The 72,089-nt window shown below is 37.6% G+C and overlaps 4 protein-coding genes and 1 pseudogene across 6 annotated transcripts; all 5 read left to right on the forward strand.

The window, feature by feature from the left end:
* The first annotated feature begins 18,325 nt into the window (after window positions 1–18,325).
* LOC110779920 (potassium channel AKT1) lies at window positions 18,326–24,593 on the forward strand. Its single transcript, XM_021984365.2, has 9 exons — window positions 18,326–18,783; window positions 21,192–21,560; window positions 21,656–21,713; window positions 21,820–22,140; window positions 22,228–22,473; window positions 22,578–22,895; window positions 23,005–23,208; window positions 23,321–23,396; window positions 23,510–24,593. The coding sequence occupies exons 1-9, from the start codon at window positions 18,599–18,601 to the stop codon at window positions 24,427–24,429; spliced, it is 2,697 nt and encodes an 898-aa protein (XP_021840057.2). The 5' UTR covers window positions 18,326–18,598; the 3' UTR covers window positions 24,430–24,593.
* Window positions 24,594–35,518: 10,925 nt separating this feature from the next.
* LOC110779191 (tyrosine--tRNA ligase, chloroplastic/mitochondrial-like) lies at window positions 35,519–39,092 on the forward strand. 3 transcript variants are annotated; one of them, XM_056837083.1, is made up of 2 exons: window positions 35,519–37,176; window positions 38,288–39,092. In XM_056837083.1, the coding sequence occupies exon 1, from the start codon at window positions 35,641–35,643 to the stop codon at window positions 37,141–37,143; it is 1,503 nt and encodes a 500-aa protein (XP_056693061.1). In that variant the 5' UTR covers window positions 35,519–35,640; the 3' UTR covers window positions 37,144–37,176; window positions 38,288–39,092. The 3 variants fall into 3 exon arrangements, with proteins under 3 accessions (XP_056693061.1, XP_056693062.1, XP_021839418.1); XM_056837084.1 differs by having other exon boundaries at window positions 38,323–39,092; XM_021983726.2 differs by lacking the exon at window positions 38,288–39,092 and adding an exon at window positions 37,907–38,098 and having other exon boundaries at window positions 35,520–37,176.
* Window positions 37,947–39,092, forward strand: LOC110779192 (ethylene receptor 2-like; annotated as a pseudogene).
* Window positions 39,093–49,096: 10,004 nt separating this feature from the next.
* Window positions 49,097–51,239, forward strand: LOC130467015 (uncharacterized). Its single transcript, XM_056835524.1, has 2 exons — window positions 49,097–49,751; window positions 49,933–51,239. The coding sequence occupies exons 1-2, from the start codon at window positions 49,110–49,112 to the stop codon at window positions 50,908–50,910; spliced, it is 1,620 nt and encodes a 539-aa protein (XP_056691502.1). The 5' UTR covers window positions 49,097–49,109; the 3' UTR covers window positions 50,911–51,239.
* Window positions 51,240–66,505: 15,266 nt separating this feature from the next.
* On the forward strand, window positions 66,506–67,224 carry LOC110800984 (uncharacterized). The gene has a single exon (XM_022006293.2). It carries the CDS (start codon window positions 66,596–66,598, stop codon window positions 66,965–66,967), a length of 372 nt encoding a protein of 123 aa, XP_021861985.2. The 5' UTR covers window positions 66,506–66,595; the 3' UTR covers window positions 66,968–67,224.
* The last annotated feature ends 4,865 nt before the right edge of the window (window positions 67,225–72,089 follow it).

A 72,089-nucleotide genomic window follows, 5' to 3' on the forward strand; every position in this document is an offset into this window, starting at 1 on the left:
ACTTTCTACTTCTTCTTAGTCCCCGTGGATTGGAACATAAGTGTGAGCCACAACCTGTATCTAATACCCAAGAAGTTGAATTAGCAAGTATACAGTCTATAACGAAAATACCTGAAGATGGAACGACTGTTCCGTTCTTCTGATCTTCCTTTACCTTCAAGCAATCTCTCTTCCAATGCCCCTTCTTCTTGCAGTAGAAGCATTCGGATTCAGAAGTGGGTTGACTGACCTTCCTCTTTACAGATTTGGCGCCAGTTTGCTTAGTTGGGCTGGCCTTGTTGCCACCTTTCTTAGCATTCCTCTTCTTTCCGGATTTCTTGAACTTGCCCCCACGCACCATAAGCACATCCTGCTTATCACTTTTGAGCGTCTTTTCAGCGGTCTTCAGCATACCGTGAAGCTCAGTGAGCGTTTTGTCCAGACTATTCATACTGTAGTTCAGTTTGAACTGATCATACCCGCTATGAAGAGAATGGAGGATGGTGTCTATAGCCATTTCCTGAGAAAATTGCTGATCCAGCCGACTCATATTCTCAATGAGTCCAATCATTTTGAGAACATGTGGACTTACGGGCTCGCCTTTCTTAAGCTTGGTCTCAAGAATTTGCCTATGAGTCTCGAATCTTTCGACTCGAGCCAGATCTTGGAACATGTTCTTCAACTCACTGATGATTGTGAAAGCATCTGAGTTGATGAACGTTTTCTGCAGATCCGCACTCATGGTGGCGAGCATTAGACATTTCACATCCTTGTTGGCATCAATCCAACGATTGAGGGCTGCCTGAGTGACCCCGTCGCCTGCGGCTTCGGGCATCGCCTCATCTAGGACATACTCCTTTTCTTCCTGCATAAGAACTATTTGCAAGTTCCTTTGCCAGTCAAGGAAGTTTTTCCCGTTCAACTTCTCCTTTTCGAGAATTGATCGAATGTTGAATGAATTGTTGTTTGCCATATTAAAAACTACAATTGAAAAGAATAAACAAATAAATAACCATTCACAGTTTCTCTTAATAAACTTAAATTCTAGCATACTTGCATAATTCAATGTTTATTAAGCATTTTATTCAAGTTATGTGTTCCGGCAGGTGTGAATAAAATGATTCCAAGATCCTAAAATCATTGAAGAACTAAGCACAGTTTGTCGACTTAATCCTAAAACATCTTAGGTAAGCAAAAGCCTTTTGCTAATAGTCTAGAAACTATTCTTGGTTGATAGGTACGTCTAAGAACTTATTAGGTAAACCTATCGATTTTGCCACGACATAAAAGGACTCCTTACTTATATCGTTGAGTTTCACCAAAACTAACATGTACTCACAATTATTTGTGTACCTTGCCCCTTTAGGACCAATAAGTAACACCTCGCTGAGCGAAAACTATTACTAGATTGATGTAAAGGATATCCAAGCAAGTGTATATTTTGGCATGGCACCTTTTAACTCAATTTTTAAGTTTGGAACTTAAGGCTCTTACTATGTTGGTTAGATTTTAAGTGAACTAAAATCCTTAATCATGCAACACATTATGCATCACGTAAACATTTGCAGCAATTAATCAAGGGCACCAATAATCTACCAAATATTCAGTCCTTATTAATTCTAATCAAGTTGTTTTAACCTTAAGGATTCGTAGACCTAATCAAGAGTTTATGACTAAAAAGCGCTCCCACTTAAACCAATAAATTTATATGCTTTACTAATTTTAAACATAAAAATGTATTTCTAGTCTAACCGGAAACATACAAATTTAATTAAAATTTAAAGCTCATATGAATTTATAATTGAATCCAAAAAGTTTAATTTAATTTCAGTCGTATTTAAATTAATTCATGATTTTAATTTTAGTAAAATAATTAGAATAAATAAAATTTATTATAATTACAATATTCAAAATTAAAATCCAAGAAAATAATTTAATTTATTAATTTTAAAATTAATTAAAATTACGTAAACTGAAAAATTTCAAATTAAACATTCAAAACGATCTAATCGCAACGCAAACACCCTACGCATCGCACGCCCATGGGCCACACGCACACAGCCATCGCTGGCCATGTGCGCGCAGCCCATGCGCTCGTTGCATAGCTGCTGCATCTTCCATCGCAAGCCATCGCACAAGTGGTGCTCGCTGCGCGCGCGCCAGCGCTCGATGCACGCGAGCCATCGCTCGCTGTGCGCGATCGACGCTGGGCGCAACGCTCGTGGCACGCGAGCTTGCGCTCGCTGCGCGCGAGGCTGCACGCGCTTGCGCGAGGCAGTGCGCGTTGTGGCGCAGCTCGCTTGCTGTCCACACGCGACTGCCATGCCTTGCCTTCGCCCATGCCCATTCATCCATAGCTCGTGGCCCACGACACAAGGCAGGGCTGCTGCCTTGTACTCGTGCACCATGCCCCTGCTCGTTGCATTCGTGCCGCACGGGCGACGAGCTCCCTTGCTCGTCGTCGCATGCCCGCACTACACAACACCCCTTAAGGGTAACACGAAGCGTCCATTGCTTTGTGCGTGCAAGTTATATGAACGAATCGCATAAAAATTTAAAATTTATATTTAAAATTAATGACAAATTAATAAATAATATTAATTTCATAATTTTAGGGCGAAAAAATCGAAAATTTATTATTCAATTGATTTCCGATTATTATGGATTCAAGCCTAGGTCATAAAAAATTTAAAATTTATCATAAATTTACAATTTTTATGGTGGTTTTTAATCATAGGTTTCTAATTAAATTATAATTAATTATGAAAATCAAATTAATTCTAAATTATTCTAATTTTCAACAAATTAATCATAATTACAAATTAGATTGCATAATTAACAAGGCTAGGCATTCAAACTTGTTAAACATATACAGTAGGTCAATCAAAAATTCAAGATTTATCAACAAGAATCGCAAATATTTAATTTAACATCTTAAATTTACGAAATTTTGCATTCGAAAAACTAAAACCTTCGAAAAGTCATAGTTAGGCTTCGAATTTGAGAATTCTGGGTTCGGCAGAAAAATACTGTTTTTGTCAAACTTTTAGAATGCCTTTTACATGCGGAATTGACACAAAAATCACTCGATTTGGATGAGTAACGAAGAAACTGCCGAAAAACTGCGTACGTATAATTAAATAAACGCAATTTGCAATTAATTAACAATTACGAAAATTAATCACCCCTTTTAATTCTTGCAAATTTGTAATATTTAACCATGTTCATGCAATTTAGATTATGAAAATAATAAGGGGCTCGTGATACCACTGTTAGGTTATGATACATATGACAATTCATAAATCATGCGGAAAAACCATTTAGCCAGGAATACATATTATTTACACATAATCATATAGCATAGTTTAGATGCATACTCTTTGTTGCGTGCCTTCCCTAGCTGCGCCCGAACCGAACAAGAACAAGTCTTTAGGACTCCAAGTGTCGTCCCTCCGTAGATAGTCCACAGCACGTCCGGATCCGCCTTAAGATTGACCAACTAGAATCGCCCTTAAGGTACTAAAGATTTTCGGCACTCTTAGGTAAGAAATGTGTCTGAATTTTCTCTCAAAAACTCACTTTGAATACTTGAATAATCTATGAAAATATGTGACCCTAGGCACCTATTTATAGAGTTATGGAAAGGGTTTTGGAATCCTATTAGGATACTAATTTATTTAATTATAACCCTACTAGGACTCTAATTAAATAATCATTATCTAATAGTTTTAGGATTTAATCACACTTCGAATCCCGATTGCTTCAGGATTCCCGCACAAGCATTGCACGAGCACCGTACACCCGCGCAAGCCTTGCGGCCCACGCTAGGCGCACAGCGCTCGGCCCATTGCTGTGCTCTTGCGCGCGCGCCCAAGGCCTTGGCTGGGCCTGGCCTTGCGCTGGGCCTGGTCGAGGCTTGGCGTGCGCTGGTGTGCGTTGGCTCGCTGGGCGACGGCCTGGCTTCGTGCTGGGCCTTCGTCTAGCGGGCCTCGTCCGATGCTAATTCGTACGATACGCTTCCGATTAAATTCCCGATTCCGGAATTCATTTCCGATACGAACAATATTTAATATTTCCGATTCCGGAATCAATTTCCGTTTCGAACAAATATTTAATATTTCCGTTTCCGGAATTATTTTCCGATTCCGATAATATTTCTGATTCTGACAATATTTCCGTTTCCGGCAATATTTCCGATTCTGGCAATATTTCCATTTCCGATAATATTTTCCGATACGTACCATGTTTTCGTTTCCGGCAACATCTACGACTTGGATAATATTTATATTTCCGATACGATCTATATTTCCGTTTCCGGCAATATCATCGTTTCCGGAGTATTCATTTCTTGCCTGTGACGATCTCAGCTCCCACTGAAACCAAGATCCGTCGATTCCGAATATCCATAGATGGAGTATTTAATGCCATTAAATACTTGATCCGTTTACGTACTATTTGTGTGACCCTACGGGTTCAGTCAAGAGTAAGCTGTGGATTAATATCATTAATTCCACTTGAACTGAAGCGGCCTCTAGCTAGGCATTCAGCTCACTTGATCTCACTGAATTATTAACTTGTTAATTAATACTGAACCGCATTTATTAGACTTAACATAGAATGCATACTTGGACCAAGGGCATTATTTCCTTCACCCCGTGACACCTTTCCACTTCAACCAACCTGCTTTGATTCTATGGGCCACATCGCCATCCAATTCTCCATCCTTTTGGATAATAGATCCTAAATAACGGAACATTTCAGAGCCTTGGACAATTTTCCCATTTAAGGTAATCGCCCCTGTCTCTCTATCTTGGACTCCACTAAACTTACACTCCATATATTCCATCTTGTTTCTACTCAGCCTAAAACCCAGAGATTCCAAAGTTTGTCTCCATAACTCCAACTTACTTTCCACTCCTTTTGTTTCATCAATCAACACAATATCATATGCAAACATCATGCACCAGGGTATACCATCTTGGATTGACCTCGTCTATTCATCCATGACTATAGCGAAAAGAAACGGGCTAAGTGCGGAACCTTGATGCATTCCAATCGTAACGGGGAATTCTGTTAGGTTATGATACATATGACATTTACATAGATCATGCGGAAACAACCATTAACCCAGGAAGCATATTATCTACACATAATCATATAGCATAATTAGATGCATACTCTTTGTTGCGTGCCCTCCCTAGCTGCGCCCGAACCGAACAAGAACAAGTCTTTTAGGACTCCAAATGTCGTCCCTCCGTAGATAGTCCACAGCACGTCCGGATCCGCCTTAAGATTGACCAACTAGAATCGCCCTTAAGGTACTAGAAAATTCGGCACTTTTATGAGCAAGATGTGTTTTAATTTTCTCTCAAAAAACTCACTTTTGAATACTTTGAAACTTGTATATAAATTATGACCCCTAGGCCTTTATTTATAGAGTTATGGAAAAGGAATCGTAATCCTAGTAGGATGCGAATTAATTGGAATTAGAATCCTACATGAATTCTATTTAATTAATTTATCCAATTAGGAATAGACATTTAATCATACACTGACTCTTGCTGATTCAGGAATCACGCATGAGCACAAACTCACACACACACGGCAGCCACAAGGACTGCCCATGCGTGCGAGCTGTAGCCCACGCAGCAAGGCCCACGCATCCGTGGCCTTGGCGCGCGCTGGGCTTGTGGCGTGCGTGCTTGCTGGGCGACGGCCTGGCTTCGTGATGGGCCTTCGTCCGGCAGGCCTCGTCCGACGCTAATTCGTACGATACGCTTCCGATTAAATTTCCATTTCCGGAATCTATTTCCGATACGAACAATATTTAATATTTCCGATTCCGGAATTAATTTCCGTTTCGAACAAATATTTAATATTTCCGTTTCCGGAATTATTTTCCGATTCCGGCAATATTTCCGATTCTGACAATATTTCCGTTTCCGGCAATATTTCCGATTCTGGTAATATTTCCATTTCCAATAATATTTTCCGATACGTACCATGTTTCCGTTTCCGGCAACATCTACGACTTGGATAATATTCATATTTCCGATACGATCCATATTTCCGTTTCCGGCAATATCATCGTTTCCGGAGTATTCATTTCTTGCCTGTGACGATCTTAGCTCCCACTGAAACCAAGATCCGTCGGTTCCGAATATTCATAGATGGAGTATTTAATGCCATTAAATACTTGATCCGTTTACGTACTATTTGTGTGACCCTACGGGTTCAGTCAAGAGTAAGCTGTGGATTAATATCATTAATTCCACTTGAACTGAAGCGGCCTCTAGCTAGGCATTCAGCTCACTTGATCTCACTGAATTATTAACTTGTTAATTAATACTGAACCGCATTTATTAGACTTAACATAGAATGCATACTTGGACCAAGGGCATTATTTCCTTCAGTCTCCCACTTGTCCTTAGGGACAAGTGTGCATTTCCTAATTCCTTTGTCGCTCGATGCTTGCTCTTGAACATAAGGTAAGAGTTGTCATCCTTATTATGTCCAGAGGTGTTCCTCGGTTTCAGAGTTCAACTGATCAAATAAACAGATAATCATAGCCTATGATTCATCCGAGCACGGCCATGCATTTCACAGTTTCTAGCTCTCCGAGTGGCCTTGTACAACTTTTAAGCATCTCATCCCGATTTATGGGAGGACAATCCCAATCTTGCGATCTTGAGATTAGACTTCGTTTGATAGGTGATTACCTGAGCGTTGCCTTTATAGCCTCCTTTTACGGTGCGACGGTTGGTCAACGTCAAAGCAACCAGTTCTCAAACAAGTAATCTCAAATCACTCAGGTATTGAGGATTTAGTGTCTAATAATTTAATGAAATTTACTTATGACAGACTTTAATCTCTTACAGTAAAGTTTCATAGGTCTTGTCCGATACTAGTCTTCCCAAAGTAAGTATCTATGCAAATGATTATGACATTGCCATGTCCACATAGTTCAAGAAACAGAACTACTAGTCATCTTGCACTCTAATCGTCTAACGTTTTCTATGCGTCCAATTTTATAGAAAACTCCAATTAGGGACCATTTTCAACCTTTGACATTCAAGTTCACTTGATAGACATTTCTTAGTCACAGGACTGGTCCTGACAGTCTATCTTGAATATATCGTCAAGTTGAAGGGACTCATCATTTAATAAACCACAAATTAAATGGAAAAATGAATTTCTTTCATTTATTGTGAATGATTAACCAATAATGTTTTACAAAGATTTAAACTCTAAAACTTTAAAACATTAAACAGAGACATCAAAGCCATTCTCCAATATGCTTGATTCCCATAGCTGCAGTGTGCGAGTTGTGCTTCGCTTGCGGCAGAGGTTTAGTTAATGGATCTGATATGTTGTCATCAGTTCCAATTTTGCTTATCTCGACTTCTTTTCTTTCAACGAACTCTCGTAGAAGGTGAAATCTACGAAGTACATGCTTGACTCTCTGGTGGTGTCTAGGCTCTTTTGCCTGTGCAATAGCTCCGTTATTATCACAATACAGGGCTATTGGTCCTTTAATGGAGGGGACTACACCAAGTTCTCCTATGAACTTCTTTAGCCATATAGCTTCCTTTGCTGCTTCATGTGCAGCAATGTACTCCGCTTCAGTTGTAGAATCCGCAATGGTGCTTTGCTTAGCACTTTTCCAGCTTACTGCTCCTCCGTTGAGGCAGAAGACAAACCCAGACTGTGATCTGAAATCATCTTTGTCGGTTTGGAAACTTGCGTCCGTATAGCCTTTAACAATTAATTCATCATCTCCACCATAGACCAGGAAGTCATCTTTGTGCCTTTTCAGGTACTTCAGAATGTTCTTGGCAGCAGTCCAATGCGCCTCTCCTGGGTCTGACTGGTATCTGCTCGTAGCACTGAGTGCGTACGCAACATCCGGGCGTGTACATATCATAGCATACATTATTGAACCAATCAATGATGCATATGGAATCCCATTCATTCGTCTACGCTCATCAAGTGTTTTTGGGCACTGAGTCTTGCTTAGAGTCATTCCATGAGACATGGGTAGGTAGCCTCGCTTGGAGTCCGCCATCTTGAACCTATCAAGCACCTTATTGATATAAGTGCTTTGACTAAGTCCAATCATCCTTTTAGATCTATCTCTGTAAATCTTGATGCCCAATATGTACTGTGCTTCTCCTAGATCCTTCATCGAAAAACATTTCCCAAGCCAAATCTTGACAGAGTTCAACATAGGAATGTCATTTCCGATAAGCAATATGTCGTCGACATATAATACTAGGAAAGCAATTTTGCTCCCACTGACCTTCTTGTATACACAAGATTCGTCTGCGTTCTTGATGAAACCAAAGTCACTGACTGCTTCATCAAAACGTATATTCCAGCTCCTGGATGCCTGCTTCAATCCGTAGATTGATTTCTTTAGCTTGCATACCTTTTTAGCATTCTTTGGATCCTCAAAACCTTCAGGCTGTGTCATAAACACAGTTTCTGTTAAAACGCCGTTTAAGAAAGCAGTTTTGACATCCATCTGCCATATTTCGTAATCGTAATATGCAGCGATTGCTAACATTATTCGAATAGACTTTAGCATTGCAACTGGTGAAAAGGTTTCATCGTAATCCACACCGTGGACTTGCCTGTAACCTTTTGCAACCAATCTAGCTTTGAAAACTTCAAGTTTCCCATCCTTGTCCTTTTTCAGTTTGAAAACCCATTTGCTTCCAATGGCTTGGTAGCCATCTGGCAAATCGACCAAATCCCATACTTGGTTTTCAGACATGGAGTCTAATTCAGATTGCATGGCTTCTTGCCATTGCTTGGAGCTAGGGCTCGTCATAGCTTGCTTGTAAGTCGCAGGTTCATCACTTTCAAGTAATAGAACGTCATAGCTCTCGTTCGTCAAAATACCTAAGTACCTTTCCGGTTGAGATCTATATCTTTGCGATCTACGCGGGGTAACATTTCTAGATTGACCATGATTCTCACCAGATTCTTCTAAAGATCTCTGAGTTTCATCCTGAATGTCATCTTGAGCATTCTCTAGAGTTTGTTGTTCGACTCGAATTTCTTCGAGGTCTACTTTTCTCCCACTTGTCATTTTGGAAATGTGATCCTTCTCCAAAAAGACACCATCTCGAGCAACAAACACTTTGTTCTCAGATGTATTGTAGAAGTAATACCCCTTTGTTTCCTTTGGATAGCCCACAAGGATACATTTGTCAGATTTTGGATGAAGTTTGTCTGAAATTAATCGTTTGACGTATACTTCACATCCCCAAATCTTAAGAAAAGACACATTTGGAGGCTTTCCAAACCATAATTCGTATGGGGTCTTTTCGACAGCTTTAGACGGAGCTCTATTTATAGTGAGTGCAGCTGTATTTAGTGCATGTCCCCAAAATTCTAATGGAAGTTCGGCCTGACCCATCATTGACCTGACCATGTCTAGCAAGGTTCTGTTCCTCCGTTCTGACACACCGTTCCATTGTGGTGTTCCAGGAGGAGTCAATTCTGATAGAATTCCACATTCTTTCAGATGGTCATCAAATTCATAGCTCAGATATTCACCGCCTCTATCAGACCGCAGTGCCTTAATCTTCTTGCCTAATTGATTCTCTACTTCACTCTGAAATTCCTTGAATTTGTCAAAGGATTCAGACTTATGCTTCATTAGGTAGACATAACCATACCTACTGAAGTCATCAGTGAAAGTGATAAAGTAGCTGAAACCACCTCTAGCATTTGTACTCATTGGTCCACATACATCTGTATGGATTAAACCCAATAGTTCATTTGCTCTTTCTCCGACTTTAGAGAAAGGTTGCTTTGTCATTTTGCCAAGTAAACATGATTCGCATTTACCATAATCCTCTAAGTCAAATGGTTCTAGAATTCCTTCCCTTTGAAGTCTTTCTAAGCGTTTCAAGTTTATATGGCCTAATCGACAATGCCACAGATAGGTGAGATCTGAATCATCCTTTTTGGCCTTTTTGGTATTTATGTTATATACTTGTTTGTCGTGATCTAATAAATAAAGTCCATTGACTAATCTAGCAGATCCATAAAACATCTCTTTAAAATAAAACGAACAACTATTGTCTTTTATTATAAAGGAAAATCCCTTAGCATCTAAGCAAGAAACTGAAATGATGTTTTTAGTAAGACTTGGAACATGGAAACATTCTTCCAGTTCCAAAACTAGCCCGGAGGGCAACGACAAATAGTAAGTTCCTACGGCTAATGCAGCAATCCGTGCTCCATTTCCCACTCGTAGGTCGACTTCACCCTTGCTTAACTTTCTACTTCTTCTTAGTCCCTGTGGATTGGAACATAAGTGTGAGCCACAACCTGTATCTAATACCCAAGAAGTTGAATTAGCAAGTATACAGTCTATAACGAAAATACCTGAAGATGGAACGACTGTTCCGTTCTTCTGATCTTCCTTTAGCTTTGGACATTCTCTTTTGTAATGGCCTATTCCATCACAATAAAGACAGCTTGATGTGGACTTGTCCTGCTTTGATTTAGCATTGCCCTTGGACTTTCCACCTTTCTTGAATGGTCTCTTTCTAGCCTTGAGTAAATCTTTGGCTTCACAGTCCAGTACTATTTCAGCCTTTCTGACAAGGTGAATAAATTCTGCAACTGTTTCTTCTCTTGGTTCACTTAGGTATTGTTGCTTGAAGCGACCAAACCCACTGTGTGGTGAATTGAGCAAGACAGAGACTGCCATCCTTTCGCTTATTGGTGTTCCTAGTAGACTTAGGCGATCAAAATATGAACACATAAGATCCACATGGAACCTCAGTGGGACGCCTACCCTCTGTTTAGTGCGAAGGAGCTGAACATGTGTTTCTTGGACCTCCATCCTATAACACCTGTTGGGAGAACTAACCTTTAGCCCAGACATTGATTCAATCAACTCATGGACGTTCAGGTCCCTGTCCTCCGTACTTCCACGACAGATATCCCTCAGATTCTTGATGAGCGTAAAAGGTTCATAGGCTACAAACCTTCTAGCCCAATCATCAGGGATATTGTTCAGCATGAGACTCATAACCTTTTTGAGATCCGCATCCCAGGCGTAAAATCTCTCAGGGGTCATGTCTCTGGCATAGTAGCTTGGCATGGGATGTGATAGTACATACTCAAGTCCATTGAGTTTGACTATTTCAACTAGCTTAGCTTCCCATTCAAGAAAATTTGTCAGGTTCAGCTTGACCATAAGCTCAGAACCCATGATGATGTTTTGATTGTTGTTTGCCATATTAAAACTACAATTGAAAAGAATAAACAAATAAATAACCATTCACAGTTTCTCTTAATAAACTTAAATTCTAGCATACATGCATAATTCAATGTTTATTAAGCATTTTATTCAAGTTATGTGTTCCGGCAGGTGTGAATAAAATGATTCCAAGATCCTAAAATCATTGAAGAACTAAGCACAGTCTGTCGACTTAATCCTAGAACATCTTAGGTAAGCAAAAGCCTTTTGCTAATAGTCTAGAAACTATTCTTGGTTGATAGGTACGTCTAAGAACTTATTAGGTAAACCTATCGAATTTGCCACGACATAAAAGGACTCCTTACTTATATCGTTGAGTTTCACCAAAACTAACATGTACTCACAATTATTTGTGTACCTTGCCCCTTTAGGACCAATAAGTAACACCTCGCTGAGCGAAAACTATTACTAGATTGATGTAAAGGATATCCAAGCAAGTGTATATTTTGGCATGGCACCTTTTAACTCAATTTTTAAGTTTGGAACTTTAAGGCTCTTACTATGTTGGTTAGATTTTAAGTGAACTAAAATCCTTAATCATGCAACATAATCAAGCTTTTGATCTCATGCATTTTAAGACATATTTAAAGCAATAAATAACTTAAAACATGCATAAGATATTTGTGATCTAGTATGGCCCGACTTCATCTTGAAGCTTTGACTTCAAAGTCCGTCTTGAAAATCTCCGTGGGAGGCACCATTTTCTTCAAATAGGATAAGCTATAACTAATTACAACTATTTGATGGTTCGCAGACCATATTTGAATTGAAAAATAACTTTGGTACTTTAGACCAATTACATTCAAATTAATGGTACGCAGACCATATTTTCTATCCTATTTGGGCCATACTAGTCACTTCATAACCTGCAAAACAGTACATATACAATATATACCATTCACCCATTCATTATCATGAATGGCCCACATAGCTGGTTAGTAAAACACATTATGCATCACGTAAACATTTGCAGCAATTAATCAAGGTCACCAATAATCTACCAATTATTCAGTCCTTATTAATTCTAATCGAGTTGTTTTAACCTTAAGGATTTGTAGACCTAATCAAGAGTTTATGACTAAAAAGCGCTCCCACTCAAACCAATAAATTCATATGCTTTACTAATTTTAAACATAAAATTGTATTTCTAGTCTAACCGGAAACATACAAATTTAATTAAAATTTAAAGCTCATACAAATTTATAATTGAATCCAAAATTTAATTTAATTTCAGTCGCATTTAAATTAATTCATGATTTTAATTTTAGTAAAATAATTAGAATAAATTCCATTTATTATAATTATAATATTCAAAATTAAAATTCAAGAAATTAATTCAAATTATTAATTTTAAAATTAATTAAAATTACGTGAACTGAAATTTTCAAATTAAACATTCAAAACGATCTAATCGAAACGCAAACACCCTACGCGTTGCACGCCCATGGGCCGTACGCACACAGCCATTGCTGGCCATGTGCGCGCAGCCCATGCGCTCGTAGCATAGCTGCTGCTGTCACAACGCAAGCCTCCGCACAGCGCCCCATCGCACGCGAGCTATCGCTCGCAGTGCGCACGCGAGATCGCTCGCTGGGCGCGCTGGCTCGCTCGCTGGCGCGCGAGATCGCTCGCTGGCGCGCGAGATCGCTCGCTGCGCGCGCGCGAGCCATCGCTCGCTGGGGCGCGAGATCGCTCGCTGGCGCGCGAGATCGCTCGCTGCGCGCGCGCGAGCCATCGCTCGCTGGTGCGCGACATCGCTCGCTGGGCGGGCGACGTCGCGCGCTGTGCGCGCGAGTGATGCTGTGCGCAGCGCTCGTGGCACGCGAGCTTGCGCTCGCTGCGCGCGAGGCTGCGCGCACTTGTGCGAGGCAGCGCGCGTTGTGGCGCAGCTCGCTTGCTGCCCACACGCGACTGCCTTGGCTCGCCCCTCGCCCATGCCCATACGTTCATTGCTCGTGGCACACGACACAAGGCAGGGCTGCTGCCTTGCGCTCGTGCACTACGCCCTTGCTCATTGCATTCGTGCCGCACGGGCGACGAGCTCCCTTGCTCGTCGTCGCATGCCCGCATTATACAACACCCCTTAAGGGTAACACGAAGCGTCCATTGCTTCGTGCGTGCAAGTTATTTGAACGAATCGCATAAAAATTTAAAATTTATATTTAAAATTAATGACAAATTAATAAATATTATTAATTTCATAATTTTAGGGCGAAAAATCGAAAATTTATTATCCAATTGATTTCCGATTGATATGGATTCAAGTCTAGGTCATAAAAATTTAAAATTTATCGTAAATTTACAATTTTTATGGTGGTTTTTAATCATAGGTTTCTAATTAAATTACAATTAATTATGAAAATCAAATTAATTCTAAATTATTCTAATTTTCAACAAATTAATCATAATTACAAATTAGATTGCATAATTAACAAGACTAGGCATTCAAACTTGTTAAACATATGCAGTAGGTCAATCAAAAATTCAAGATTTATCAACAGGAATCGCAAATATTTAATTTAACATCTTAAATTTACGAAATTTTGCATCCGAAAAACTAAAACCTTCGAAAAGTCATAGTTAGGCTTCGAATTTGAGAATTCTGGGTTCGGCAGAAAAATACTATTTTTGTCAAAATTTTAGAATGCCTTTTACATGCGGAATTGACACAAAAATCACTCAATTCGGATGAGTAATGAAGAAACTGCCGAAAAACTGCGTACATATAATTAAATAAACGCAATTTGCAATTAATTAACAATTACGAAAATTAATCACCCCTTTTAATTCTTGCAAATTTGTAATATTTAACCATGTTCATGCAATTTAGATTATGAAAATAATAAGGGGCTCGTGATACCACTGTTAGGTTATGATACATATGACATTTACATAGATCATGCGGAAACAACCATTAACCCAGGAAGCATATTATCTACACATAATCATATAGCATAATTAGATGCATACTCTTTGTTGCGTGCCCTCCCTAGCTGCGCCCGAACCGAACAAGAACAAGTCTTTTAGGACTCCAAATGTCGTCCCTCCGTAGATAGTCCACAGCACGTCCGGATCCGCCTTAAGATTGACCAACTAGAATCGCCCTTAAGGTACTAGAAAATTCGGCACTTTTATGAGCAAGATGTGTTTTAATTTTCTCTCAAAAAACTCACTTTTGAATACTTTGAAACTTGTATATAAATTATGACCCCTAGGCCTTTATTTATAGAGTTATGGAAAAGGAATCGTAATCCTAGTAGGATGCGAATTAATTGGAATTAGAATCCTACATGAATTCTATTTAATTAATTTATCCAATTAGGAATAGACATTTAATCATACACTGACTCTTGCTGATTCAGGAATCACGCATGAGCACAAACTCACACACACACGGCAGCCACAAGGACTGCCCATGCGTGCGAGCTGTAGCCCACGCAGCAAGGCCCACGCATCCGTGGCCTTGGCGCGCGCTGGGCTTGTGGCGTGCGTGCTTGCTGGGCGACGGCCTGGCTTCGTGCTGGGCCTTCGTCCGGCAGGCCTCGTCCGACGCTAATTCGTACGATACGCTTCCGATTAAATTTCCATTTCCGGAATCTATTTCCGATACGAACAATATTTAATATTTCCGATTCCGGAATTAATTTCCGTTTCGAACAAATATTTAATATTTCCGTTTCCGGAATTATTTTCCGATTCCGGCAATATTTCCGATTCTGACAATATTTCCGTTTCCGGCAATATTTCCGATTCTGGTAATATTTCCATTTCCAATAATATTTTCCGATACGTACCATGTTTCCGTTTCCGGCAACATCTACGACTTGGATAATATTCATATTTCCGATACGATCCATATTTCCGTTTCCGGCAATATCATCGTTTCCGGAGTATTCATTTCTTGCCTGTGACGATCTTAGCTCCCACTGAAACCAAGATCCGTCGGTTCCGAATATTCATAGATGGAGTATTTAATGCCATTAAATACTTGATCCGTTTACGTACTATTTGTGTGACCCTACGGGTTCAGTCAAGAGTAAGCTGTGGATTAATATCATTAATTCCACTTGAACTGAAGCGGCCTCTAGCTAGGCATTCAGCTCACTTGATCTCACTGAATTATTAACTTGTTAATTAATACTGAACCGCATTTATTAGACTTAACATAGAATGCATACTTGGACCAAGGGCATTATTTCCTTCAAATTCTTCCGTCTTACCAACACTAGTTCTCACACTCGTGCTAACTCCCTCATACATGTCCTTGATGATATCAATATACTTCCTCAGAATTCCTTTCCTACTTAATGCCCACCAAAGAATTTCCCTTGGTACCTTATCATACACCTTCTCCAAATCAATGAAAACCATATGTAAATCCTTCTTCTTGTCCCGATAATTCTCCACCAGTTGCCTTATAAGATGAATGGCCTCCATAGTCGATATCTCAGGCATAAATCCAAACTGGTTCTCCGAAATTTTCACAGTTCTCCTCAATCTTTGCTCAATACTCCACTCCCAAAGTTTCAAGTATGACTCATTAGTTTGATTGCTCGATAGTTGGCACAATCCTGGACATCACCCTTATTCTTGTACAAGTGGATGATAATACTTTTCCTCCACTCAAATGTCATCCTATTACTTCCCCAAATCTTGTTGAAAAGAGTTGTTAACCATACAACCCATATCTCTCCCAAGCATCTCTAGACTTCGATAGGTATACCATCGGGCCCCACTGCCCTCTTGCGTCCCATCTTTTTTAATGTCATTTCTACTTCTCTCTTTTGAATTCTTCGCATAAAGTCTAGGTTAACCATATCCCGAGGGATATTTGTATCTCCAATATCGCGCCCTTGATCCCCGTTGTACAAGTTATCAAAGTATATATATATATATATATATATATATATATATATATATATATATATATATATATATATATATATATATATATATATATATATATATATATATATATATATATATATATATATATATATACTTTCATTGAAATTTTTATTAATAATATTTTCATTAAATTTTGAAATTATATTTTATTAAAATTCGTTATATATAAATTCATTACTTATAAAATTTATTATTTATAAAATATTGATTTTAAATTATCTATCGTTTTAACAATTAATTCAATGATTTTATATTTTGAAAGAAATTGGACTCGGAGCTCAGGAAAAACGAACCAAGGAAAAGCCTTAGCAAATTGCAGAATTGAGGTAACAGTTATTTCTAGTACCCGCAATCCCCTTTTAAATATGTTTATGAAATTATGACGTTATGATTGAATTTATGAATTACTACCTCCGTTCCTTAATGTTCTTTACGGTTACTATTTGCACGGACTCCAATGCAATATTTAACGACTTATATATCCATTTTGGTATGTGAAAAAATTATAAAAATTTGATATTTTAAAAATACACAACGAGACCAATCTAACAAGATCTTACATGATAACATTTTGATGTATATAACAGTGAGAATCCACGGTCAAAGTTTTCATACTTTGGACACATATTCCAAAGCGTAAAGAACATTAAGGAACAGAGGTAGTAGATGTTTTGACATGTTTTTATGGATTGTGGGAATAAAATGTGGTTTGATTGAATTATTTTCTTATAATATGATTTGATTGAATTATTTCTTATAAGTTGCTATGATGTTTATGAGAAACCATGAAAGAAATGATGTTTTATTTTGATCACATGATCTAAAGGAATTATGTTACTTCAACTGAAGTAAAAAGGCTAAGAAAGTAAAAGTAAACGAAACATGATAAATGAAAGTGAAAGACCTGGTCCGTTTGTCAGTATATGTTCACAAGTTACGATTCTCGGTCATGCATGTACTCATGGGGCCTCCGCCCATTGAGCCAAGGCTCTCATATTTTCGGGTCTTGTCCCTATATTTTATGGGCACCGATCCATCGTGGAAGACGTTCCACCATGTCATACTTGCCAACGGCTAGCATGTTAATAAAATGTTATGAATGAATTAAATATATGATTTTATAAAATATTTTACATTATTCTATTCTCCCTTTGTTATTAACTAAAATGAGTTGAAATGAATTTACGTTGGTAGAATAATTCGTTACTGAGTCTTCGGCTCACCATTTTTGTTTTCTGTTTTAGGTACTGCAGGGAACGATGGAAACGAGTAATGGCGAGGATTTCACTTTAATAATGTTCACCTAGTTAATGTTTTAAGTTTTTATAGTTTAATTAAAGACTTTTAGTAAGTTACGTACTTGTATTTTGGCTAATAAAAAGATTGTTATGTTAATTTGGAGATTTAATAGCTTATTTTATGATGTTGCCTTGTAATTTCCAAGAGGGAGTTACGGTCAGTAATGTTCTGACCGAATTAGGTGAATTCCGCTGCGTAATTATATGAATTAGAGGTCGGAGCGTTACAAATTCAGTTCAACTCTAAAGAACAAGACCTAAGTTAAGTTTCGATCGAGTTAAAAACCAAGGTGAAAGGATACAAGTCATACAGCTGGATCAAACTATTTCACGTAAAGTTTGGGATTCATATCGGGTGATTGAGTCGGGCAACAAATATGGATCAGTTTTACCAGGTTTAATAAGGATGACCGGAGTTTATAAGATATTAAAAATGAAATAATATCGAATTATATTCACCCTTCCTAAAAAGAAAGATATCGCAATTGAAAAAAAACGAATAAAATAATACTTCCTACGATTTTTTACTTGCAACGTTTGTCACTTTCACGCATGTCAATGCACATCTTTAATCATTAATATATTCAAGAAAAAATTAAAAAATCTTGATATGTTGAAAATATTCATTGAGATAAATCTAACATAATCACTCACGACTATATTTTATCTTACCTATAAATCACCAATAATAGTCAAAGTAGAATATATGAACAGTGTAAAAAATCTGAACGTTACAAGTATTAAAAAGCGGAGGAAATATGTTTAATAGAGTATATGATATCTTAGTAAAATAATAAAATATTCTCAAAAATCAATAAATAACAAAAATAACCTAGAAATCCTAAAGATGGTAAAACTAGATTGATTTTCTTGAAAAATAGGGGTTTAGCAATAAAAACCCAAAACCGCTTTCGAATCCCCCCTTCCTTTTTTCGAGAATCAAATCTCCGAAAATAAATCCCAAAAAAAAAACCCAGAAAGTCCAATTTCAACAATGCACTCGTATAAGTACAGACAAGAATTACCCAGAATCGTGCAAAACCCAGAAAAAAAGGGGTAATTAGGAAGAAAATTACATTACTAGAGAGAATTATACTGTAATTAGAGAGAATTATAGTGTAATTAAGTAATGATGTTGAGTGGTAAATTGTTGTTTAGGGGATTAAGTTGGGGGAAATACAAAGAAACAGAGTATGAAGGTTCAAGTCATGCTGGATTTGATCTCACGGCTGATATTTTACCGTCACTTGGTGCTAGAAGCCGCCGTAATAATCTCAGACGTTATGTTATTTCCCCGTTTGATGGCCGTTACAGGTAATTTTTTTTGTTTTTTTTAATCTTTGACACTGTCCAAATTACTTGTTTTTTTCGGTTTTGTATGAACACTATAAATTTTGGTAAGTTTTTCTCCCTTTTGAGGTTTATATTAACACCAAATTTCGTTACAGAATCAAATCCTTTTCTGGTTTCATAATTTAAATTTGCAATTAAAGTTTTCTTTTTAATATAAAATTATGAAATTTGCTCTGTTTTTCTCCATGGCACATAATGAAAGAAATTAATAGTGACCCGTAAGTTTAATGCCTATCAAGTTATGCAAATATCCATTATACAGTGTTTTAATGCCTACAAAATTACACAAATGTTCATGCATAAGAATATTCTAATGCCTAAAATGTTATACTTCGTATAAGGAATGTGTGTGTTAGATTAGGTAATTAATCACTGTTTTATTATATAAATATTCGGTTGTATATTTCTTAGGATATTTTTACTTGATAAGTAATTGTGTTCATAATCTATTATTAACCATCTGCATTCATGTAAGGATAAATTTAAATTTAAAATAATTAATTAAGCTAAAAGTGTAAAAGGAAAAACTTTTGTTTTGTCAAAAAAGGGTCTATTGGGAAGATTGCTAGACCCCACATGGAAGCTTTAAATATTTTTAAAATCCATAATAAGAGTTGATGTTATGAATCTTGTGACCCATTTTTGCATGCAATGTGTTTCATGAATTGTCGCTTTGAAAAGGTTAAAAACTTGTCCAATGTGTGTATTTGTTCCATAACTTTCAGCCAATTTCTGCCAATCTTACATGTTGTTTTGTTACTTTGTCTTCTATTTCTTCCCCTCTTAAAAGATTGTTTCATTGTTGACAATTTGAAAGTTTCAAGTGTACATAAATAATTTCATGACAACAATGAGTTTTTGAAAAGAGGAACTCAATAGTTAATATGAACGCGTTATCAAATACGGAGTAGTTTGAACAAAAATGAAAGCAACCAAAAGGGGGAATACTTTTTTTTTTTTTTTTCACTTTTCCCCCTTTGGGGACATTGAGACAGAGGATGGAGAGACCCATCTCAGAAATGTGTTACCAAACACATATTCGATGGGTAGGCGGCAATTTCATCATTATTTTGAATTTTTTTGAGTACCATACTTAAAAATGAACACAATTTTTGGAATTTTGAGTACCATTTTTGAGCTTCTGAGTACCATATTTGAACTTATGAGTACTATATTTGAACTTATGAGTACCATATTTGAAATTATTTTGGTCTGATAAAACATATATGAGATTGGAATATAGTTCCTCCATTGAGACATGCATATACATAAAACGTGACTCTAGTTAAGGGGAAGAAAGTATTTAATGTGACGCGTTATCAAATACTTTTTAGAAATTGAGGTAGTAGTTTGTACTCCCTCCGCCTCTTAATACTCGTACCGGTTTGACCAACACATAATTTTAGGCAATTTAATATATAGTTAGTGAGATATGTGTCAAATAAAGGGGTGGTGATGGGGTAGAGGTGCGTGGGGGTTGAATTTTTTAATGTTTGTTTTAGGAAGTAGGAATACATGTGGGTCATAATATTAGTAAAAGTATGTCATTTATAGAAATGTGGCGAGTATTAAGGGACGACTTTATAAAGAAAGCGGGACGAATATTAAGGGACGGAGGGATTAATTTTTTGTTGAAGACGTGTTTAAGGAATGTGGCAGTTTCCATAGGACCGTATAAGATATATCTACACAATGTGAAGCAATGAGATATGGGAGATCTTAGAATGATATGATATGGGCTAGTGAAATTTCAAGAATAAGGGTTGATAATGAAAACTGGACATCCTATTCTTTCGAGTTTTTCTCTGATTTTTTCGACTTCTTATAAGTACATTTTAATCCTCTAATCTTCTTACTTGGTTTAAACATTACTCCATAATTTAGTTACACGAATACCAGTGTTCAAATTATACCATGGAGTATTTGAATTCAATGGACCATGGATTAAAGTTTTCTGGATCCGCCACTAATAGCAAGTTGTCTTACTGATTCTAGTCACGTGGGTATATGGAAATTCTAGACTAAGATTCCATATAGAACTACTCGGTATTCCCTCCGTTTATGAATACTTGTAACATTTTGACTTTTGCAATATTCATACATTAATGATGAACATATTTTCATATTGATATATAAAAAATCAAATATTATTGTGTAATAGGTTGTTAGATTAGTCTTGATGTATATTTTTCAAATTCAAATTTTATAATTTTGCTAATATATAATTTCATATATAATTTTGCTAAACTCTTGCAAGAAAGGGGAGGAGTATACAAAAAGAATGAGAGGGAGTATGTTGTACTTGTATGTATTCTGTCAAATGGTTTCTTTTAGTCTCTTCCTTAAGTAATATTTTTGTTTGGCTGCAGGATATGGGAATATTTTCTGGTAATTTTGGTTCTGTACACTGCTTTTATCTCTCCATTCGAATTTGGTTTTCTTGATAGGCCGAGAATGCCATTCTCAATCATGGATAATATTGTGAATGTGTTCTTTGCTCTAGATATCATCCTTACTTTCTTTGTTGCATACCTCGATAAAAAAACATACGTACTTGTTGATGATCGAAAAGTTATTGCCAAGAGTTACATTTGGAGCTTGAAGTTTCCTTTGGATATCTTCTCCATTGTCCCCTCTGAAGCTGTTCAGAAGATTTTCCCTGCTAATCTACATATTTATGGTGTGTTCAATGTGTTCCGTCTTTGGCGTCTAACCAGAGTTAGTCGCCTCTTTAGCCGGTATATATACATCTCTTTTCAAGTGATGCAAGTCCATTAAGAAGAAGTATTAAAACTGATGTATACTCACATCTTATCCAATATTATATTAACAGGTTGGAGAAATGTAGGGATGTTAACTACTTCTTGGTTCGATGTATTAAGCTTGTTTTTGTAAGTACTATACTTAATCTGTTATTAATTAAAAGGTTTTTTATGGCTAATGCTTATATATACTTGATTTTAGGATTAATGTTAGTCGAATTTGTAACTTTTTCAGGTGACCCTTTTTACAGTGCATTGTGCTGGGTGTGTGTATTATCATCTTGCTGCAAATTATCGTCATAATAAGGCTACATCATTTGGTGAATATACCATGGAGGATTTCCTTAAGATGAGTAAGTGGAGTCGATATGTGATGTCGGTTTACTGGGCTATCACTACTATGACAACTGTTGGCTATGGTGATTTGCATCCTGTCAACGAACTCGAGATGCTTTTCGACATTTTCTTTATGCTATTCAACCTTGGACTCACTTCATACCTGATAGGAAACATGACCAACTTGGTTGTTCATGGAAGCAGCCGCACTAGAACATATGTAAGTCGTCCACTTTCTAAATAGTTTTACTTTTAACAGTCAATGGCGAGTTTTTTTTGGTTTCATTCAGCTGTTTTATTTTAACAGAGGGATAGTATTCAAGCAGCTTCAGGTTTTGCACAAAGGCATCAGCTTCCTCAACGTTTGCAAGAACAGATGCTTTCACATATTTGTTTGAAGTATAGAACAGATTCCGAAGGACTGCAGCAACAAGAGATTCTCGATTCCTTACCTAAAGCAATCAGATCGAGCATTTCAATTCATCTTTTCTACTCTCTTGTAGATAAGGTGTATTTGTTCCGTGGTGTGTCCAATGACCTCCTCTTTCAGCTGGTACTATCCTTACTCATTCTTGCCCCATATGTAACATACTGTCTTGTGTTCTTTTGATCATCTTCATGACAATTTCCTTTCATTTGTCTGCGTATGATCTGAAGGTGTCACAGATGAAAGCAGAGTTCTTTTCTCCAAATGAAGATGTCATTCTTCAAAATGAAGCGCCTACTGACTTCTACATAGTTGTCAATGGAAAATTGGATCTTATTCAGTCCAAAAATGGATTAGAACAGGATATTGGAGAGGCGAAAAAGGGTGATATATGTGGTGAAGTTGCTGTACTTTGTTATAGGCCTCAACTGTTTACTGTGAGAACCAGGCGACTGTGTCAGTTGTTGAGGATAAATCGTACAAATTTCTTGAACATTGTGCAGTCCAATGTAGGAGATGGGAACATAATCATGAACAATCTCTTACAGGTAATTTGCATAATAAAATTTAAGTTTTTTTTTTTATCAGATACTATTCTGCTTGATTCTTGAGAACATACTTGCAGCATCTGAATGTTATTGTATTTTCCTTGGGTAGCATCTGAAAGAGCAGGAGCACAATAATGACAACATCTCAAAGGAGAGTTTAGCGGTGATAGAGAACATGATAGGTCATGGTACGATTGATTTACCACTTAGCCTATGTTTTGCTGCTATAAGAGGGGATGGTCATTTGATGCATCGGTTGCTGAAACGAGGACTTGATCCCAATGAATCAGAGAATGGTGGAAGGACAGCTCTTGTATGTTCTTTTTTTTTCCCCCAGTTTTTCAAAACTTTACATAGGAGTGTTGGTCATTTATCTCTGGTTTCTGATTAGGTTTGCTTTACTTTTGATTGTCTTAAACTGTCAGCACATTGCAGCATCAAATGGAAGTGAAAAATGTGTGCGTCTCCTGCTAGACTATGGTGCTGATCCTGATTGCAAAGGTATATTTATCATTAGTTGAAAACTACTTGTACACCCCTGAAAAGGCTAGTTAAAGATGCAGGGGAAACATACTTTCTGACAAAGTTTTGGTTGTTTTTGTTACTGAATACAGATCAAGAAGGGAGCATACCATTATGGGATGCAATGCAGGGTGGTCATGAGGCGGTGGTGAAACATCTAAAAAACTACGGTGCTAACATTCTTGCTGGCGATGTAGGTCTGTATGCTTGTATAGCTGTTGAGAAAAACAACCTCGACCTCCTCAAAACAGTTGTTCGCGAGGGTGGTAATGTAACTGTCACAGCAGCTAGTGTTGTTTCGAAGTTCAATGGTAGCACAGCCCTGCACGTGGCGGTTAGCGAAGGAAACATCAACACCGTCGAGTATCTTCTTGATCAAGGTGCCCACATTGACTTGCCAGATATCCATGGTTGGACACCGCGAGCACTTGCTGAGCAGCAGGGTCATGAGCCTATATCTTCCCTGTTTCGAGCCAAGGCCGGGTCTAAACCTCAGACAGTACTCCAAGTCCCTGAAGAGAATAAAAAGAACGTGAGTTTCCTACTGCGACATGCTACTGCACCGACTTTCTCCAATAGTATGACACAAGAACACCTTAACTTATCCGAAGATGGATCAGGATCAGGATCAGGATCAGGGATGAGGCCGAGGAGGAAGGCTAATAATTACCGCAACTCAATCTTTGGGGTCATGTCGGCTGCTCAAAATGGACAAACTGATGATCCGTTTCCTGCAGTCATTGATCAATTAGATACCGGTAGACAGGGTGTTCATCAGCAGAAGTATGTTGCTCCTAGAGTGATCATTAGCTGGGCTCAAGGAGACCAGGTGGTGAAGAAGGTGCTTGTTGCAGTACCAAACAGCTTCGAGGAGTTACGAAATGTTGTTTCTAACAAGTTCGGATTCTCCCCCTCTCGATTCGAGTTCGATAATGGTGCTGAAGTTGATTGTATTGAGGTCATTAGAGATGGTGATCACCTTGTTCTCATCAAGGATGACACAATTTTGTAACCAATTATTATAGATTTCCATAAACTTGGGGATTTTGTTTTTTTAGGCCTTCACCCCTTTTAAATATAGTCAATTTTGATAGGAACTGAGAGTATTTCTGAGAGAAAATCGTTATTGTAAAAGTCAATTTTGATCACATGAGTTTTGTTTATATCTTTGTTCCATTTCATGGCCTATTGGTTTTGGAACCTAATATTTCTTTTTTTTTAAATATCGTAGATGCTTTTTTAATCGTAAAGCTTATTAGCTTGATTGGTAGTGCTTTGTGAAATTACATAACGGTGTAGGTTCAAATCTTATGTAGCCTATTAAGCTTGCTGAAAGTAAGTAAAATTTTGTGGAAAAAAATACATGTAGCAGGGGTTGAGCCAACCGTTGTTAGTCAAGTACGTTACTCCTCTATGATAACGCTTTTATCTACAAAGTTTTTAACCTTATTTTCACCAATTTCAAGAAAACTAAATCAAGTTATGTGTAGATAAATTAAGCTAAGTTCATGAATATAAGGTTACCAAGTACTTCGTACAATGGTAATTGATTACAAAGTAATTAGTATCCGTGCAATGCATAATTTCATTAACTATTTTTGAACGTTTAGTTTATTCAAATGCTATGTCAATATGTGTGGCAAAGGTAATATCAAAGTAGGCATTAGTTACTAATTTGATTTTGCCAACAACTAAAAGGTTGTATTTAAATGCATAATGAAACGGGATCACTTACTTCCTCCGTCCCATTTTAAGTGTCACAAATGGACTTGGTCATACTTTTAAGGACAACAAGAAAAGGAAAAAAACGCTTAATATATTTTTATTGTTGATGGGAAGTGGTTCTTAAGATATTTTTAATTTAATTAACTGGAATACATATATATGGGATCCACTTATAACATGGATATGTTGCACTAAATTAAAGACAACAATAAAAGAGAAATGTGGCACTTAGAATGGGACAGATAGAGTATAGTTTACTCCACACTGAATATTTAAAAGTCATTATTGTTTCCAAGAAAACAAATTAGTGGTTGTACTTAACATTCTAAAAACATTAAATTAAGAAAAAAAAAATACGGGAGTATGTTTTAGTAGAGTTACGGAAGCATTTAGGGTTCAAGTTTTTAGTTCTTCACCTTTTGGGGCCTGAGTTTTTTTCTTTCATCTTTTGGGATCTAATTTCAGTTTTCAAGTAATTTAACTTACCCTTAACCATACTTCAAATAAAAATTATTAAAACTATTTTAATTGCCAAAAAAAAGTCAAGTACTAATAAGTATAATATTTAGAACGGAATTTGATTCCATGTTAGATGATATTCTATTTCATAGTTCTTTAATTGATTTTTCTTTCTTTTGCTCATGTTAAAAGGGAAGGAAACATGGTTGGTTGATCATCACCTCACTAGAGTAGTGCCTTTTTGTTCTAAATAAGTTTGGGAAAACCATTGACCCCACGAGGTTGCCCCATATGTACTCATGTACAATTTGTCCAAGAATTAACTTGTGCACTAATCTTTTCCCTTAAAAAAAACTAATTTAGATTGAATACAATTTAACAGTCAATTCTCATTAAAAAAAGAAAAAAAAATATAAAAAAATTCTCGCTATAAAATAATTGTTCTTCTCTCACTCCATTGCATAATTTCTTCCACTGTCGAAAATTTAGGAGCTCACTTCATTAGAGTTTTCGCGTCGCGGATTTTTCCCCCTGAATTTCCTTGTTCGATTTAACTTCTTTTTTCCCGTGTTTTCTATAATATGGTATTCATTTACTCTTATGTTGTTATTTCTAATAACAAAAGATTTTCCAGATAATGTGTTAACATTATTCATACAAATTTACTGACGATTTTATTTAGTTTGGAGGTATAACTCATATATCAATCCAAAAAAAAAAAAAAATCAATAAGAAAAAGTGAAATAGTTTTTAATCATAATTTTAAAAGTATATTTTTGCAAATTTTTATATATTGTAGTCAAACATGTGAATGAACAAGATTAATCCACAAAAATAAAGGGACAAGAAATGACGGAGCTACTTTTTTTTAGGGGAATTGACTGGTAACTCGTGTTCTAAATATTATATTTAGTTTTTTTTCACATATTTTATAGTTTTAATTTTCTATACATTTGCTCTCGAATCGGATTCTTAAGCAAATGATGGAAATTTACTTTAAAGCGATTATTATTTTGAAACAGATTGATGATAAGGACTAGAAATCTGGAAATGGCAAAGGTTAATGGGAAACATGCAACTCGCATAGTTTTATGCATGTCTATATGACTCATGACTAGTTTTCAAAGGAGTTAAGGATTTTGATTTTTTTTGTTTTTTTTTTGTCAATTTAAATAATTTTTTTATAATTTTTTATTTAAAGTATGATTAAGGATGAGTTAAGAGTGAGCTATATTGTTTGAAAACTGAAGCTAGACTCCAAAAGGTGAAAGGAAAAAAATTAGATCCCTAAAGATGAAAAAACTAAAAACTTAGACCTCAAATGTTTCCTTAACTATGTTTTAGTATAATATTTAGATCTTACCATATTTGATATGTAACGTAGTATATAGCTTAGGAGGGAATGAGAGATGTTGTCCATCGAGAAATCCATGTAAACTCCCGCACAAGAGATTAGTCCATTCGTTAAAGGTGGTGAGAGCTCCTTGTGGTAGGAAAAAGAAAATACATCATCCGTTCCGGGAATATCGCACCATTTGTTTTTTACACTATTCACACTACGAATTTTGCCATTTTTTGTGATTCGTATGTAAGGAAATTTTAGTAATTTGGGGTCATGTTAGATTCGTATTGATATATATTTTATAAATATTAATTTTTATAATTTTTACTTGCACACAATTTGAGATATTAAGAGTTAAAGTAATGGTTAGAGGAGTAAAAGTCAACCATAGTGCGATATTTCCGAAACAGAGAAAGTATATAGATTAGGAGGATGTCAATTATTAGTAACTAGGTTAGGTCCCGTGCAATGCACGGATGAGACTAAATATATTTTTTCTGTTTTGAATAATTTATTTAAAAGAAGTTTTTAATAAAATAAAATAAAGTTTTATCAACGATTGTTGGGAAAATCAGAGAGAATTATTATTTATTTGAATTGTTAAGTGATTAGTGCGATTTTAGGAGTTTAGCGTTTCGACAAAATACTTAAGTTGGGAAAATATAAGAAAATAAACATGTCAAACAGTTATTATGTACCATTTTCTTTTGGAATTGAATAATATCCGTATCCCTAACCATACCAGGCTCGTACCCTCAATCTATCCAAATTTTTGGATATGATCGATATTGATTTGATAACCATATCAGTTACAATACTCTATTTTATAGACCGGGTTTATAACTGTCTTTCCGGTTTATAAGTAATTTTGTTGAACCCACTTTTTAACACTTGTTTTGCATAAAATAAAAATAAATAACTTTTTTTTGTTTAGATATGGTCGTATAATAACACATGCAGAGTAATTTATTTATTTATTTATTAAATATTGTATGTTAAGAGTATAATTTTTTTTTTTGAAAATTTTATATGAAAATAAAAAAAGTATTTTGCTATTTTTCTATTACGGAGTTTCTACAATAGCTTACTACGTATATTACAGAAACAATAATTAAAAGGAAAATTTGGTAATATTAATCCAACCTTTGGCCGATTTTCTTTTATTAATCCCACCTACGACATATTTTTTAATAATCCCACCTTTACTACCCGACGACTTTTATTGGGCTTAAGTGGCCGGTAATCGGTGAAAAAGTCAACGAGATGGTGATGAATTGATGATGATGACTGAATATATCGAGAGAGAGTACTGCCATGTAGAGAAATAATGCCGCTTACAACAGTTTTATGACCTGTTGGGCCCAATAAAAGTTGTTGGGTAATAAAGGTGGGATTATTAAAAAATATGTCGTAGGTGGGCTTAATAAAAGAAAATCGGTCAAAGGTTGGATTAATATTACCAAATTTTCCTAATTAAAAAATGCGATTCTATTTCCCATTCCTAACATACATATTCTTCAAATCAGTAATAATATATTATTTTTTTATCCTTGTCGTAATACATGAACTCATAATTTATTTTTCATATATATATATATATATATATATATATATATATATATATATATATATATATATATATATATATATATATATATATATATAATTCTATCATATTAAATAGAATAAAAGAATAAGAAAATAAATCAGGAAATCAGATATTTTAAAAGATTCTTCAATTAAAATATTTTTTAGAAAAAGACTAAGGACACACCAGGACGTGACACGTGTCATTCCTGATGTGTCTTTTAGTATATAGATAGATAGATAGATAGATAGATAGATAGATAGGTAGATAGATAGATAGATTCCCCAAGTAAGAGAAATTTAAGATTAGTTCTCTGTAGTAAATAGACGCAAAATATTCTTCGATATCTTTACCAAGGAAGGAAAATTGGTAGGGATTTATGTTATCCCACTTTTTGGACTAACGACATAACCGTCTTGACGTTTGATCATGTCGTGTCGACCAGGTACTATCGTGTCACAGGTTGTGTCGTGTCGGGTGAACAGGTCAGACGTAGCACCAAGCGACGAGGTATAGGCGACAAGTGACCAGCGACAAGAGACAGGCGACGAGAAGAAAATAGGTCAAACTCCAAGCCCAAGGCCCAAGATGTGAAGCGTCGTCGGATAAACAGAATAAGTCAAGAAAGTCTCCAAAGATCTCGGGAGCTGTTGGAGACGAGCAAGGAACGTGGGGATAATGGTAACCAACCGGTTCCTACTTTCCGGGGATTATCTCAACTAATCATGCCGTTGGATTCACCTATATAAGCAGGAAGCAGCGGCTCTCAAACGACAAGTTAACCTCAAGAATTCTAGCGACCTAAAAGCATTATACTCTCTAGCCATTAACAAGCAATCATTGTATTCGTTTATTTATTAGCAAAGCATTCTTATTTACTTAGTTTCCTAGGATTACTTAGTGGATTGGTAGCCTCATAGCTACCCGCGGTTTTTCTCCTTATTCTTGGGTTTTCCGCGTCAACATCTCCTTTTGTCTTATCTCATTTATCGCTTTCTGCATTTATTTACTTAGTTAGTGTCGACCCAAGCCAAGTGTCGCCCTTAGACGAAATTTGGCATAAACAGTTTGGCGCCGTCTGTGGGAACATTAGCTAAGTTTCGCACAGAAAACCCCCTCAAAAAAACACCTCTTTCTAAATGACTTCCGAAGACATGACTGTAACACCCCGACAATTCTCTCTTTTCTAAAATAACATTTTTATGTAAAACGTAGAGAATTATCAAGGCGTTATCGCCCGTGTGAAAACGTAACGGCTTTTTCAGAATTTTGCAGCGGAAAACATAATAAATAACTTTAGGTTTATAAATAATCGATTACATAGTTAATCCAAAAACCAATCAACAAAAATAAGATCAACTAACAAGTTTAAAGTCCAATTAAACAAACCCAAGTCAACTTAGCAAATCAAAACTAAATACAAGCTCTCTATTCCCGATCCCAATGATGCAACATCTTCAAACCTGCAGATGGACAATACTTATTGATCCTTAGAGACTGCTCACCAAAGTTTGGGTCATCACAGGATCAATAAGGCATAGCCATGATCAACATGCACAAGCAAAAGCACGTAATCAGCAAAGCTGAGTACTACATACTAAATAAATGATAATCCAAACATGATTCTATTAACCGAACAATCCTAACATGATACTAAATAAAACATAAGCAAGGAAAACCAAAACATACTGACTTGAAAGCTATACTTGACTGGACTAGACCTTTATAACAATAATATTATTTAATTTAAAATGGCAATGGACCGAGTTTTCTAGCTAGAAGTCTTCACTAAGGAAGACGAGGTACGGGCGCGACTCCGTAACCTCAGTGACCTGCGATATCGAGGAACGTTTGACTAAAAATAGGACGCGGTGATCAATCCGGTCCGAATGAAAGGCCATGGGCTACCACCATGAACCCCAACTCCTGTTTGTCCGTCACTTTAGACGTGCACAGTCTAAAGCTATTGCTACTCAGTTTCACTTTACATGATTTACAAATTGACACCCTGTTATGACTCAACAATCACATAAGGCATACAACTCACGTTTATTTACAATTGTTTTATCTTGGAATTAAGTAAGTGCTCACAAAGGCATCGAACAAGACTCATTCCAATTAACTCCAATCTTTCCTTTAATACTGATCAACCCCTGTATATGGGTATAAGGTTTCAACTTACTAAACAAGGTCCTCCGCCCTCATAAAGTAGTGAAAAGCTAAAAGGGAACAACAATCAACTGATATGAATTATATACTAAGTAATCTAGTGTTCCCAATCAAACATGTTTGCATCAATCATCCATACTAACATGTTATAATCCTCAAAATGCAATATAAGTTCAATATGTTCATCCAACAGTATTAAACATGCAATTTCAACCTGACTAAGTTCATAACCAACATCAACATAACCAAGTTTATCAATAATTCAACATGGTTTCAACAATTAACACACATTCCAAGCACACAGGTATGTACGTACCTTGTGTAAACAAACTAATAGGCCACTTTAACACTTTCAAAAGTCGCCTAGAGAGAATTCTCCGCCTAAAGCAACCAATAAAGATTCCCAATCAACTTCTAATAACTCACAACAATAACAAAGCATTCTAAATACATCCTAAACATATTTAGAATTTTCCCCAATATCAAAACTTAAACATTTGCTTTCCTAGCATCATAATTATTGAACTAGTGATTGAAATTCGTTGAAAACTTTTTGCAAACATCGTACTTTAAATTTTCAGCAATATAAATTCATTTAAAAGCTTCACCAAGGTCAATCTACGTTCCTAGTATCTCAAAACAACCAATTCAATAATTCATACTCAACCTATCATGATTAATACTCATAAAAGCCTTGAATTTCATACTTTAAACAATAAAAAACCAATATTTCAATGTAATTAGATAATCTGAAAATTAATAACTTTATTATAAAATTCATATAATCTTAAATTTATAATTTAAATCACAAAACCCATAACTTTAATTCAAGAAAACATAATTCAAATTAATAAATCATGATTAAGCCCTAACTTAATTTTAATTAATCAAAACTGAAAATTAATTCGTTTTTAATATCAACACCAAATCTGAAAATCATATTCAAACCATAAAGATTATAAATTTAATTCAAGATAATAAATCAAATTATTAAAACATAATTAAACATTAATTAGTTTTAAGGGTTTAGAAATAACCAAAAATGGGAGAGAGGGAGGTGTTGGCCGGCGGGCAGGGCGGCGCGGCAGCAGAGATGGGCGGCGGCACTGGTCGGAGGAGTGCGGCGGACGGTGGTGTCTGCACGGTGGTTGCCGGTGGTGCTGTGCAAGAAAGCAGAACACGGTTAAGGGGCAAAAGGGAAGGACGAAGCAAGAGGTGAGAGAATGAGAGATACCGGCAGCTGGGCAGCGGTGTTGAACGCGGTTGGTGGCACGGCTGGCGCTGCACGGAGGGCGGTGGTGGTTGCAGCTCGGTGGCGGCTGACTCACGCAACAGAACCACGAGCATTAGGGAGGCGAGAAACGAAAGGGACAACAAATCAAGAAAAGGAAAACCGAAAGGAAGAAGAGATTACCGACACGAGGACGGTGGTCGCGGCGGCGATAGGTGGTCGGCGGCTGGGCAGCAGCAAGGGAAGCAGCGTGAGGGAGAATTGAAGGAGGGGGTTCTGTTCTCTTTTTCTTTACGTGAAATTGAGGAGGGAAAGGGTTTTGGGGTTTTTGGTTTTTCACGTGAAATAGAAAGAGGATGGAGTAAAGTGTTATGGCTTTTTGTTATTTTGGGCTTCACCCAATTGGGCTAGAGTTAGGATTTAGTTTAGAACTTGAATCAACACCGCTTAGGATTGTTTTCTAAATTCAATCGAACGTGTTTTTGTAATTCTAATTCTTTTCAACGGAAAATTCTAAAATTATTTTTGATTTCATAAATCGTTGAAATATTTAAAATATATAAAAATAAATATTCGTTAATTACATATTTATTTCTAAAATTCGTAAATTCTATTTAAATATAATTAACTATATGTTAAAATACATTAATAAAATTTATAAATTTACGGGGGATTACAATGACACTCGCAGAGATAAAGGCGGCCTACGACAAGGCCCAAGCAGAGCTGGCTCGTGAGAAAGCAGAAAACGCCCACGTCCTGGCCCAGAACGAGCAGCTCGCATTCGAAAATCTGTCCTCCAAAACATCTGTTGAAAACCTCCAGAAAGAACTACGCAAAGAGCAACAAATACCAGTCGCGTTACAAACCCGGTGGAAAGCCAAAGAAGCTGACATTTGAAATGCTCGACGAGTTCGAAGATCCCTTCCGACGAACAACCCTTTGAAGAAGAAGAAGGAGCAACACCTGATCGACCCTGTGACCCGCCGCCTGAACAAGATGGAATCGCATATGAAGAAGCAATGTTCGATGATGTTGAAACTGATGATCAAGCTACCGGGAGCACCTGCACCAGTGGAAACAGAACCAACCGACGGGTACACAGCATCACCATTTTGCGAGGCGATCGCCAGAGTAACAGTCCTGCACCAGCTACGACTACCTATTTGGACCACCCTCTACGACGGAACATCCGACCCTTACAGGCACGTCAACGTCTACAAGCAGCGAATGGGGGCTATGAGTTTGAAGAGGTACGAAACATGTGGGCTATGAGTTTGAAGAGGTTCTGGTGAAACTCACTGGTTGGTTACCGAAGGTTCTGATCTAGTGATTTGCCAGTGTTGTGACTTACTTCCTCGAAATCATATCAGTGGTTACGCTTTAACTTTTGACGCTATTTATAAATTTCAATTTGACTATCATTTGTGATGTATGAGTATGAAAAAATAGAGGCGTGTGATATTTTTGTTTGTTTCGTATCGATATGTACGTATTTTTGGAATATCAATATTCAATAGTTTTTACGATTACAAAATTAGAGATATTGGCAAGCGTGAAAGGATAACCTGTATCATTAAATCGAAGCATATATTAGAAAGGGTTATGATCTCATTAGAGTCAGGTCACGCCAGGTTTTATGGATGCTTGTTTAACTAATGTCGTAAACCATAATTATTGTCTTTTTGTGTGCGAACCCGCATCAAAGACATTACGGAGTACAAATTACGAATTTGGGATTGAAATCGTACATGCAACCTATCGTACACAAATTCTCACTAATCATTGTGCGGAGAGCTAGAGGCGGAGACTAGGGGTATTCAATTTTGGACATCAGATCCGATCCGAAATTTTCGGATCGGGGAAATGTGATCCGAATCCAATCCGAAAGTTTCGGATATCCGGAGTTTTCAGATCGGATTTTTCGGATCAGATATCCGAAAATCCGAAAACTATACGAATTTTAAAAAATTAAAAAAACAATCACGTTTTAAACTACATTTTTCCGGATACCCGATCCGAAATATCCGAAACCATAAAATCGGATCAGATATCCGAAAATTTGGATCGGATTATCGGATTTTTCTATTGTGTTTTTTTAATATTGAAATATTATGGATATTTCGAATATCCGGAATTAAAAAAAAAGTTGATCCGAATCCGATCCGAAAATCCGAATTTTTTTCGGCTATCCGATCCGAAATCTTAAAATCGGACCGGGTATCAAAATCGGATCATCGGATTTAGGGATGTCAACGAGCCGAGCCGAGCCGAGTATTTGGTTGTTCGAGCTAGGCTTGATAAGAAATTTCTGAGCTCGAGTTCGAGCCGAGCTTAACCAAGCTTTCAATTTTCGTGTTGGAGCTTGGCTCATTTAAGTTTTTCGTTGTTCGAGTTTAGCTCACGATTAGCTTGTTTAAGTTCAAGCTCGAGTCGAGCCGAGCTATTAGCAGACGAGCCTTAATACACGAGCTTTTAACAAACGAGCCTTAATAAACAAACAAGATTGAATTTAAACGATCATATTAATAAGAGAAATATCATTTTCAAAATTTATAAAACATTAAAACATAAACTTAAGGGTTTTGACCTTTAAGAATATTAATACATCCTTGATTGAAGAAATAAGAATAGTAAACATATACGGTTTTGGTAGTTTCGGTAGTATACTAGTATTTTGTTAATTTCTTACCCTTAATTTTAGCATAATTATATGAATAATATCATAATATATTATTTGTTAATATTTTATTATATTTACTATAGAAACATTTTTTTAGAAATTTAATATAAACGAGCTTTTAAATGAGCTTATAAACGAACATGAACGAGCTTGGAAACGAACATGAACGAGTTGTTCGCGAGCCTAAACGAGCCGAACAATTAGGGATGGCAATATTAAATGGATATTCATTAATCCGATCCACCCGCAATTATTAAATGGATGGATAACCGAACTAAACGGATGAGATGCGGGTGACGGATCGGGTCGGATATGGATGATGATCGCTCCATCCGTTAATCATCCATCCACCCGTTTAATATATTTTTCTTCCAAAATTTTAATAAAAATGTTAAATATTTAAGAAAAAAATTTAATTTCTTGTTGTAATTTTTTTTTCCAAACCAATTGTTCTTATTTTTATAACTTTTATTATACAAAATAATTTTTATTGATAAAAATAAATATATATCGGTGTTGATTGATTTTTTTTTTAATATAAAATATTCATCCATTAGTCACCCGATCCACCCGCTTCATCCGCGGATGGTGGATGGGTGGATACGGATGACGGGTTAAGCGGGTGACGGATGGATGCGGGTGGAGCGAATTGTTAAACGGATGGATGCGGGTGAAGCTTCATCCGACCCGAATAGGTTGTTCATCCATCCCTACGAACAATAGGTTGTTCGAGCTAGTATCATTTATTAAACGAGCTTAAAATTTTGTTCAAGCTCGTTTATTTACTAACAAACGAGTTTTGACTAAGCTTGTTCACAAGTTGTTCGCGAGTGTTTTTTTTGAGAGAAGTTGTTCGCGAGTGTATCCGCTCATTGACATACCTAATCGGATTTTCGGATCGGATATTTTTGTCCACCCTCACCGGAGACGACTTGCGGCTGTTGTTTTTTCTATCACATCACCTTCCTGAATCCTGAATCCTGAATCCTGATTGATCTCTTTCTACTCTTCTCTACCAATCCATCCATGACTGCAATTGTAACAGTACCCATTGCTTCAACATCCTTACTTGCTTACCGCCGTTGTTTATCTCTCTTCTCATTGGCCCCCAGGATCCCCACCAATACCATCTCGACTAATGCCTCCAATTTCTTATTTTCTCCCCTCAAACGCCGCCCTCTTCAAACCCAAGCCTCCCTATCCCGTGAACTCACTGCCACCACCACCAAGGACCGGCAAATAACCCGAAATGTGGTCGAAATCCTTGAGCAAAGAGGCCTCATTGAATCTATAACCAGTGAAAATCTCCGCTCTGCTTGTTCCTTGAAAGATAGCCATCCGCCACTGAAGGTATACTGCGGCTTTGACCCAACGGCAGAGAGCCTCCATTTGGGGAATTTAATTGGTATAATTGTCCTCTCTTGGTTTCAGAAATGCGGCCATAAACCAGTTGCTGTACTTGGGGGCGCCACTGGCCGTGTTGGGGACCCATCAGGGAAGTCCTCAGAAAGGCCAGATTTGGATGATGTAACCCTAGAAAAAAACATCAAAGGTATTAAATCTATATTGAATAACATTTTGAGTAGATTCGGTGATGATAAATTTGTGATTTTGAATAACTATGATTGGTGGAAGGATGTTAGCTTCCTTGAATTTCTAAAAAACGTGGGGAAGTATGCTAGAGTTGGTGTGATGATGTCTAAAGAGAGTGTTAAAAAGAGGTTAGAATCAGAGCAAGGGATGAGCTTTACTGAATTTAGTTACCAGTTATTGCAGGGGTATGATTTTCTTCATCTTTACAAGAATGAGGGGATTTCTGTCCAAATTGGTGGTAGTGATCAATGGGGGAATATAACCGCAGGGACTGAGCTAATTAGGAAGATTTTGGCTGCAGAAGGAGCATATGGACTTACATTTCCTCTTCTTTTGAAGAGTGACGGGACCAAATTTGGGAAATCAGAGGAAGGGGCTATTTGGTTATCCCCTGCATTACAATCCCCTTACAAATTTTATCAATATTTCTTCACGGTTCCAGATTCTGATGTGGTGAGGTTTTTGAGGATATTGACCTTCCTTGAAATAGAGGAAATAGAAGAAATTGGGAGAGAGATGAAGAGACCTGGTTATGTGCCTAACTCAGCTCAGAGAAGGCTTGCAGAAGAACTAACAAGTTTTGTTCACGGGGAAGAAGGGTTGAAAGAGGCTATTAAGGCAACTGAGGCATTGAGGCCTGGTTTTGATACCAAATTGGACTGGAAGACAATTGAGGGGATTGCTGAAGATGTGCCCTCCTGTTCTTTAGCTTATGATGAAGTTTTAAACCTTTCCATTGTTGATATTTCAGTTCTCTCGGGTTTGCTTGAGAGTAAGTCTGCTGTTCGTCGTATGCTGAAGCAAGGGGGGCTTTATCTGAATAACAGCCGAATTGATAGTGAAAGTAAGAAAATTGAGGCTCATGATATTGTAGATGGGAAGGTTCTGCTGCTGTCTGCTGGGAAGAAAAACAAGATGGTTGTGAGGGTGTCTTGATTGCTTCAGTTTCTGGGTTTTATCTACTTACAGGTATATGATCAATTTAGTATATTATTTTTAAACAAATGGATGAAATAGGAACCAAAATCCAACAATCTCAAATTTGTAGTTGATTTGCACCCCTAAAAAGGGAATGTAATTAAACACACTAAAACAAACAAACTATATCTGGAAACTATTTGGCTTCTGTTTTGACTCAAATAATTGACCATATTTGAACCAACTTCAATCCTACAATAATACTAGTATGCGAACATCAAATTGGGAAGGAAGTAATAGTAGCGTAAAAGCAAATAACGTTGGGGGAGGGGGGGTTTGAGGATTAAGGCTAGCATATTAAGTTATTAACTGTGGAAGAAAAAAAGTTGATTACTTTGAAATGAGTGACTGAATTTGTTATTGGTGCAAATATGCTTGAGTGGTGCAATTGGTTGATCAAGCTTCAGCTACTGTTTTTACTATATGTGTTAGTTTTACTTTTCAGTACAGTGGACTGTTTGTGATATGTGATAACGACCCATTTCGATAATTCTGTGTTTCGGAGATATGATCATCTGGGTTCATTTTTAGCTCTAATTGAGTGTTTTGCATATAGCTTTGTGGAAGTAGTTGTTCGAGTGAGTGACAGTGCCAATTTGCATTTTTGCATAGTGGATGTGTACTAGTGATGTAGGTTTTTCTTGAGAGTGCTGTGATAGGTTTGTTTTGAACCTCTTTGGATGAAAGTTGATCGTTTCGATGTATTTGTGTGTTTCCACAGGCATTAGAAAGCAGCAGTTGATTCGTGTTGCTTGTTCTAGATGGAATCTTGCAATTGTATTGTGCCGTAATGGCCTCATGATGATCTGTTGATGAAGTATCAATATATATCTGATTTTTTTCACAGCCCTTGCATATTTTTCAATCCCATTGGAGTTTATTTACTTTGTTAAAAAATCAGCTGTTTTCGATATAGATGGGTGCTTGTGCAGTTTGGTACTTTTATAGTGCTTTGTGGAGCAACACATCTAATCAATTTTTGGACTTATAGAATACATACTATAGCAGTTGAAATTGTTATGACTACCACTAAGGTTTTAACCGCTGCTGTCTCGTGTGCAACTGTACTGATGCTCTTGCATATAATTCCGTATTTATTAAGTGTGAAAACAAGGGAATTGTTTTTGCATAAAAAAGGCTGCTGTCTGGACCGAGTGATGGGCCTCATCCGTACCCAAGAAGAAACGGGGAGGCATGTTAGGATGCCGACTCATGAGATGAAAAGTACGCTTGACCGGCATACAATCCTTAAAACCACTCTTGTTGAGCTTGGTAGAACTTTGGCTCTCTTTATGGATGCCAACGCGAACCGGATTGGAACTTCAATTAGTTTATACACTCCGTCAACAAAATCCTGTTGGATTTACCGTTCCCATACAGCATCCAGTAATAAATCAAGTATTTAGCTCCCATCATGCTGTTGCTAGAATCCGGCCTATTTCTACGAAGTGCATGCCTGGAGAGGTGGTTGCTGTGCGTGTGCCCCTTCTTCATCTTTCTAATTTCCAAATTAATGATTGGCCAGAGCTGTCGACAAACGTTATGTGCTGATGGTTTTGATGCTTACTTCAGACAGTGCTAGACAATGGCATGTTCATGAATTGGAGCTTGTTGAAGTTGTTGCAGATCAGGTTAGTTTGAGTTAAGCTATTATTTTCGTGTTGAATGATTGGATCCCTACATGTATTAGTTGTTAAGTTTCACTGCTTTGTGATTTTTTTCAAGCTCATAACAACCTTTTGAGAAACTGTCTCTTGTTAGTGACACTACGTTGGTACAAGCCTACTCGATATAGTCTCTGTATAAACAAGTGTCATTCATTATGACGATTTTGGTCAGTTAGTTTGAACATGGAGGGGTGTATGTATTTTCCAAAAAAAATAAATTAGAATTAGCTTTTCACAGTAGCTGGGAGTGCAGCTTTGGCATTATTATTTCACTTTTATTTGCCATTATATACAATTTATGATTGAAACCCTTCTTCACCTGACGTGATTTGTATTTCAAAAGTTATATTTTTAGATAGTTGGTTTAGTCTATCTGCTACAAGCCACTGGTATGGTAGGTTTCAGTCAAGTATTGACGTTATAATGCAGTACTTGAGCAACATCATTGTTGTGGAATTAACATCCTTGAGTTTGAGCTCAAGAAGGTTTCTTTAGCAATTATAAGTTGGCAGGTCTTTCTCTTTCCATGCCATTTCTTTTTCCAACCTATAGTTAACTAAATATTTGTTGTTGTACGGTGGATTTTTGAGCTAATATGAATATGACACCTGCGAGATATCATGACAGTTCGGAGTAGTTTTGTATAAGAATGAGAGAACTTTAAGGTTTAAATAAGAATTAGCAGTCATCATTCATGTTTGATTTGGTTTATTTTGTGTCATCAGTCATCATTTTTTTTCATGTTGGATTTGGATTTTGTATTCCCAATTTTCTTTATATTAATTAATCCAAGAATCTAGTTGCTCTCCCCTTCCTCTCTCCCTCTCCTCTTCCTAGTGCTTCACTTTTTTTTGGTCTTTTATGCCAAAAATAGTCTTATTTCTTCAGAAAATAGACTATTTTTGACCCATTTTCTTAGATCAATTCTGGTAGTCTTTCTATTTCAATAAAACTATATGGTATTGGTGTAGTATGTCTCTGTTTATTAGTTTAGTTGGTTGAATGTTCCAGAGTTATGTGAACCTTTGTTACGTGCCAGAGACATACTGCATTGCAAGATCTATCAACGATTGTAGTTTTGATGGGGGGGGGGGGGGGAGCTTTTTTTGATTCGCTTTGTTGTAAATTTGTTAGATTCAAATTTCACTTGTAGATGTCGTATTACTTTTTATCAATGGATAAATTTTAGGGATTTTTCACCCCTTAATTTCATGAAACGTTTTGTATTCACCACTTTTTGACGGATTTAATCCAATTTTCCGTCCATGTGGATTCCACTTAACCAACTTCTTTACGGTGTTGAAGGGTGGTTTTGGGGGTGTTGCTGGCGGTTTGGAAGGTGGATGATAGTGGGTGGTGGGTCGACAGTAGTAATGAGGTTCCGGGTGGGTGTTGCAACGTTGTCTTGTAGAGTTGTAGGTGGATCCACGGTGAGTGGGTTTGGGAGGTGGATGATGGTGGGATGGTGGGTCGACAGTAGTAATGTGGTTCCGGGTGGGTGGTGCAACGGTGTCTTAGGTGGATCCACGGTGGGTGGGTTGGCGGTGAGGGTCTGTAGGTGCTGGATGGTGTTTCGAGGTTGAAAGAAAGGGACTGGAAAAACCGGAGGGGGGGGTTATCAATGTAGAGGCCTTTGGGGGGAAGTGAAAAAGAAAAGTGGGTTAAGGGAATGACTAAAAACGTCTAACAAACAACAACAACAAAGGGAACTTACCCTTAGATGAATACCCCCAACCAAATGGCCCCTTAGTTAGGTATGGCCCACGTGGACGTAAATTTGCAGAATTGCAGGAGCATCAATCAGTTGTATAGTCATGCTTCTGTGAGTAGTGCTTTAGTGAGCTAAGCTGTTGACATGAATAAATTACCTTTTTTCCATAGATGTGATGATGTGTTGCTTTGCTTCAAGAGTTATTGGACTCTTGTATCAGACTTTCAGATGACCGTTTCTGGGAACTAGATTCAGTTTTCTTCTTATTTCAGATGACAGATCTCTTCCTGGTTCTTGTCACAGTACAGTTGATTGTTTATGAATTTTGATACTCCCCTTTGTTCTCCCATGAGCCAGTAAAATAATCTAGCTCTAATAAGGAGCAAGTTGCTTCATAAAAAAGAAATGAGTATCTTGCTAATCTTGTGGATGCTTTTTTTTTTTTTTTTTAACACACAACTGAGAATTATATTAGATTAAACCGCAGCAGCGGAGACGAGTTCACAAACTACAATGGCCCAAACCCAAAAACTTGCGGCCCAAAAGATACGGTTATAGCTATTGCTAAGCCTACTTACGTTCAAACCAAAAACTTCACCTAGGGTCCAAAAGACAAACAACACATAAATTACATATTCACTGATTAATCCAACTAGGTGAAGAAAGAAAGACTCCTTAATTCTATTTTTCCAGCAGAATGGCTTTCCCCATCCTTGTTCTTTCCATTAAAGTCTGATTCGTTGTGAGCACCTGAAGAAGAGCCTACTCCATCCTGCCTCACAGAGATTGGAATAGAGCCTACCAAGTAGTGATCTTCTGTGGTATCCATATCCTCCACCATGGTTGAATCGTTTACCTCCAGCACTTCTCCATCATCTTCAATAGGTGGAAAAGGATCCTCAACACCAGCACGAGGGGAGATAATGTGAAAGTCTTTCTCAAAAACGACTTTTGCAAATTCTGGGACAACAAAATGCACCTTCTTTCTCTCTAACATATTCATTCCATATGCAACAAGTTCATGTGCAACAGTGTTATTTGCTCTTGGGATGTGCATGAACTCTGCACTCTCAAATTTTGTTAACAAGCTTACAACATCATTGATGATTGGAGACAGCTCATGATGATAATTCTGATCCAAAGTATCCAGCATAACCTTCAAAGAGATAGCATCAGTTTCAACCTTTAGCTTCTTGATTCCATACTCCTCCGCCATAATTAATCCATCCTTAACAGCATCTAGTTCAGCTGCCAAGGGGGAAACAGAGAAATATTTGCAGGAGTAACCCAAAAACCAGGAACCAGAAGGTCTCCTAAAAACACCCCCACCACCTGCTTTGTTAATTGCTTTCCAGGCTCCATCTGTATTGAGCTTGATGTAGTCTTCTGGAGGTGCTTTCCAAGCCTTGCTTAGCCTATCAGCATGGCTAATTTTTGCCTTTCCTTTACCCTGCAAAATGTGATTAATGGCAGAGAAATCCACGAATATTGAGTTAAAAATGGAGAAAACTTTTTTCATCTTTTGATCAAAGACTGCCATATTCCTGGATTTCCAAAGATGCCAAAAACAAACGCAAAACAGAACTTTCCAATCCATACCTTGAGACATATTAAAACATATCCACTGACTCAAATTACTATTAAAAAACAAACTTAGATTGATATTCTTTGCAAAGCCGATTCTTTGAAAAACAAAGTTCCATATTATACTAGACTCACAGCAATCTCGAAAAAGATGCAAATGATTCTCAGCACCTAAATCACATCTAGTACAGCTTGGAACTAAGTTGGGGATGAAACGCGAGATTTTATCAGCTACTGGCAGAATTTCATGAGCTGCATTCCAAAGAAGCATTTTATATTTAAAAGGGCATTTAACTTTCCATAAAGTTTTCCAATTAAAGGAATTAGGGTTAGGGTTCCAGAGAGGCTCACAAATCGAGAAATAAGCTGACTTTATGGTGAAGTTACCACTATTAGAAAATCTCCATCGAATAAAATCCTCTTGATTATGATTAGACAAAGGAGTAGCTAGAATTAAGTTACAAATATCTTCAGAGATAAGGTGTCTAATATCCTCCAAGTACCATTTATGATCACAAATGATGTGGGCGACAAACCAATGGGCTTTGGAATCCGGGACATCCCTAGTCATAAGCTTATATAACGGTTCATTTCCAACCCAATGATGATACCAAAGAGAAGTGCTTTTCCCATTTCCTATCCCCATAATCAAACCATTTGCTAAAATCCGACGACCTTTTAAAATATCTCTCCAAATTGGTGAATTGGTAGAAGACGGTAAATAATCCATAAAATTGGCCTTTTTTTAAATATTTTTGTTTTCTACAGGCTATAAGAAACTAACATAACGGATACGTGAAATGCGTTGAGGGAGTTGGCTAAACTTATCAAGACTTCTTACAGCTCTCGTTACCCATTGTGATCTATCGGGAGGAGGTTTTCCCATACGCTACAAGCCTACAAGCGACGCAAGCCTTGTTGAGTTAAAACACTTGTTGCAATATATGACGAAAGCGTAATTTTGTGAATATTTATTACATCTATACCTAGTCTATACCTAGTATTTAAAAACCGAAACCATTAAGTCCACGTGTCACGCTCTCGTTTCCTCCCTCCATTTCTTCCTTTCTTTTCCTTTTTCAACCGAGCTTTGGGTAATGATCTAATCCCTTCGTCTTCAATCTCCCCTTCATCTTCTCCCTTAGAAATCAATTCTTTATTTAATTATTATACTATGTAGTAAGTATGTTAATCTCTTCAGTTTTTTTTAGTTTAATCCCCTCGTTAAATTGTATTCAATATTCTCTCCTACCCCCAAATACTATGAAACGGTTATAATTTATGAGTTTAATTACTCCGTACTTATTTTTCTTAATGACCCTAACTGTAAAAAAAAGTTATTGGTATTCCATATCTTTTCATCTTTTATATTTTTTATAACTTTGTTATCCTATATAAGAGCATCTCCAATGGTTGTAGCTAGGGACTTGCTTGCAATTTTTAGAAATTCCAAGCTACTAGCTTGACCATTAGAGTTGAAATAATAAATTAGCTTGACCAAGCAAATTAGCTTATTGAAAAAACTTGGCCAATGAAAAAATATTAAATTAAAATATTAATTGACAAATATGACTACATTAAATATCAAGCTAGTAGCTAACCACTAGGGTACTAACTAGCTAGAAAGGAAAATAGCTTGAAATATTATGTGGCATGACAAGCTAATTTAGAAATTAGCTTACCATTGTAGATGCTCTAAGGTGAGTATTTGTTGATTTAACAAGTGAAATACAACACTCACATTGTGGCACTGGAAATCAAGCATAGTTTTGAATTCCACTAATTGTTTTAAAAATGGGTTCGAGGCCCATGGTTGTTAAACATTGGGGTTGAACATTTATCATATATGAAATGTATTTTCGTATTCCATTTAATCTTGGTTTAGTATTAAATGATGAGTCCTTTCAATTTGACGATATATTCAAGATAGACTATCAGGACCAGTCATGTGACTAAGAAATGTCTATCAAGTGAACTTGAATGTCAAAAGTTGAAAATGGTCCCTGGTCGGAAGTTTTCTATAAAGGTGGACGCATAGAAAACGCTAGACGACTAGAATGCAAGATGACTAGTAGTTCTGTTTCTTGAACTATGTGGACATGGCAATGTCGCAATCGTTTGCATAGATACTTACTTGAGAAGATTAGTATCAGACAGACCTATGAAACTTTACTGTAAGAGATGAAAATCTGTCATAAGTAAATTTCATTACATTATTAGACACTAATCCTCAATACCTGAGTGATTTGAGATTACTTGTTTGAGAACTGGTTACTTTGACGTTGTCAAGCATCGCACCATAAAAGGAGACTATAACGGCAACGCTCAGGTAATCACCTATCAAACGAAGTCTAAACTCAAGATCACAAGATTGGGATTGTCCTCCCATAAATCGGGATGAGATGCTGAAAGTTGTACAAGGCCACTCGGAGAGCTAGAAACTGAAAAATGCATGGTCGTGTTCAGATGAATCATAGGCTATGATTATCTGTTTATTTGATCAGTTGAACTTTGAAACCGAGAAATACCTCCGGACATAATAAAGATGACTACTATTACCTTGTGTTCATGAGCAGGCATCAAGCGACAATGGAATTAGGAAATGCACACTTGTCCCTAAGGACAAGTGGGAGATTCAAGGAAATAATGCCCTTGGTCCAAGTATGCATTCAATACTAAGTCTAATAAATACGGTTCAGTATTAATTAAACAAGTTAATAAATTCAGTGAGATCAAGTGAGCTGAATGCCTAGCTAGAGGCCGCTTCAGTTCGAGTGAAATTAATAATATTAATCCACAACTTAATCTTGACTGAACCCGTAGGGTCACACAAATAGTACGTGAACAGATCAATTTTTTAAGTGAATATATTATTCATTAAGTACTCCTTTTGTGAACATTCGGAAACGGCGGATCTCGGTTCCAGTGGGAGCTGAATCGTCAAAAGGAAAAATATAGAATGCTCCGGAAATGATGATGTTGCCGGAAACGCAAATATGGATCATGACGGAAATATAAATATTATCAAAGTCGTAGATGTTTCCGGAAACGGAAACATGGTACGTATCGGAAAATATTATCGGAAAAAGAAACATTGCCGGAATCGGAAATATTGTTGGAAACGGAAATATTACCGGAATCGGAAATATTGTCGGAATCGGAAATATTAAATATTTGTTCGAATCGGAAATAAATTCTGGAATCGGGAAATATTAAATATTTGTTCGAATCGGAAATGAATTCCGGAAAAGGTATCCTTAGTCCCAACTCCCGAGGGAGCCGAGATTCGTTATGCGGTTCTGCCCGTTCACATTAATATGTTGATTTTCAGGTCGTCCCAACTAGATGGGGAAATAAACGCGGGGTAGGATCGTTTCACCCTTCGGCTATTTTGATTACCTACAAGCACGAGTATTTCCTTCACTATCCCCAGTGGAGTCGCCACTGTGAGGGGGTCGAAAAAGCACGAGTCTAATGCGTGACCTCGTCCCTCGTGGGTGTGACGATTCTTTTTATTCAATCAAGTGTAATTGGATTTCCTGTGAGTTTACACCCAATTGACTAGTAATATAGGAGTCGCCATTCAGTTTTTAACGACAATGAGAAAAACTGACAAAACCCGGTTATCGTGACATAAAGGGAGTGCAATTATGTTTGACCACGACGGCCGTAGGTTCCCTTGTGATCCCTGGTGTGGGGATCTCTCAACATACACCCGCAAGGTAGAGATTGAGGGTTCGGGGAACTGTAACTACCGAGAGGAGTACTTCGCTCGTCGATAACTCCAGAGGCAGGATATCCTTACTAGCTCAGCATAAATAATTGAAGGGACATGCGTTAACTATTAAACTAATCTGAGTTGATTTTAGCAATATGCAACATATAATACTAGATCGATCGCGATTATCTGATTTAGATTGCATTAAGGGACCTAGCATGATAATCCAATTTCCCAAAATATTATAATTGTTAGGCGTGATAGAACAATCAGATTAGGTTAGTTTAACAGTTCATAAAAAGGGCGAGGAAAGCAGTTAAATCATCGAAAAGGGACACATTACGACGCACCCTTGAGAGGTGCGTCACGGTTCTCAGAAAACTAACCACTTTGACTTTGCTATTTCTCCTTTTTATTTAACGAATCTCAATTATGGGACAGGATACGTTCTGTTCGATTTATGGATCGATTGCGACAGAACGCGTGAACAGTTTCGCAGCGTGAGGCTTAGGCTAAGGGTTGGAGTCAATACTCAGAATATAATTATGTGTTGTGTGTGTTCTCTTCACGTCGAATTTAGGGGTCTATTTATAGGGAAGAGTTCGTGGAAAGATAGAATTGCAGAGTTCTAATCCACAAAGAATTAGGAAAAAACACGTACCCAGGTATTTTCAGCGCCCAGGCCTGGGCGCCGAAGATTTCGCCGCCCAGAGCCAGGCGTTGAAAATAGGGGCTGGGCTGTTTTCTTTAGTCAGATTCGGATTCCTGAAATCCGTAGAGTTTGAGATTTAATCGAGTCTTTTAGCGCGTATCAATTTTATGACGGAATGCGTCTGGGCCCGTTACGAACTCTAGGCTCGTTAGGATTTTAATTAATACGTAACTCTTATTTCCGAATCATATTAGGAATAGGATTCTCGCAGTTTTCTATCTCTTTAGGATTTATGTTGGAATGCAACACCTAATTCTGACAGGTTTCTATCCTTTATGATTTGCCACTTTTAGAAGCTACCTTTTACGGCAGTTACTATTTTTAGCAGGTTTCCATAAATAGCAGGTTTCGGGTGAAATGAAAAGGGGAATTGAGATTCGTTTATTTTATAGGAGATGCGTTGTCAAGTAGAGATTTATGCTTTCATCATCGAACCTTTCCCTTTCGGGAATGGGGACAAAAGTAGGTGTTTACAGTTAGCCCCCACTTTGACTGAGTCTTGGAGTAAGACAATGGTCAAAGTATTAGACGGAGTGCGTCACACAAGCCATGGTATATGTGACCTGCTTTGCGAGGGTCTCACGAGCCCCCGAGTGATAACATTTGATTTAAGGGTCATCACTTGAAGTGTCGACATATCCCTCACGTGTCATTGGGATTTGTCCACTGATAGTATAGAAACTTCCTCACTTTGTCATTGGAAGGATCTAAAGGTGCGTAGAAACTCCCTCACTTTGTCATTGGGAGTAGCTACAGATGTTTTCGAAATCAAAGCTATAAAGTGAAATTGGGCCTGGCCAAGCCCAATCACGAGGTAAAAGTGTTTTTAAAGATTCTCATTTTCAGGGCTAGCTATACGAGAAAACCCCCTTGTTTTTATGGGACGTAAAACGAAGGAAAATCCAGCACATCGCTCTTTTTTTGGAAAAAACGGAAAACCAATCCTTTTAATTTTGGAAAAGGGAAAACCAGAGAAAGTTATCGCTGCAGCGACTAAGGACCTGCACAGTTAGTGATGCAGACCCCGCCGGCTAAAGATGGCGAGCCTGTCCGCTAAGGGTGGACACCCCGTCCGATAGAAGTGGACGAATCTGTTTTTGAAATTTGAAAATAAGGACCTACGCGGTTTGTGACGTAGACCCCGCCGGCTAAAGATGGCGAACCTTGTCCGCTAAGGGTGGACACCCCGTCCGATAGAAGTGGACGAATCTATTTTGAAATTTGTTTTGCTTTTTTTGAAAATAAGGACCTACGCGGTTTGTGACGTAGACCCCGCCGGCTGAAGATGGCGAGCCTGTTTTAATTTTGAAGACTTTATTTTTTCGAAAACTAAGGACCTGCGCGGCTAGTGACGCAGACCCCGCCCGCTGAGGGTGGGCGAGCCCTGTCCGCTAAGGGTGGACGTCCCTGAATTCGTTTTTTCGATTTGGGAACTCGCGCGGTTGGTGATGCGATCTTGCCGACTGAAGATGGGCAAGTTCCTATTTCTTTGGTTCTTTGTGATTTCTTTTGAGAATTTCTTTTTATTCATTCTTGCAAGAGCGAATTCTTTCGAGGGACGCTCGAATTTAGTTGTAACCTGAACGTGGGCTGACAACGTGTTTAGACAGATCTTTGTCTTGCGATCGTCTGCTTTCGTGATTTTGAGCTAGTCTTTGCGGCTCGACTTGGTCTTTGATCAGAGGACCGTGCACAAGTGTCAGTGACATCCTTTCGATGAGGTCGAACCTGTTGTTGTTCTTTTTTGAGATATCCAAACATGATATGGTGTATGGCGTAGTCCAGGAATGTGATTTTGATCGCGCGCTCCTTGTTGGAGTCTATTTTTTCGCGAGCCCCCAGGCATTGGGGCTCGTCGGTTGTTTTTCGCATCTTGTAATCATGTTTGGGGTCATGCTCGTATTTGCGAGCGACCTTTTATAGTAGTGTGCTACTTTAGCTAAGCCGTGGAGTGCGACTTTAGTTTTCAGGCGACATCCGGTTTTAGCTTGGCCCAGATTAACCCTTTGACAGACAAACATTTTTTATTTGGAAAACCAATGACTTGACGACACATATTTTTGGTGTTTCAAAGAATGACCATGATATTTAACTTGTTTTTTTTTGAAAAGTGTACATAAGCATTTTCTGAGACGAGTCTATGTTTCGACCAAGTTTTAATGTTATATTTTTTTTCTTGCTTATTTGGGAGCTAAAGGTGCTTTGGGCTTGATCCTACTTGCAATAGGGCCTCGTGTTTAGCAACACGGTCTTAAGTCCTTTCCTGTTCCTTGTTTTGTGAAATCTGGGCCTTGGGCTGCATTTTCAGCGCCCAAGGCCAGGCGTTAAACATTTCGGCGCCCAGCCGTGGGCGCTGAAAGTCCTTTCCTGGTAATATTTGACTTTCGGATTTCCTAACACGTTTCCGAATGGGATCAGGATGTCATTGGGTGCGTTCAGCTATATATAGGGGATAGATACGTCCCTATTTTCTACTACTCTCAAATTCTTTCTTTTCTTTTTGTTGTGCTTTAATTATTCATTGCTTTTGCCATGTCGATCCCTACTTTCTCACTCCAACGGACTGTTAGGCGTTGGCTACGGGCCCTTACTTCCACAGAAAAAGTTTTGTTAAAAGAATGCCACTTAGAGGCACTTTTAGGCTTACAACAAATTAATATTGATTATAACTTTCTGCATGCTGCCCTAAGCTTTTGGGACTCCGATCATCATGTTTTTGCCTTTCGGGGCAACGAAATATGTCCTTTGCCCGATGAATTTGCTGCGATCCTTGGTTATCCTACTAATGCTACTCCTGTTACCCCTGGCACTATTGAAGGGGGTAAAACAACCATAAGGGCTTTCCTAGGGCTAGATGATAACATGTTTGCTGAAATTGTTGTAGATGATAAGGTTAACTTGGCAAAACTTGTAAAACATCACTTTAGGCCTAGTAAGAATATGACCGAACATAAATTGAATATTCGAGCCCTTGTATTTTGCTTGTTGAATCATTATTTGCTATCGAATAACAATGGTGAGTTCGGTGACATAAGGTTGATCCCCTTGATTAGCCAGATGGAGAGTTGCTATTCTATCATGCCGTTGGTTGTTGCCGAGACTTTGCTGAGTGCGGATGAGTTGAAGAAGGATGCCAAATCAGAACATTTTAAGGGAAGCCCCCTATTACTGCAGGTGATCGATTTTTCCTTGCGCACGTATATGTCCCTTTTGCATATATTTTTTTTGCCTGGGGCTGAGTTTCAGCGCCCAGGGCTGGGCGCTGGAGTTTTCGGCGCCTGGTCCTGGGCGTTGAAACTGCGCCCCAGGGACCATTTTTTTCATTCTTTTGATTCGATCGTACCTGTTTTTGCAGATTTGGGTTGCGGAACGGCTTAGACTTTTGGAAGCTCCTGCCGATCCTAAACATTATCGCCCTATAGCCTTGGGTAACCGAAAATACTTGCACCAAGGCCAGGACGAGGCCGAATGGACCTCCTTTTTTACTTATGGAATTTGTTCTATTAAGTGGGTGGTACCATGCTGGGGTTTGACTACTATGACAGGGGGTTCTGATGTATCGATTTATGTTTCTTTGTTGGGGCTATCTCGTCCCATTTATATTTTCCCTTACCGAGTCATGCGTCAATATGGTTTAAGGCAGACTATCCCCTTTTCTGATACGGTACCACCTAAGGTAGCGGCCTTTTCACAAACACGGGTCTTAGCGTGGGCTAAGTATTATGATGGTCTCCCGCGTTGGGCCGTAGCTACAAATGGCTTTGTGGGTCTTTCTGAAAACTACAAGTTGTGGATGAGCTCCGATGACAAAGATGTGAGGACCGAGGCTCGTAATGGGGAGCCGGCTGAGCTTTTGATACCTCGTATTCGTGTTAAGTATGAGGGTCCTGATTCTGCCAAACCTCGTACCTATAGTGTTAAGACTGTGAAAGCTCGTCCTGATCGAAAGCGAAAGGAAGTTCCTCCCCGTTCCAGTTTCAGGCCTAAAAAGATGCCTAACATGAAGGGGCCTGCTGTTGTTAAAAGAAATGCAAGCTCTCGCGGAGATCGTCGCCGGAACAATGTATGGGTTAGGAAGGCTCAGCCGCCTGTAGAAACAGTGGCTAGTCTAGTTGATGATAATAATCCTTCTCCCACCATTGCCTGTGCCCTCGAGGCTGAGCGGGCTATAACTGAGAATGTTTCTGAAGCCTTGGCATCTTTGGAAGTTAGTGTCCAGGAGCCGGTTCTTATGGAGATTGACATTGGGGCAGCGCAGAAGACTGTGGGGGTGGATCCTGCGAATATTGCCCTCTACAAGACTTTATTTGATGATCCAGAAGAACTAGAGTAGTGTAGTTCTTGCTAGGGTGTAGGTGCCCTCCATTTATTTCAGTCGTGTTTGTTTTTATTTTTAGCACTCTGTTTTCCTTCTTATTATATTTTAATAAAGGCGTATTTTTAGTTTTCATTTTCATTTATTTTTGTTTCTCCTCTTTTTTATGTATTTTATATGTCTAACACTTTTTGCACAAAGATTTTTTTTTTTTTATTTGGACCGAATCCTTGGTAAGGATTGCCTACGTATCTTGTCAGAATCAGGTCGCGCGTAGTTCTAGCTTTTGAATTAGTTCTAGTATGCCGGATTTCGGTAGATATGCCATGAGGTGGAAACATATTACTTAGTCGGTCAAATGAGTGAAGAATTATCATTATTTTCATCTGCAATTTTTTTTTTGCCATAAGTCGTGTAAAATATGAAATTCGAAATTCGACTAATTTGTATGGCTATATTCTTGGTTGGTAAGCCTATTTGGATACGTACTGTACCCCCTAGTGTTCGTTATTTTTCCGTTGTGTGCGGATAAAATGACGAGCACTTCTGGAAAAAAAAATTTGTCAGGCAGAGAGTTTCAACGCCCAGGCTGGGGCGTCAGAAATTTCGGCGCCCAGCCCTGGGCGCTGAAAATGACTTGGGCGGTCAATTTTTGACGCTTTGCTTCACATGTTCTTGCATTTCTTTCTCTTTCTCTTTTAATTTGTGCCTTGATATTTTGCTCGTATTTAAAGGCCGATTTTGAGGCTACTTTGGAGGCTTTTTGACTGTTAGCGTGAAATGCGTTTTTGTCCGAATCAATTTTTTCTATTCGTGACTCGAAACAGTTTTGAAAATGGGGTTAGGGTGCGGAAGTTATGAAGATCTTTGTGTAGGTTTTTGAGGTGTTGTTAGTGAAGGGTATGATGGAATCTATGTTTTATGAATCTGATTTTTGGTAACATTTGTATTGTTTTGGATTTTTGATTTCCTTTGACTCTGGGTTGCATGGATTGACTCTTATGATGACACTGGTTTGGCTTTTTAGGTTTTGGGGATATGAATGGGATGGTGTGGTTTATTTTGTGGGTTTCGGGAATTGGTTCCCATGGCACTATTTCAAAACCGAGTGGGCTTTGTTTGTTGGGCCTGGAGTGGGCCGCCTCTTTATTTTTGTATTTTGCAAGTACATTTGGTGTTTATTTAGTGTTAGAATAAAAATTTTAGGAGAAATATTACGCCTTTATTGATTCGGAAAGTAAGGAAAACACACTGAAATAAAACTGACCCATATTCTAAGGGGCCTTAGGACCATCTAAAGTCTCTATTATTATTTTTTTCTATCAATCTAAAGAACTACTAGGCGTTTTTTACTAATGGTGCTCTATGTGGCTCAAGCCTGGGGTTTAGTCTCATAAAACTTCGGTCCTTCACCGGTACTCATCTTGAATTCCATTCCTTTTGCATTGACCCACTGATATGTCTTCACCCATCCGTTCTCGACCTCTTCTAGTGTTGATGCAGGAGAGATTAACCGGGTTGGATCGAAACCTTCATCTTGTAAAGCTAGGGTAGTCATCACAGTCTCGTTCTCCATAGGCCTCGATTCGTTAAACAATGTCCATAGAGCCTGGTTGTCCAATATTTCAGCTGTTTTAGTCTTGGTGAGGTGGGGTGCCTCATCCAAGGTGTGGCAGTCATGGAAAATTTCAAATCTGGGTTTTAGCAAGCCATCCTGAACGAAGGGTTCAGGAAAATCACAGCATGGGTGTTCTTCTCCTTCCCGAACGAACATCCCGTTAAGGGTCCTTTGATATGGGGGAAGGAGGGTGGTTTGTTTGGCTTTGTTAAGGCGTAACCTAGATAGGCGGTCAGCAATATCTTCCTCCGTTGGTTCATAACCTAAGCCAAAGGGAGTAGATTTGTCGGGAAAAGGATGGAATGTGTATTCCTTCTTCCTTATGCCCAATGGGGTCCCGGGAAATAACCTTGAGCTAACAGCATTCTAGGGATGACTCGGGATGCATGCGGGTCTAGGAATGCTGGGTCATAATCTTCGATGAACTGGATTGTTTCTTCTATTTGAAACCCGTAAAGGTCGTCTGCAGTTTCGGCCGTTCCAACCATAGTGCAACTGACGTCGAGAGGAGGGGCGCGGATTTCTAGTATTACCCCGTTATGGTTAAGTTTAACCATTTGGTGCAAGGTAGAAGCCACACCTCCTAAGTCATGGAGCCAAGGTCGCCCCAAGAGGAGGTTGAAAGTGGGCTTGATGTCGATTATTTGAAACTCCGTGGTGCGTGCCACAGGCCCGGTTTGTATGGTAAGGTTGATTTTTCCCAATACAGGCCTTCGGGAGTTATCATAAGCTCGTACCCCTTGCGTGGAGGTTTGGAAGTCATCGATTCCTAGCCCCAAGCAATGGACGGTTCGCAATGGGCAGACGTTAACCGCCGAACCATTATCTACGAGCGCTAGGGGGATGTTTTGTCCTTTGCATCCAACCACTAGGTAAAGGGCTTTATTGTGAGCACCCCCCTCTTTGGGTAAGTCTTTATCGGTGAAAACTATGACCTTTTCTCCGGCATCTCTCGTGACATGGCTAACCAATGAGTCAAGTGTGATATCTGTAGGTACTGAGATGAGGTCAAGTGAGCGAATAAGCTTTTCGCGATGTTCCTTTGAAGTACACATAAGATCCCAGATGGTAATCTCGGCCTTGGTTCTTTTTAGTTGTTTCAGGAGAGGATTTTCAGTGACTTCTGCGACGGTGGCGTACCGTCCATTCTCAGGAGTTTGCCTAACCGGGATGTCGTCCATAGGAGGTGGGTGAATATCCGGTTGGTATATTCTTCCGGATCGGGTGAGGTTGTCGACCTCGGGCTCCTGAGGGGTGGTGTCAATGAGAGCATACCCGGGCCAAGTTTCAGTGAAGAGGTCCTGGCCCGACACTTGAGATAGGTAAATATCTTCAGCATCATCATTCCACACACCGCACACTTCCCTCTCGATTCAATCCATAGGGACCACAGCGAGTGGTGCACCTTGAGGTGTAATATACACCGTGGGGTCGAAATTTTCTGGTTGGTCGAGAGAGATGTGACAAGAGCCGAGTGGGCTCTTGTTGTTGTTGGGTTTGCCAACGTTAGGGAGAGGTATCACTTCATCCTCTATCATGTCCTGGATCGTATGTTTTAGGTTCCAGCAGTTTTCAGTGTCATGCCCATTTCCTTGATGGAATTTGCAGTAAGTATCTTCGACCCAATATTTGCTTTTGACAGGAGGGTCACGGGTGGGGCCTATAGGTCTCAACTTTCCTTGATTGGTTAGTCTTTCAAAGGCTTGTACCAAAGTCGACCCGAGTGGGGAAAACTTTCGGTCTCGGACCCATCTTCCAGGGTTTCTTCGGGCGGGAGTCTCTTCTACAGCATGGACTTCTTGGGCTTGGGATGTGTTACCCCGATTATAGGTGTTGTTCTTATATGTGGGTTTGCTTTGTATGGTTTTGGCGAGGTCGTCCTCGATCTTTATTCCCACATCATAAACTCTTTTGAAAGTGTCAAGTCCCAGGTACCTAAGGTGTTGTCTGTAAGCCGGGTCCAGGTTGTCAATGAATTTTTGGACCAATTCTATTTCGGGAGGCCTGTTGATTAGCTGAGCCGCCTGGTCCCTCCATCTAGCAAAGTACGTCGTGAAACCCTCGTTTTTCTTTTGGAAGAGAACTTCCAGCTCGCGCATGGTGACTTGGAAATCCATGTTCGACGAGTATTGCTTGATGAAGACATTGACAAAGTCTTCCCAAGTGGGGAAGAGCTTAGGGTCCTGGTGATAGTACCATTTGAGCGGCACAGGTTCCAAGGACAAAGGAAAGGCAGGTAAGTACATGGACTTGTCCACGCCTTTCAAGTTCATGGCATTCACAAAGCTCAGTAGATGATCACGGGGGTTGTCCGTGGCCTTGAACTTTGGTAAGTCAGATGAACTGAACTTTTCTGGTAGTTTGCCAGGAAAAGGTTCAGGATCGAGGGAGAAGTATTTTCTCCCCATGGTTTGCTGTAGGACCATTTTTTCAATCCTCTTCTCGTTATCGAGGTTATTTTTGGCTTGCGCAACCGCTAAAGCTTCATTTTCCATTTTTAGTTGGCCCATGAGTCGGGTCATTTGAGCCATCTGCTCTTGCAAATCTTCGATGGACATGTTTGAAGGTGCGAATCGAGGTTGGGGAAGCGGAGATCCTTGAAATGAGGGATGACAGACGGAGCTTGGGGTCACTAAACCTGGTGTTGGCGATGTATCTTCGAGACGCACTAACCGTTGATTCCCTGATCGGCACCAAGTGGCAGGACCAGTCCTAGGCATAAGATAAGATAAAGTTTAGGTTCCCAAAGTTTCAAGCATTACTTAGTCTAGACTTCGACTCTCTAAATTAGTTTTTCACTCTTTCTTTTGTCGGTACACTTTTTGGTTTTTTTTTTATTTTTTTTTATTTTGGTCATTCTTTGGATTTTCGAAACACTTGCCCGTGTGACATTCATAGTTATTAGCACGTTCGGTTTTGGTGCCGGGTATTGTCGTCGTAGGAGGCCTAACAACGACACAAAGAGTTATTAATTTTTTACGAGTCTCTTTTGAAATGGAGTGCTTTTCTTACGCCCTCGTAGCAATTCTTTTTACGAACATTTTTTGTGCTACGTATTTTCCTTTCGCGCGGGTACCGAGGCTGCTGCGCTTGACCAGAAGGCCAAGCAGCAAATTCAACGCCCAGCGAGGGGCGTGAGAAATTCTGGCGCCCAGCCAGGGGCGTTGAAAATGCGTCACTGGCTGGTTCTCGTTTTCTGTCTTCTGTTTATGCGACTTCGATTTGCGTGCTTGCTTAATAACGTCCTTTACGCGTAACAGCGTTTGTGGGATTCGTTACAGGCCGTCCCGAGCGTCGCTTATTTTTGTGGCGATCATTCGGGCTTGCGGAACACGTGTTTCGGTATAACACTTTGGCAAATTAGTCTATGAATGTTTGGGCAATTTTTAAGGTCGTTGGTTTTCTAGGATAGTTTGTCTCACACAATCACATATTTCGCTACACATAACTACATTACAAACATGGATTTGAAAATTCAATATGCCACGTAGTTTATGATAGGCTTCTATGGGTAGTTTATTTGCGCCTCACTTGGTACCGCTTCTCTCGTAGATCCAACACATGCCCCGGTCGAGGTAGTGTCTTCAACAGACGAATTTCGCTCAAGAGGCCAACCCGCAAGTGCAAGCCAAGGGGGCATGCAGGCGAGAGGGACCTAAAGAGCGAGCGATTGGGTTCGGGATAGGTGTACTACCTGCACAAGTACCGAGTGGGCAACATGCGCGGCGTATGCACCCCCCTATTGGCGGGAAAAGGTATTCTTAGTCCCAACTCCCGAGGGAGCCGAGATTCGTTATGCGGTTCTGCCCGTTCACATTAATATGCTGATTTTCAGGTCGTCCCAACTAGATGGGGAAATAAACGCGGGGTAGGATCGTTTCACCATTCGGCTATTTTGATTACCTACAAGCACGAGTATTTCCTTCACTATCCCCAGTGGAGTCGCCACTGTGAGGGGATCGAAAAAGCACGAGGCTAATGCGTGACCTCGTCCCTCGTGGGTGTGACGATTCTTTTTATTCAATCAAGCGTAATTGGATTTCCTGTGAGTTTACACCCAATTGACTAGTAATATAGGAGTCGCCATTCAGTTTTTAACGACAATGAGAAAAACTGACAATACCCGGTTATCGTGACATAAAGGGAGTGCAATTATGTTTGACCACGACGGCCGTAGGTTCCCTTGTGATCCCTGGTGTGGGGATCTCTCAACATACACCCGCAAGGTGGAGATTGAGGGTTCGGGGAACTGTAACTACCGAGAGGAGTACTTCGCTCGTCGATAACTCCAGAGGCAGGATATCCTTACTAGCTCAGCATAAATAATTGAAGGGACATGCGTTAACTATTAAACTAATCTGAGTTGATTTTAGCAATATGCAACATATAATACTAGATCGATCGCGATTATCTGATTTAGATTGCATTAAGGGACCTAGCATGATAATCCAATTTCCCAAAATATTATATTTGTTAGGCGTGATAGAACAATCAGATTAGGTTAGTTTAACAGTTCATAAAAAGGGCGAGGAAAGCAGTTAAATCATCGAAAAGGGACACATTACGACGCACCCTTGAGAGGTGCGTCACGGTTCTCAGAAAACTAACCACTTTGACTTTGCTATTTCTCCTTTTTATTTAACGAATCTCAATTATGGGACAGGATACGTTCTGTTCGATTTATGGATCGATTGCGACAGAACGCGTGAACAGTTTCGCAGCGTGAGGCTTAGGCTAAGGGTTGGAGTCAATACTCAGAATATAATTATGTGTTGTGTGTGTTCTCTTCACGTCGAATTTAGGGGTCTATTTATAGGGAAGAGTTCGTGGAAAGATAGAATTGCAGAGTTCTAATCCACAAAGAATTAGGAAAAAACACGTACCCAGGTATTTTTCAGCGCCCAGGCCTGGGCGCCGAAGATTTCGCCGCCCAGAGCCAGGCGTTGAAAATAGGGGCTGGGCTGTTTTCTTTAGTCAGATTCGGATTCCTGAAATCCGTAGAGTTTGAGATTTAATCGAGTCTTTTAGCGCGTATCAATTTTATGACGGAATGCGTCTGGGCCCGTTACGAACTCTAGGCTCGTTAGGATTTTAATTAATACGTAACTCTTATTTCCGAATCATATTAGGAATAGGATTCTCGCAGTTTTCTATCTCTTTTAGGATTTATGTTGGAATGCAACACCTAATTCTGACAGGTTTCTATCCTTTATGATTTGCCACTTTTAGAAGCTACCTTTTACGGCAGTTACTATTTTTAGCAGGTTTCCATAAATAGCAGGTTTCGGGTGAAATGAAAAGGGGAATTGAGATTCGTTTATTTTATAGGAGATGCGTTGTCAAGTGGAGATTTATGCTTTCATCATCGGACCTTTCCCTTTCGGGAATGGGGACAAAAGTAGGTGTCTACAAATGATGGACTGTTTTTCTGATGAATTTTGTGTTTTATAAACTGGAAACGACAAAAGGATATGAAGTTTAGTTGTACTCACTAAGACCTACAATCACACAAGTTTTAAAAGATGGAAAATATACTCTCTAATCCTTCGTGTATCAATTTTCTTTCAGATGAGACGACAATTATGGCACTATTTCTCCGTTCATAAAACAAATATGAAACTGCAAAACCACATATTCAACAATAGTGAAGTCAAATTCTAGTTGAAAATTAAACTTTTTAGCTTAGTTCTAAACTACACAGAAAGAACAGGCGAAGAGAGGTACATGTTCTGCAAGCATGCGAGCCTTGTCAGCAGCACGACATTGAATTTATCACCAGCAACATCAAAACTGGCCTTCACTGCTTACAAATCTGAAGCAAACTCCTAGCTTTACAGAAATTGACAATAAAAAAAACTAGATATTAGAGAACCAAAACTTTGAGAACGAAATAACCAATTGCACGGGTCAAAGCAAATCTCATCGCAGGTAATTCGAAAATACGAAAATCAAACAAATATGAACTTTGTGAATTCCAAATAAGCAGATACAATTTGACCCAAAAATCAACAAAATCAATCAAAATAACTTCAAAAACCTAAAACATTAACCCTAAATGAGCTGAGTTAGTCGATCAATCGATAAAACCCCAAAATTGTACATCAAATAAACAAGTCAAACCAAGAACAACAAATCAACCCTAAAAATAATTAAATCAACGAAACATAATAAATAAATTAAAAATCGAAGAAAAACAAAGAGTATGGCGTCAAATCCCTACCGCAATTGGCGAAGAAATGGTAGAAAGTTGAGCATAGCAAAAGGTCGGCGTCTTTCTCTCTCTTCCGCCCTCTGTTTCTCTCTTTATGACCGGGATGGAAAGACTTGGGACAAAATCAAAGAAAGATGAATCAATTAAAGATTGGAGGAAGATATCAAGGAGAGATTCAGGGAGGGGAGGAAGAAGAATGCTAGGGTTTGAGAGAGAATTGCGACATAGACAGAGAGTTCGAGAGTTTTTTTTTCAGATCTAGAAAAGGATTGCACCGCGGCGAAGTGCGTGAGCTGCAATTAAGTGACACGGTTGCAGCGTGAAGGGACATAGTCCAAGCTGCGAATAACTTTTTAATTTTTTTCCAATTTCTCGCAACGTTCATGGCTAATAGTACGCTAATAATAACTCATTAAAGTCTGACCCGCGTTGACCAAAGATATTTTGCAACTTCTACTCATTACGTGAGCTGTAAATGATGGGTTGCAAATGAAGTTTTTTCAACTAGTGATTCAGATAAGAGAAGATAAGGGTTAACTGAGTACAATTTATAACTGAAATAAGTTTTGATAAGTTAAGTTCAGAAAAACTAAGTGAAAATGAGGTGAATAAAACGAACCCTTAAACATAACCATAATTAGTCAGTTTTCCTTTGATCTTAAATATATATTAGGAGCCCAAAAGGAGAAAAGACGGTAAAACTAGCTAGTGTGCATGTTAAACGACCTTGAATAAGAAGTCATATATTATGACAATTCTCCCTTCGTCCCAATTTAATCATCACACTTTCTACTTACTTACGTCCTAAAATTAGATGAATACAATGTACTCTTAATTTTCAAGCAATATTATGTTACACCCTCCGTTCGTAAATAGTAGTCTTGTATTTTCTAATCGGATTTTCCCTTTCTTGTTTCTATTTTTTGGCATTCAAACATTCTACACAATTTTCCACTTTTCCATAAATCATGATTTCTTTTTGCCACCCAACTATTCCCACGTCTACTTTTATTTGTACTTGATCAATACACAATGATTTACTTTATCCCCTAAAAACACTCAAAATCATGATCAAATATAATGAGACTACTATTTAGGAACATATATGAGATCAATATAGACGTTGTATATATGTACTCTTTTATGGCTTTGATTGACAAAACAAGTGGTAGCGGGGTAGCGTTTAGTTGTTGAGTAACGGGTAGTATCAATAGTAGCGGGTAACAGTTAGATGTCATAGTAGTTGGTAACTATTATGAGTTGTTTGATAAAGGTAGCAGTTGAGAATGTTAAATACAACAAATGTTATATATAACTTTATTATCAAACGTTATCCACTCCCTCAAACGCTACTGTTTTTTGACGTTTGACAAAAGCTACCAAATTGCTACCTCACCAAACACTTACAAATTTTACAAGTAGCATTTTGAATAGGTTAAAATGCTAACCGTCACCTCAAACGCTACCGCCGAACACGCCCTAAGTTTCTTCAATATAAATTAACTAGTCTTAGTTATATGAAGGCAATGCTTCCGAAGGTAAATAGAAAAAAAATTGTGATACTACATGCATCTTAGAACATTAACAATATAAGGGGAAAAATATTTCGCAAAGTTCTTCAAGAGAGAAAGTAGACATTATCTATATATCAAACGTCGAAATAGTTTAACCATGTACGTAATACCAATAAATAAAATAAAACTAAAAAATAGAGTTTCACTTGTTTTGTTATATTGCCCGCAACATGTTCGCTAACCGCATGCACTTCTGAGTAGACTCGAATTGTAACAAATAACCAACAATATAATAATGTTCTAGATAAAAAGGTACGTAACACGCACGAAAAAGCCTTGTTACAAATTGAGAATATTTTTTCCATGACCTATTTGTGTCACTTAGGCTGCAAAAATGCAAACACTTATCTTTTATTTGAAATACAATTTGAGCTAATTAAAAATAAAAGATTATTTTTAGTAAATGGTAAGCCTTTTATGCATGCTTTGATTTTTTTTATTTTATTTTAAATATTCATTGTTTCTTAATTCGGCAACTTTTGTGTAAGACCGTCTTACCGGAAAGACCACTTTAGTTGCTTAACTAATTGGTTCCATTTATTAAATAATTGGTTACATTGCTTAACTAATTGGTTCAATTTCTTAACTTATTGGTTTCATTGCTTAACTAATTATTTCAAGTGTTTAACTAATTGGTTCCATTGCTTAACTTATATGACACCAATGTGGTCTTTTGTGTAAGATCGGCTTATAGAAAAGTTTTTATTCTTAATTTTGTGTGTTTATTATATTACATAATTAGCTAATTGTTAAAGATAACGTAGTTATCCTATAGGATAGAATATCATATGAGATAGAGTTATTTTATATGATATGAGATAGAAGTCTATAAGTATTAGGAATCCTACTAGTGATTGAGATATACTACCTCCTTTTCAAAAAGATCTTTACAGTTACTATTTGCACGAACTCCAATGCTATATTTAACTACTAATATATCCAATTTCGTATGTGAAAAAATTATAAAAATACATACCGAGACCAATCTAACAAGATCTTACATGTAACATTTTGATGTATATAATAGTGAGAATTTACGGTCAAAGTTTTTATACTTTGGACACATTTTCCAAAGCGTAAAGAACTTTCAGAAACGGAGGTAGTATGTGATTAGGATATATGAACAAATTGAGGTATTATTGCGATACTTTTTACTTTTTTGTTTTCTTTTTTAATCACTTATTATTTGATTGGAATATTTGGAGTATTTTGCTACTTGTACGGAATTATAGGTGAGTTTTGTGCGTGATTAGGATAATTAATCAACATAATGTATTGTGAATATTTGATTGGAAAATGGCAATATAACATTTATAGCACGTTATGTTTTAGCATGATCGGAATAATTAATTAAATTAGTTTTATGTTTTCTATTAATTTAAATTATGATTAAAGTATTATAGAATATAGTTCCATAGGATACACTAAACTTGCAATTACTAAATTGACCTCATGAGTTGAATAAGAGATTACACATCAAACAAAACAAAACTAATTACAATTAAGAAACAAGAAAGCAATGGACAGCCTTCCAACCGATTTACTGAAAGAAATATTGATAAGATTCCCAGCAAGATCACTACTCCGATTGAAATGCGTTTGCAAATCCTTGAAAAGCATAATATCATCCTCCGAATTCATTAATCATCATCTTCACCATAGTCATCGTGTCTCTAATAATACCGGCCACCATTATCCATCGCTTACTCATCCTTAATATAGGTTATTGCCTTCAATTCCAGTGCTTGGACGAGGACGAGGACGAGGACGAGGACGAGGACGAGGACTACTCGTTGGAATCACCCGCATTCCGTCTCCCCATCCCTATATCCGGACAGGGCACGATCCGTGGGATTTGTAATGGATTGTTATGCATCCATTTGATCCATCCCCGATTCGATTCTTGGGATATTGCTCAATCCATGTACAGCTACATTCGTTGAGATCCCACGGATTCATAAATTCGCACCATATGTATACAGTATACTTTGGAGTTGAACGTAACACCCAAGTTGCCAAGTTGGGTTTGGGTATGACTGTTTAAGTGACGATTATAAACTCGTCGTATTTTTCGAAACCCAACACGGTAATGATTGCTATAGGGATATAATGATTTATAGCGTCAAGGCAACTTCATGGAGATTGGTTCAACATATAGTAGTTTCGCCTAAGGATTCATAGGGCCGGGTTTACTATATTGAAAAGTGAAGCACCCCTTATAAATAACCATTTACTACATTAATTGGATGTTTTGGTCTTTTTTAGAGAACAAGTATCGCATTGGTTGTTTCGATCTTCGAAGCCAAAAATGGGTTGAAGATCATGTACCCTTACCTGATCGAGTATATATGAAAATAGCAAAGAAACAAAAGTAGTACGTAGTACGTAGTACGTAGTAGATTTTAAGGTAATGGATGGGTGTTTGTGCCTATTGATTAAGGTTGGTAACGCTGTTGATATATGGGTGATGAAGGAGTATCTTATGAAGGAATCATGGGTGAAACTTTTGCGACTTTCCCTTGGACGTGGTTGTTATTTACCTTCCCCTCTTACTTATGATGAGACCTCGAGACGTGCTGTTCTGATCAAACGACGGGTTTCAAGAGGGGTTGCTTTTGAAAACGAGCTTGCCTGGCTCAAGACTACGGATCGACAACACGAAAGTGCCGTAACCCAGAAGTGCTACTATATGTTTTGGAACCCTTGTTAGTATTTCTGGTAGTCACCCAATTCAGAAGATACCACTAACAGAGTCATCCAATTAAGGAATTATTATTTGTTTTATTTCAATTTCTTCTTAGGCTTTTATCAAATAATAAACTTGATGTCGTTACTACTTAGTATTTCTTCATAAACATTCACTACACTGATTATCATAAAGCTTTCTCGTTAATTGCTTGTGTTTATATGGGCGTGTTCGACCGTACCAGTTAAATATATTTTTCTCAAACACTAAAAATACTACTCCCTCCGTCTCTTTTTGTTTTTTTACGTTTTCCTCTTTGGGTATTTCAAAATATTTTTTACATTTTCTTTTATATTATCACATAAATGAATTATTATTCTATCAAAATTTGTGTCCAATTATTATTTTAACCAATTAAATTTTTCATACTTTTCCATTGGGACATTAAATTTTTCTCTTTTTCCAATATCACGTAATTTATCTTATTTAAATAAAAAAATTGAGGAATCTCGATGCAAATTAATTAATCGTTAAAACGCGTGAAAAATAACAAACGTAAAAAATAAAAAGAGACGGAGGGAATAGTAGTGTTTAAAGATATGTACTTTTTTCCGCGAAGAAAGACCTTAAAGTAAAAGAAAAAAAATATATTATGGGAGACAACCATTACCCCTTTTCTAGCATTGACTTCACTTATCCGGCCTTTGACCCGCCATGTGCCCTGCACATGTTATAGTTTTTGCCTATTTACATTTCCCTCCATTTCTCCCATATAAAAGTAAAATGTTGATAACCAAAAAAATAAGAAATTCTGGAAAACTATTCAACTCCCCTGCTAGGCCATCAATGAAGCTCAGTCGTCAATGATTTGTCATCAGCAGGAAACGCACATTCATATCTCACTACCTTCATAGGAGCCATGGTTACTGCAATTTCAGCCAAAAATTCGATTCAATTCAAACATTTAGGAAAATTCCTACATTACATTTCAACAAAAGTAATTGACCGAACTTACCAAATTGTAGATGTAGAGTGTCGAGAATGATTGAATTGAGATAAAATCGACATTGGAATAGCAATTTCTGCAAATTTCTTTGAGCAGGAAAAGAGGAAGTTCGTAGCGGGGGTAGAAGACAAAGAGAGAAGGAAGTCTAGATTTTTTTTTGGGGGGGGTTATTTTTGCTCGTTTTTGCTTTTAAGGGGAAAATTTGGAGGGAAAAGAGGTGAACTTAGCAAAACCAGCAAGTCAATGGTCGGAAATGTGTAGTCAACTCCAGAAAATGAGTAATGATTGTTTCTCGCAAGTTTTTTTTAGTTAAAGGTCTTTCGCAATATTTTTTTTAAAAGGTTGTTTTTCACAAAAGTCGGATTATAAAATGTTATTTTTGGAAAATTTGTCAAATTTTATTTATGTATTGTCACACATGAGCCTACTACGAAGTGCGGAGTACTCTGTAGTGCACAGTTACATGTTTCATACGAAGTATATATGCGAGTTGAGAGAAATTTCCTGAATATATTCCAGAAAGGCGCTATATGCCTATATGGGGTGAATGCGACTGGTGACAAATTGATGTGTGTCCTCTTATAGCTATCTAGATGTCCATTAATTCGCTTCCAAATGCTTCCAAATATCATATACTGATATAACACCTATATATTTTTGCTTCTAATCATTTTCTAACCGTTGAAGTCGTGATTTGCATAAGCATATTGCTTGTTTCCTTCCATCCCTTTTCTTCGAGAGTTGGAGGAAACCAACTTAAAAGCCAAGTGTTCCATTTGATTGACCCCCATTTTGTTCTCTTTAGGAGTTTGATTATATGGGAACTTACGGCTCGATAGTCGATGATTGTTTCTAAGGATATGCTTTGTGCTTGTATACCTTTGATTAGGAATATTCATTACGTTACATTGGACGTACTAGACTTATTCAACAAATGCTTTTGGGCTTTTGTACAACTTGTTACGTGTATTAGATCCACTACTATTCAACAAAAGGTTTTTTACATAAACGTGTTCCATGCACAATGTATTATACTTGCTCTGTTCATAAATACTTGCAACATTGGTATTTTTACACTATTTATATACTCCACTTTGTCTATTGTTGATGATTTATATGTCAAATAAAGCATAGTCTTGTGGTATCTTGTTAGATTCGTCTCAATACGTATTTTCAAAATATCAATTTTTTATAATTTTTTTTCTTGAAGAGAATTTAAGATATTGGCGATATAAATTGTCAATTGGCATGCGTGAAAGTGACAAATGTTGCGAGTATTTATGAACAGAGGAAATATTACGAAACGGTACTAGAATATCCATCTAGGATAGTCGAATGGACTATGCACGGTACGAATACTCCAAACCCCGACCTCAACTCAAAACAACCACCTACACAAAAACCATCCTAAAACCAGCATATATAGTAAGCAATGACAATCAATGCACATACATTATGGAAAGATAACTAGCTTGAAATCATTTAAGTTTTTACAGATGTAAACGTTGAATGGTCTCAATTTTATATTGTTTGAACAACTAACCCATTACCATAACATTTTTAGCTGTTAAAATAAAAAAATAAAAAATAAAAAATAAAAACCATTACCATACCATATGTTCGATCTTACTCACCCGTTTTGATGTAATGGTTATATTATCTTTTTACGTTTGCCAATATAAAAGTATCTGAACATTAACATATCTAATTTTATATTTGTAAAAATTATAAAAAAATATCTATATTTTAAAAGTATATATATATCGAGACGAATCAAATAATATTTTTGAAAGACAAGAACATTTTTGCTTACATATAAATTAGAAATTATAGTAAAATCAAAATTTACAAATAGTACTATCACAAATTAAATACCTACTCCCTCCGTCCCGGAATACTTGACCTGTTTTCCTTATCTGGCCGTCCCTTAATACTTGACCTGTTTCTAAAAATGGAAATATTCTAACAATATTATATTATTTCTCACTCCACCCCTATTAACCCACCTACCCCCTACTCCATACAAAAATAATTAAAAATTCAACCCCTACTCTCCCCAACCCCACTTCTTAACCCACCTCCCACTAACTACATTAAAATAATACCCCACTATCAACTACTACCTATTAAATTAAATAAGTCAATTCAAGTTTCTTAAACTATGTGCCGGTCGAACCGGATCGAGTATTCCGGGACGGAGGGAGTATGAATTTTATCTTTTATCCCCATAAGGCCATGGTAAACTTCAAATTTGAAAATCATAAAATATCTAAAAGTAACATTTTACCCCAACGTCAATATTCCTACTTTATGCGGACATTTTTTATTTCCGTCCAAACTTGGCAAACTATCCCCTCCTTTTCCCCATACCAGAATACGGACACCTCAAGTAACCGGTCAAAAAAAGCAATACAACTAGTCATAAAGCGTGTATCAGAGAGAACCATTACCGCCACGTGGGCACGATCTTATCCTTTCCTTTTCCGCTCCCTCCTTAAATACCACCTTCTTTCTTTAACACTTTTCATCAATCTATCAAACTCATCAAAGTCATCTTCACCCCATTTTCTCTCTCCTCAAAAACTACCTCCCAAACAAATTAATTACAATGGCAACCAGTCTTCTACCTACCCACTCCTTCGCCGTCCGTGCTTCTTCCGTTTCTGACAACACCCGCCGTAAAATTTCCTCCACCACCACCGCCGCATCCGCCGGTGGAAAATGGTGGTCGCCTCTCTTCGGCTGGTCCGCCGACGCCGACTACATTGACTCTTCAGCTTCTAAGGAAGAAGCAAATCCGGTGAAATCGGAGAATATTCCGGTGAAATCAAAGTTTACTCGCGGTTGTTTTACCGAAGAGAAGGCGAAACAGTTGAGGATGATGACTAAAGATACGGCGGCGTTTCATGATGCCATGTATCACTCCGCCATTGCTTCTCGTCTCGCCTCCGATTTCTCCGACAGTAACTCATCAGAATGACCTAATTTCACTTTTCGTCCACATTTCTCTCTGCTCAAATTAGATTTTATTTTATTTTATTTATTTGGTAATGTTCCTGTTTATTTGGAGTTTGGCGGTGGATTCTGCATCATGCATGAAAACTTTGTTTTTGGTAATTTTTATGATGATGTAATATTGTAATGAATGTGGACAAAATATTAGGTGTGCCCTTAATTGATCTGTAATTATTCTAATTGGTCTTTTGTTTTGCTTAAACAATGCATATTATTCTGTTCTTTTTTTTCTTTGAAATATTTAGATTTGTTAGTACGTACTGTATTTGTTTGGTGTCTCATTCATGACTCATGAGCATAAATTGCGGCGATGATGATGTTGAAAAGAACACAAATTCTTATTTATATGGGGTGTACGATAAATATTATACACCAAAGTTAAAGTTGACGTAAAATGCTTAAAAGTTATCCTTATACATATAAAAGTTATCTACTTTTTATTAATAAAAAATTTCATTTAATAAAAAACATTTCTTCAAAATCACTAATAATGTATAAAATTAATCATTTAACACTTTAAAACGTTTATTTATTAACTTTTTTTTAATAATATAAAAGTTAGAGAAAAATGAGTAAAAGTTAAAGAAAATTAGGTAAAAGTTATATTGGTGCACAATAAATTTATTGTACACCTTGTGCATGCAAGACCTTTTGTTCAATCTTAGAACCTAAGCATTTATCATGAACACTGATCAATAAATTCAGCTATTGGGGTGTTTAGGGTGCGGTAGACCGGATTAAAAGGCGGGTTCGGGCCGGGCTGAGGGCATAAAAATCTGCCTATTATGTCGAGTTGGACCAAACTTCGGGCCAAAATTGTGTGCCCAAAACCCACTATTTTGGGCCAAAAGTAGCGGGGTTTTCAGGCCAATTTTGGACCGGGCCAAATTTATATCTAAAATTGTTGTTTTAGTTTGCCCAAAATCCGCAATTTTTTTTAAAGTTTGGGCTGGCCTGAAAATCGGGCTGAAATATTTTGCCCAGAACCAGGTATTTTTCGGGTCGGGCAGGGTCCATGTTAATCAGCTCTAGGGTGCGGTCTACTCGAACATGAACTTGTATGAATTGACTAAATCAAACATATTTAAATAGGTTAAACTGATTGACCTAATAATATCGGATCAGACCTGGGGCTAATCTTACATTACTTAATTGAAATGGATAAGATATGATTGTAATTTATTTGAATTTTATCTGATTTTTTTAAAAAAATGAATAGAAAGGCTCCCTAGCTTTTGATTTTGGATAAGTTAATCAAGCTTAGTGAGAAATAAAATAAAATTATGTAATAAATTTAAACAGTGGTTTTTGATTGATAGCCAATGGTTTTGGATAAGTTCATAGATTTAGTTATAATCTATACTAATATATTAAAAGGCGTTTTGGAAAACGTCCATGTGTCAAGTAGTACTCTTTCCTTTGCGCCACATCATTCACTCACCAAGTGGTATGTCATGTCATGGATAACCAAAAATCAATACAACGAGGTTCGAACTCTAGAACTCATGTCTGAATGATCATTCTCATTATCATCTTAGCCAGCCACCAATTGTGGTTTATTTCTTCACATTAATTTATAAATAAATGTTAACATGGAGTCTAAACCAACTAAATTTTTATTTGATTTTTTATTTTCTATGGAATATTTTGAAAAAAATAAAAATAAATAATTAGGACAACTATGAAGAAGCATGATGTCATGAATCTCATAAGCATCAACTATATAAATACCTTGCATGACTGCTTATATCTAATTTGGTATTATTAATTTGAAACACTTAGTTCCACTAGAAAATAAATTATACAATTGTAAGATGATCTAATTGAAAAATTACTTTGCATGATAAATGACGTAGTGTGTCTGTGTAGTTGACAAACTTAATTGATGTTTTTCACTTTAAGTTATACATGCATTTTGTCAAATATTGAGCTCAAGAAAAATCTAAAATATTACGGAGTAACTATTCAATGTAGCGATCGGGGATCGCCCGGGCCACACACTAGTTTTTTTAATTAAATGATGTAAGGATCTGCTGACTGGACAGTGATCTTATGTTACGTTAAGTTGCATTTTAAAAGATTAGTAGTGGATTAATCAATGAAACGTGACGTTTTGAGACACTGACGTTAATTAGTGGGGAGGAAGTGTGTCAATGTGTGATTAAGTAAAGATTAGTGATGGAGTAATGAATGGAACGATGACGTTTTGAGACATTGACATGATTAATAAAGATTTATACAGTGAGAGTGTGTTTGACTAAAGGAAGGTCTTGGATTACTATGGTGGGACGAAAAACAAAATCAAATCCGTACAATTGTACAAGTATGTTTCATGTTTGAGGAGATACTCCGTATTATTATTATTAGATCAAACGATCAGAAATCTTGGAAGGAATGATGTTAATTAGATATTGTGATTCACTGATTTGTGAATCTACACATGCATGTACCTGATCACGAAGACAAGGGTATCCTCCAACAGTGTTTAAAACATTTTAATTGACTTATTAGTTAAATAGGTGTTAGTTAATAGTGGATATTTTTTTAATATAGTTAGTGGGAAATGCGTGAGGGGTAGAGAGTGGTGAGTGTAGGGCGTTGATTTTTAAATGATTTTGTGTAGGGAGTAGAGGTGTTGGTGGGGTAGTAGGTAAGTGTGAGAAACAATATAATATTGGTAAAGATATCCATTTATAGAAGCGGTGCAAGTATTAAAGGACGGCCCGAAAAAAAAAAGCGGTGCGAGTATTAAGAGAAGGAGGGAGTATTTAAGTACTCATAGTACGGAGATTAACTTGTGGATGCGAGTTCAGGCCGGTAGTACTCCATAGTTTATACTTATTTATTTAATCAAACTTTGAAGAGGTCACTATAGAACATGACCGGCAAAGCTGACCGGATTTGGATTACTCCATCCTAATCAAACTCATATCTAAAAACTGGACTTAAATCAAAAGGATGTGACCCATATTTATAACTAGATAAATCGAAATGATTTTATCTGAATCATCGGAATGAAATAAAATATATGGAGTAATCAAAATGGATTTAGTTTCCTTCAACAAGTTTATTTTTACAATTTTTTCATGAAATGTTCTCGAATTTAAAGTAATTCACCAAATAACCCCCAAGTTTCTATAATTCATAAAATAACCTTATTTCAATACTTAATAAATAATACCCCTATTTTAAAACTTAATCCACCAAATTCCTCTTTATTGACGTCGTCAAGGGGTTAATTCGAATAATTAAGGTGGATTAGAATTTGATGACGGCATTAAGGATATTGGTGTATAAAGTTTTGAAATTTAAGGGTTAGTTGGTGAATTTCTTTTAAATTCAAGAGCATCTCATGGAAAAACTGAAATTTTTAATAGACCCGTAATAAACATGATCTAAATGATCGGTCGAAAGCCTTCTCAATTGAACATATCCGACAAGTACTAACTCGAACAACTTGGTTGTCAGTGGCGGAGCCACGGTGCTGTGAGAGGGGTCCTTGACCCCACTTGGAAAAAAAAACTTAGTTTTAGTTATATTTTCATTAATTTTCTATAAAAAAAATACAATTTTAGTTAATATTTCATCTACTTTTAAATAGTGATCTCGGTATCTATAAATTCTGGATCCGATATTGTTGGTTGTGAGCCCTAACAAAGACTAGAGACTACTCCCTCCGTATTTATTTAAGAGATACACTTGGCCGGACACGGGTATTAAGAAAAAGAATTGAATGAAATAAAAATAATAAAACAAGTGGGGTTGAGTGGATATTTTAATAAGAAAAACAAGTGAGGGTCATGTCATTTTAGGATAAAGGTGGGGGTGGGGTGTAGGTATGTTATTTAATTAGATAGTGGGGTTGATAAGTTACTAAAAATGGCAAGTGTATCTCTTAAATAAATACGGCCGGAAAAGACAAGTGTATCTCTTAAATAAATACAGAGGGAGTATAAAGTTTCAAAGCATATTGGAATCTGATTAACGGAAGATAATGTTGAACTTTGTAGAGAGAATCGCATCAAGTTGGTGGAATATACTCGCTGCTTATGCTTTTGCCAACATCATCTTCTTATTTTTTGTTTGCAATTATCGTAAGAATACAAAGGATGAAAGGACCAATTGCCCTTCTTTCATGTCCAACATATAGTGTAATCTGCGTCATTAACCAATTACGACGTGCTAAATTTAGTAATGGCAAGTTGCACCTGAAATTGTAACCTTTACATTTCATTGATTTTTACTTTGATTTCGATCACGTTATTCTGGCACAATTTAATGTCGAGTAGATGCTCCGTTGTTTCATTAATTTCTATATAAGTTGTAAAATGTTGTTTAGACTCTCAATTGATTCTCAATTGGGCCACTAAGTCCAAAGCCCAATGGCTCTAAACAACAGCATCAAACCTACCAATGGCTAGTCAGCCATCCATTAAGGCCCAAGGCCCAATAGTAATAAATGACCTATGGGCATTTATTATGCAAACACCATAAATAGGCCGCCAAGGCTCACACCTCAAGGTACGTCCAATTTATCGCCTTAAGACTACTCTTCTAGAGAACTCTCTAGAATCCGAGCATCATTCTTACTTAGGCATCGGAGGGGCTTTCCTCGGAAACACCCCCGAGGCTAGTGACTTTGCTCTTGTGCAGGTGAATTCGGACTCGACTCATTCAAGCAAGCAAGATCTTCAACACATACAAAAGGGCCTTCATTCGAAGCCCATTGTTTCCATCTTTACAACACCGGAACAATTTGGCGCCGTCTGTGGGGAAGAACACTTCAAAGCCTTTGAAAGACATTAACCACCTCTTTCTGCAAAATGGTTAATGATGTTATCAACAACAATGATGACGATATGATAGTGCGGTCAGATTCGGAATCTGACGAAGAGGAGCACCCTCAATCGGTGGCGAGGTCACAGCCAAGCAGAGCTACGACCGCCACAAACGCAGGACCTCCGATTCCAACTAGGGAAGAGCTCACTGCGGCCATGACCATCATGCAAAACTTCCTCTTCAATGAGAAGCAGCAAGGATTGGCAAAAGACCGCAGAGAAGAGAGGAGGACCAGGCGAAGGCTGAAC

This window comes from Spinacia oleracea, chromosome 2 (assembly GCF_020520425.1).
Source record: "Spinacia oleracea cultivar Varoflay chromosome 2, BTI_SOV_V1, whole genome shotgun sequence".
Lineage (NCBI taxonomy): Eukaryota > Viridiplantae > Streptophyta > Magnoliopsida > Caryophyllales > Amaranthaceae > Spinacia > Spinacia oleracea.

Bases quoted from the DNA above. Each gene is read 5' to 3' on its own strand.
- LOC110779920 (XM_021984365.2), top strand. From the start codon at position 18,599: ATGATGTTGAGTGGTAAATTGTTGTTTAGGGGATTAAGTTGGGGGAAA. The intron at 22,141-22,227 runs GTAAGTCGTCCA...TTATTTTAACAG, and splicing joins GCAGCCGCACTAGAACATAT to AGGGATAGTATTCAAGCAGC. The intron at 23,209-23,320 runs GTATGTTCTTTT...TTAAACTGTCAG, and splicing joins ATGGTGGAAGGACAGCTCTT to CACATTGCAGCATCAAATGG.
- LOC110779191 (XM_056837083.1), top strand. From the start codon at position 35,641: ATGACTGCAATTGTAACAGTACCCATTGCTTCAACATCCTTACTTGCT.
- LOC130467015 (XM_056835524.1), top strand. From the start codon at position 49,110: ATGTCGATCCCTACTTTCTCACTCCAACGGACTGTTAGGCGTTGGCTA. The intron at 49,752-49,932 runs GTGATCGATTTT...CTGTTTTTGCAG, and splicing joins GAAGCCCCCTATTACTGCAG to ATTTGGGTTGCGGAACGGCT.
- LOC110800984 (XM_022006293.2), top strand. From the start codon at position 66,596: ATGGCAACCAGTCTTCTACCTACCCACTCCTTCGCCGTCCGTGCTTCT.